At 51.3% G+C, this 70,249-nt stretch overlaps 2 protein-coding genes across 3 annotated transcripts; one reads left to right on the top strand and one right to left on the bottom strand.

The window, feature by feature from the left end:
* The first annotated feature begins 14,459 nt into the window (after positions 1-14,459).
* Positions 14,460-32,930, top strand: LOC123346144 (C-type lectin domain family 2 member D-like). Its single transcript, XM_044983378.1, has 5 exons — positions 14,460-14,774; positions 19,579-19,797; positions 30,826-31,001; positions 31,803-31,912; positions 32,325-32,930. Exons 2-5 carry the CDS (start codon positions 19,719-19,721, stop codon positions 32,473-32,475), a joined length of 516 nt encoding a protein of 171 aa, XP_044839313.1. The 5' UTR covers positions 14,460-14,774; positions 19,579-19,718; the 3' UTR covers positions 32,476-32,930.
* An 11,038-nt stretch (positions 32,931-43,968) lies between these two features.
* LOC123344835 (C-type lectin domain family 2 member D-like) lies at positions 43,969-62,062 on the bottom strand. 2 transcript variants are annotated; one of them, XM_044981316.1, is made up of 6 exons: positions 61,566-62,062; positions 51,790-52,008; positions 48,709-48,825; positions 45,162-45,343; positions 44,363-44,466; positions 43,969-44,149 (listed from the first exon to the last, which is right to left on the bottom strand). In XM_044981316.1, exons 2-6 carry the CDS (start codon positions 51,866-51,868, stop codon positions 43,999-44,001), a joined length of 633 nt encoding a protein of 210 aa, XP_044837251.1. In that variant the 5' UTR covers positions 51,869-52,008; positions 61,566-62,062; the 3' UTR covers positions 43,969-43,998. The 2 variants fall into 2 exon arrangements, with proteins under 2 accessions (XP_044837251.1, XP_044837250.1); XM_044981315.1 differs by lacking the exon at positions 61,566-62,062 and adding an exon at positions 53,161-53,239.
* Positions 62,063-70,249: the final 8,187 nt, after the last annotated feature.

The following is a 70,249-nucleotide window of genomic DNA, read 5'->3' as shown; positions in this document are numbered from 1 at the left end:
GGGGTGCTATGACTGAGCACCGCACAAGCACCAGCCAGAGCAGCCCCAGGCCGATCAGAGCGAGCAGGACAGGTGCAGACCCCCAATAGAACCAGGTCGATCTGAGGTTCTGAACAGCTGACTCGGTTCCCAGAAACGCGCGGTTACCCAACCCACAGTTACTCCCCAAATTGTTTCCTGTTATTACACTGCTGCATGCTCTGCGTGCAGCCCCCGCACCCCCACCCAGTGCTGGGAAGGCGGAACCCGTGGCTGGTATTGTCACCTGCGGTTCAAGGCTCGGGGCTGTCAGCCAATCACTGGGCGCAGGCGACTGTTCAGGGCTGTATAAAAAGCTCCGCCGAGCTGCGCCGCCGCCTGCTGCTGCTGTGTGCTTCCTCGCCGCCCAGAGTTGGGTGAGTGGCCCTTATATTGGGGGTGGGACACCTGGACTCTTCGTGGGGGGGAAGAGATGCGACCCCCGAAGGGGAGCAGGAGGGGAGGAGGAAGAGACATGGCCCCGCAGTGGGAGTGGGGTAAGAGAGACAGGCCTTGGTTGTTGAGCCTTTAGGGTGGAATCAGGTCACATCTTTTCGAGCTTTTCTCTGTATCCCCAAGGCCTGGAAATGTAGCTTTGTTTTAAAAGGAAGCTGAGATTCCCCTGTAACTGCTTGGCCCTGGGAGCTGGGCTTTTGGAAAGACCAAATATCATAAGACTTATAACATGGAGAGACTTGGCAACACAGGTGAGACCTTACAGCAGTCTAGGGGATTTAGATCCATAATTATCTGCATAGTAGTGGTGTCTGGGACCTGGCGGAGCTTAGGGCCCTGTTGTGCGCTTGTCTTTCTGTCTGTAACTAAAATTGAGTTTTGGACACATCTTTCCTTTAAATAGCTGTGCTTTCTGACACCCCCTCCCCATTATCTTTACCAGAAGAATATTTTTTTTGGAGCAGAGACAGGTCTGTAGACCTGCGTCTCTTCCTTTGTCATGTTTCTTAGGCTATGTCTACACTACCCACGTTACAATGCGGCCGCGGCAGCGCTGTGACGTGGACAGTGTAGACACGCTGTATCGCCGGGGGAGAGCTCTCCTGGTGATAACCCCCACCCCAGTAGCTTTCACCCCTGAACGACAAAAGTTGTAGTGCTGAAAGTGGCAGTGTAGACACAGCCTTACTAGTGGCAAAAACATCCCTGCTCAACACCTTTTTTTTCATAGGGATTTAGCTTTCTGAAGAGGACACTCACTTTGAAATTCAGTTTCCCTTGGGATGAGGGGTGTGGGGAAGTTAAGCCGGCAGGAGCAGTGTGTTTCTCTCTTCCCCAGGTGCAGGATAAAGTGCCCACCAGGATCCTGAGAGCAAACAGAGATTTTGATTTCTACTGACGTGGTTGCTGGTTTGTATGTTGCAGTGGGGAACGATAAAGCCGTGTCTATACTGGCAATTTCAGTGCTAACACTTTTGTCACTCAGGGGTGTGAACACCCCCCCCCCGCCCCCACCCCCTGCTCAACTGACAAAAGTTTTAGCGCTGAAAAGCGCCAGTATTGACAGCGCTTTATCGTTCAGGGTGGTTTTGTTTGATCACCGGGAGAGCTCGCTCCTGGTGATAAAGTACAGCTGCACGGCACTGCAGCTGCGGTGCCGTAAGGTGCACTGTGTAGCCATAGCCTAAAAGAAGGAGGGTCTTCAGGACGCCTGAGTTCTTTACCCAGATGCGGGGGAGTGAGGTCTAGTGGTCAGAGCACCCATTTTAAACCCAGCCCTGGGAGAAAGTTGTCTAATGGTTAAAATAGAGGAGTGAGTCAGGATGCCTGGGTTCTGTTCCTAGCGCTGCTACTGACTATGTGAACATGGCAGGGTGTTGGTTTGTGCCTCTGCCTTAATTTCGTCCTCTGTGAAATGGGTGTAAACACGCTCGCCCAAAGCACCTTGCGATCCTTGGATAATCGGTTCTGTATAAAAGCAAAGAATTGCTAATCCATTAATGTTTGCAAAGTCCTTGGAACTGCTGGGAGTTGCACAAAACACATTTCTGGTCTTGATTGAGGAGGGGGCTGTGCTGTGTAATGCTGACACCTAATGGACACTCTCAGCATTGCAGCAGAATGATGGGGACCAGTAATACAGGCTGCCAGATGTCACTCACTGCATTACATTATTACTGTGCCATCAAGAGAAGCATCAGGAGAGGAAATGAGGGGGGAGAGCAAGCCTCCAATATGTCTGGTGAGCTGTGCTGGCCAGCTGCAGGCCCCATGAGTGGAGCTACGGCTGCAGATGCCTGGCAGAGCTCCACCTCTTACACTGGCAGCAGGGGCTTGCCTGGAGAACAGAGCACTCTATATTATTGACGGTGAGCTCATCCCAGAGACTAATCACTGGAGTTGGCAAGAAAGGAGAGAAGCAGCACGCATGCTGATTTTTAGTGGCACTCTGCTGCCAGCCGGGGTCCTGGCCACCGGCCCCGCAGAGGCCGCTGCCTGCCTGGATGGTCGGAACCCCTGTAATTTATTGTAATTTAAGGTTTCGCCTGCCATGGGGTGGCGGACGGAACCCCAGACTGGCAGCTGGCTGAGCCGCTCAGTCCGCTGCTGATCTGGGGTTCGGTCCGCCGGCACGCGAAACCTTAAATTACCATAAATAAATGAAGACTTAGCACACCACTTCTCAAAGGTTGCCAACCCCTGGTCTAGTGGCTAGAATGGCACAGACTGTTATGATCTGTGTAAGGTAGGTAGGCTCTGCATTGGATTCAACCAGGAGCAACTCCCCTCTTTTCTTTTGGGTAGATAGAGGGGAGATCTGGTCATCGGTGGGGCAAAGCTGTGGGTCAGGAGGGGGGATTATAGCAACGCCCTGTCTCTGGGGATGAACACAAGAGCTTTAGATCTTGGATGGGGCCAGCCAGCCCCCTAAGCAACCCCATGGAAAGGGGACCCTTTCAGCCCTGCTTCTCCAAGCCCTTCACTGGTGGCTCCACTCCTTGGATGTCTATGGGACCAAGTCTCTCCTCTAAACAGGATGTTAGGAATCATTAAAAAGGGGATAGAGAACAAGATGGAGAATATAGTATTGCCCTTGTATAAATCCATGGTACGCCCACATCTCAAATACTGTGTACAGATGTGGTCTCCTCACCTCAAAAAAGATATTCTAGCACTAGAAAAGGTTCAGAAAAGGGCAACTAAAATGATTAGGGGTTTAGAGAGGGTCCCATATGAGGAAAGATTGAAGAGACTAGAACTCTTCAGCTTGGAAAAGAGGAGACTAAGGGAGGATATGATAGAGGTATATAAAATCATGAGTGATGTTGAGAAAGTGGATAAGGAAAAGTTATTTACTTATTCCCATAATACAAGAACTAGGGGTCACCAAATGAAATTAATAGGCAGCAGGTTTAAAACAAATAAAAGGAAGTTCTTCTTCACACAGCGCACAGTCAACTTGTGGAACTCCTTACCTGAGGAGGTTGTGAATGCTAGGACTATAACAATGTTTAAAAGGGGACTGGATAAATTCATGGTGGCTAAGTCCATAAATGGCTATTAGCCAGGATGGGTAAGGAATGGTGTCCCTAGCCTCTGTTCGTCAGAGGATGGAGATGGATGGCAGGAGAGAGATCACTTGATCATTGCCTGTTAGATTCACTCCCTCTGGGGCACCTGGCATTGGCCACTGTCGGTAGACAGATACTGGGCTAGATGGACCTTTGGTCTGACCCAGTATGGCCGTTCTTATGTTCTCTCAATCCCTCCACCTAGGGTGACCAGACAGCAAGTGTGAAAAATCAGGAGAGGGGGAGGGGGGTAATAGGAGCCTATATAAGAAAAAGACCCCAAAATCAGGACTGTCCCTATAAAATTGGGACATCTGGTCACCTTACCTCCACCCTACCTCAGCTTTTCTCATCTGCACCCTAGATCCCCTGCCCCCATCCGGTTTGAAAATCCAGGCTGTAGTGCAGTGTGGAGAAACCAGCCTGGAAATCACCCAGCAGCGACCCCAAACTCCCTGTCCCAAGGGTTTGCATTGGGAGGAACCTGCTAAGCACGAAACTCCCTCCCCGCTGCACATCCCCGTCCCCGGGCCAGTGAGGAAGGGCCCAGACCCAGGGAGTGGCCGGGTCTTGGGAAAACAGCAGCAGGGAAGCCAGGCGCCGCGGGAGAAATCCCCAGGGAGCTGCGGACCGAGCAGGCTGCAGGGGCGGGGGCGGGGAGCAGGGCGGTGAGTTGGTTCCAGCCCAAGAGGAGGCGGCTCCAGTCTTGGCTATAACCCGCTCCCGGTTCCGCATTGACACATTGTTTCCAGCAGCCGTTTGGGGTTGTGGACAGAAGCGCTGCAAGCCCGGGCCGGGTGAGAGGGGACCGGACCGGACCGGACCGGGGCTCTGAGCTTCTCTGCGCTCCGCTCCGGGCTGGGCGCGAGGGGCCGGGCGCTCAGTTCTCCGGGCGGGGCGGGGCGGGAATGTATTTGTTTGGGGGAACCAGGCTGGGGCAGGTGGATGGGGGGCTGGGAACCAGGCTGGCTGGGTTTGTTTTCCGGAGGCAAACCAGGGTGGGGGGGCAGTTCGGATCTTTTTTGGGCGGGAGGGGGGGGCACAGCGAGCTACGTGGAAAAGGAGCATGGCAGAGCCTCCACCCTCTGTCCCTGCGGCAGAGACCCCCCCCCCGTGTTCCTGTGGGAGCGAAGGCCAGACCCCTCCCCCCCACCCCGTCCCTGATGAGCTGCGTGGGGAATGACAGGGCTCGGCACGATCGTTTTTCCTGATTGCTACAGTTTTCACACACAGCCCCCCCGCCCCCCGGTCACAATTTGATTTGGTGGGGCAGGTCAGAGACCCATGAAACATGGTCCTGCGGAGGGGACCCGCCACTGCCGTAGCAGCCACTCAGCAGCTGATTTGTCCAGGGGCAAGTTTCTGTAACTGAAATTGAGTTTGGGGCACATCTTTCCTGTAAACAGCTGCGCTTTCTGACCCCTCCCGCCCCGTTATCTGCACGAGAAGAATCTTTTTTTGGCGCAGAGCCGGGTCTGTAGACCTGCATCTCTTAAGCAAAAACATCCCCGCTGAACCCCCTTTTTTCATGGGGACGTAGCTCTCTGAAGAGGACACTCACTTTGAAATTCAGTTCCCTGGGGATGAGGGGTGTGGGGAAGATAAGCCGGCAGGAGCAGTGTGTTTCTCCCTCTTCCCCAGGTGCAGGGTAAAGTGCCCACCAGGATCCTGGGAGCAAACAGAGAACTTGATTTCTACAGAAGTGGCTGCTGGTTTGTATGTTGCGGTGCGGGAGTGACTGTCCCACTTTGTGGCTCAGGCTGTGTCTACACTGGCAATTTCAGCGCTAACACGTTTGTTGCTCAGGGATGTGAAAAAACACCCCCCCCCCCAAGTGACAAAAGTTTTAGTGCTGAAAAGCACCAGTGGAGAGAGCGCTTTATCGCTGGGAGCCATGCTCCTGGCTATGAAGCTCCCATACCTAGTTCAGGGTGGTTTTGTTTTGTCACCGGGAGAGCTCAGTCCCACTGATAAAATGCAACTACACAGCACACCTTACAGCACTGCAGCTGCAGCACCCAAAGGTGTGCTGTGTAGACATAAAAGCAGCAAAGAATCCTGTGGCACCTTATAGACTAACACACGTTTTGCAGCACGAGCTTTCGTGGGTGGTATATATTGTCATCAAATTTGAAATAGTTGTGTGTGAGGATCTTGTTAGTTACCATCCTTATCCTTGTACATCCAACAAAACATCCTTATTCATTATCCTGCCATCTGCTCTTCATCTTTACCGTAGGTCAATGTGTACCTGGACCATTTTAAGGTTGAAGGAGGGGGATGTGCTGTGTAATGTCTCCACTAGGTGTTGGCTCTCTGCATTGCAGCAGAATGATGGGTGTTGCATCTCAGTGCATCTCATGCGGGCCGGGATAAAGCACAACAACCAATATGATTGCAAGCAGAATCATTTATTTCTCTCCAGCATACTTCTTATATACAATTATGGCAAGCAATCAAGCAATTGCTAATTGGTTAATAAAATACACACAGGCACAGCTATAACTTCATTGGATAATTGTCATCCTGTACAACCTTCTGATTTATTATCCTGTTTACGGCCTACTAGCAGTGAGAACCAACCAAGGCCAATCTAACTACACAGCTCACAGCCTAATTAGCCCGTCCTTGAAGCCTACATACCTCAACTTCCCACACTCCCATCCGCCAAATTAGCAATACATTCCCACAGATGGGGACCAGTAATACAGGCTGCCAGGTGTCACTCACTGCATTACATTAGTACTGTGCCATCAAGAGAAGCATCAGGAGAGGAAATAAGGGGGAAGGGGAAGCCTCCAATATGGCTGGTGGGCTGTGCTGGCTGGCTGCAGGCCCCATGAGTGGAGCTAGGGCTGCAGATGCCTGGCAGAGCTCCATCTCTTACATTGGCAGCAGGGGCTTGCCTGGAGAACAGAGCACTCTATATTATTGATGGTGAGCTCATCCCAGAAACTAATCACTGGAGTTGGCAAGAAAGAGAGAAATGAGAGGAAGGATCACAGAATGGGCCAGCAGCTACAGTGACTGAAGCCAGTAATTCTCAATGTTACTGTTATTTATTTGGTTACTTAAGTGCATAAAAAGGGCCAGGGGGAGAGATCATATCCTGATCTCTAACAACTCTCCTCCTGTGGCCACCCCTCTTATTCCCACAGAATCAGTACTCAGTGCACAGGGTGGGTAAATGTAAATCAAGGTGACTTAAATCACTGAGTGGAAAGCCTTGACTTAAATTATTTATTTTAATCAACTTTTCTGAGTAGTCTGGGCCTGCTTTCTCCTCCTGCTGCTGCTCACAGTCCCCTGCTAGGGTGAGGCTGGTAGGGGAGATCCTGGGTGTTGGAGTTATCACCCCATCTCGGAGTTATTGTTGCAGGCTCTCTGCAGACAGAGGCAAGAAAAATTAGTCTACTACATTTGTATTACTGTATTAAGCTGCATATTCCTATGCTAAAAATGTTACCATCCCATAAAGGTGTTTAAAAATTAAAGGTAATTGCTACTGGTTAAATCTAACCAAGTCGCTAATAAAGGTGTCTTCTACCTTCAGTAACATTATGAAGTAATTTAAAAAAAATCTTTCTACATTAAAATACTTACACTCAGCTCAGCCTGTTAATTTCAGCTCATGCCAGCGACCAAACAGCAGCAACAAAACAGTTTAAACAAATCAAAACAAGAATAAAAAGGGAGCAAGCACTTTGCCTGGCCCTGCTTCTGTGACACATCAATGGAACTTTGGTTTTGTTTAGCCACAAACCCATTTTTCTATCAAAAAGTTTTGACAGAAAATACTTAATCAGTCCTACTTAAGATTTCTCTGCAAAAAAGTAACCGGAGTAACCATTTATTGTTTGCTTGTGCTCTGCTTAGGTGTTATTCTTATTAATAAAATGTTTATAACTGTCTGCCATTGTGGAGTCCCCTAGGGTATGCAAAGATCCACTTGTGTGGTATTAGTGCTGCTGTTCTTGGAGCTCAGGTGTTAGCTGCACTAGCAGAGACCGTGGCGAGATGATTCGGCAGATCTCGATTATAAAGAAAGACACAGGCTTGGTTTGGTGGTGAAGGTACTCGGCAGGTTTGTCGTTGACAAAGTGCCCTGGCTCAATGTTACAGGTACCCTGGGGCATGCCCCCAACAAGGTATCAGCTCAATCAACATATTATAACACTGTCCCCTAGGCCGGTACAAAGATGCCCCTCCTATGACTTCTCCTTTTACTCTAGATATTCGGCATGCATCCAATGAAGTGGGTTTTAGCCCACAAAAGCTTATGCCCAAATACATTTGTTAGTCTCTAAGGCGCCACAAGTTCTCCTGTTCTTTTTGCTGATACAGACTAACACGCTACCACTCTGAAACTCTAGATATTGTTAGTTATCATCCTTATCCTTGTACATCCAACAAAGCATCCTCATTCATTATCCTGCTATCCCCTCTTTATCTTTACAAGGGGTCTGAGTCTTCCTGGACCATCTCTTAGGAATGTGTTTACCATAGGCGTGCGCATGGGGTGTGCTGGGTGTGCCCAGGCACACCTTAATGCAGGGGTGGGCGAATGGCCCCACTCCCCGGCGTGGCAAGCCGCGGGGTCCGCGTTCCCGGGCCGGAGCACCTGGCCAAATGCAGCAAGTTGCCGGCCCCTCCCCCGCCTCCCCCCTTCTGGAGCTATGCCGCCGCGTGCAGCGCTCTGGGGGCCGGGGCTGCGTACTCCCGCGGGGCAGTGTTTGGCTCCACGGGAAGTCAGACACACTCCCCCATCCCATGCAGCCGAGTGCACAGCACTCTGGGGGCCAGGGCTGTGTGCTCCCGCGGGGCAGTGTTTGGCTCCGCGGGGAGGCTAGGAGCCTCATCTCATGGTAAGGGGTCCGTGGTCACGGGGGTTGGATAAGGGGTGGGGACAGTCAGGGGACAGGGTGGGTTGGATAGGGGGTGGGATCCCAGGGCGTGGGTGGTTAGGGAGCAGCGGGGATTGGATGGGGCATGGGAGTCCCAGGGTTTCTCAGGGGGCGGGAGGTGGATAGGGGTCAGGGCAGTCAGAGGACAGGGAGCAAGGAAGGTCCTGGGGGGGCAGTTAGTGGGAGGGGTCTCTGGAGGGGGTGGTCAGGGGAGAAGGAACTGTGGGGGGAGTTGCATGAGTCAGGAGTTCTGGGGGGGGGGCTGTCAGGAGGTAGGGGTGTGGAGACGGATTGGGGGAGGCAGGGAGCGGGGGGGTTGGATGGGTCGGGAGTTCTGGGGATCCTGTCTGGGGGCGGGGAGTGGTTGGTGTCGGATTGTTTTGCATAAGAGTGTGAGAAACTGACATGCAAGTTTCAAGGATGAAGCTAGTTCTTATCTGCTGGGAGACAATAACAGGATAATAAATTAAAGGGTTGGCCAGGATGTTAAATAGCCAATGAAGTTACAGCTGTGCCTGTCTGCACCTTATTAACCAATTAGCAATTGCTTGATTGCCTGCATTAATTGTATAAATGAAATATGCTGGAGAGAAATAAATGACTTAGCTGCCAATCATACTGACTGAAGAGCTTTGTTCATGCCCGCTTGAGAGGCACCGAGACGCAACAAATGGTGACCCCGACGTGATTCGTATTGAATCATGATAGTGTCGGGAGCCTGAGCCCAGAGGCGAACGGCCAGGAGCCTGAGCCCAGAGGCGGGGAGTGCCTATCCGATGTGATTCGTATCGAATGCTGAAAGTGTCGGTGGCCTAGTCTCGGTGGCCTGTTCCAGGCGGAAGAGCCGCGGCGGTGAGTGCTGGAGAAGGGCCGGCCCCCGGGCGTCCAAAGGAGAGGCGCATCTGAGCTCAGAGGTGAGCGGCTAATATGGGAACCGCTGCATCAGCGGAACAAAGATAACACAGAAGCCCCCGGGCGTCCAACAGAGACGCGGTGAGCGGCTGGGAGCCGCAGGGGAGAGTGCCGGAGACGCCCCCGGGCGTCCAACAGAGACGCGCGCCTGAGCTCAGGGGCGAGCGTCCGAAAAGAGAGGCGCACCCAAGCTCAGATATGAGTACCGCTGTATCAGCTGAAGAAAATACATAGAAGTTTTATTTGCACATTATGAACCGACAAAGGGAAAAGATCTTCCCTGCTGCACTGATTTACTTATTAAGAAGAGAGGGGGAGTTGGGGAAGCTCCTCCCGACCGGCCTTCGGGCACAGGACGAGGAGATGCTCCGCTGGAAGCGAGCCCTGGACGGGAAGACGTTGGAGTGCACGGCGCAAGTAGAGGCTCGTGCCGTGGGCCCGGAGGTCGTTCGGACCTACAGAAGCCCGGAGAAGGCATCCCACGCTGGCTGGTTTGAGCCTGGGACAGTGCTGGGAAAACCATTATGCTTCTCCGGTATGAGCAGCGATAGCTGACACAGGATTTACAGATTAAAAGAAGCCAAGCAGGGAAGGAAAAGGAACAGCATGAGTTAACAAGGCAAGAAAGCTCATTCCTTTTTTTTTGGCCCAGCCAAGGACATTGCTTGCAACTGAGACTTGGCGAACGGCCAAGAGAAAGGGGGGGGCTTGACTGTGCTCAGGCCGCTGGAATAGCTGTAAAACTCGGCCTGGCATTACCGGAATGTGTTAGATTTCTTTTCTTATGGGTAAAGAAACGCTACAAAAAAGACTGACTGCTTGGACCCATGATTTTTACTGCAGAAAGACCCCTCCACATTAGAAGAATTTTCCTACTGATGATTGGCCTATGTAATTTTTTAGTCCTATTGTGCTTTTGAACAGCATGGCAAAAGGACAAGGTAATGTGCTGGTTGAACCTCTCCCTTGTCCACGGACAAATCTATTGTGCCTTTGAATTTTTTTAAAAGAAGCAAAACCATTACAGGGTGCTGTACTCATTATCTCTTCCCTGTAGAATGCTAAACTACATCTGTTTTGGGAAAGAAGAAAAAAAAAACACTCACTTCACTGACATTGCCAAAGTTCAGGAATTCCTGACCAGAAAAGACATTGAGAACTGACCCTGGTGAAGAAACAAAGAATTACACACTGGCAGGATGAAATTTGTGGGACTTATGTTTGGAACTGTGGTATTAATTGAATTTTGGGGTTTATTCTACAGGCTGCGCCCTGTGTTTTGGATAAATCCTTTAGTATGTATAGCCCACTGCCCTTATAAATATATTAGGAGTACCATCTGATCTGGAGTTGTAAAAATATATTTAGATACTGTTTAAGTAAAAGTGTAAATATTTGCAGTGCCCCTCCCCAGCATGTAAACCGGTTGAGTTGGGGGGTGAGGGCTTTTACATATTGAACCCTGCCGGGTTCATGGGGAGGATGAATGTGAAATTATTTACCCCAGCTTTTTAGAGTTTAATTGTTTGTTGTTTTTTAAGTTTGAGAAAACTCAGCCAAAAGGTTTGTTGAGTATTCTCAAGGGGGGAATTGTGGATTGTTTAGGCATAAATTTAGGTAATTTGGGAGAATGGCTTTGAATTTATGTGACCCTAAGAATTTTTATGTAAAGTGCCTTTGTTAGTTTATTTAGACTTTTTGTTAATTTTGTGTTATGTGCTGATTATTGGCCGTTGTAGACTGCTTGATATTAGATGTGGCCTATATTATAATAGACAGCGTATTTGGAGAGGAAATATGGATCGGGCCCAGGCAGGCACGCAATAGATAGAGAACTTGAAGGGAAAACAGGATCGGGCCCAAGCGGACAGGCAACAGATAAGGCTTGGAAAGCTGGCTGAAAAACTCTTGAGGGCGTAGCGAGACTAAAAGTTTAACTCTATGGTTGCCAGAGGGAATAAAGGTTGAATTTTGTAAAAATGCTTAGAGAAAAGTTTTTGGTGTTTTGAAATGTTTGTAAATAAATTTAGGCAAGAAATTAGTTTGCAATTGTTTGGCCATGAATATTTTGTTGCATTAGTTGAAGATTGTATATTGTGCTATGTAATTGTAATTGTATTAGGCTAAGGGCATATAAGTGGTGATGTTTTTTTTTTAGTGTTAAAAATTAGAAGCTAATAGTAAGAAATTTTAAGCTGTGATTAGCTTTGAATTTTAGGAGTAAGCTAGGAAGCAATTGTATTAATGTAAATGATTTACCTGATGAAGTAATTTTTTTGTTTTGCCTGCTAGCTATATAGGGTTTTGGTATATTTTAAGTAATGATTAATTGCCCAGAGGGGTAGTTTTGTTTTTGTTTTTTAGATATTAAAGAAAATTGGTGTTAGCTGTATAGCATTTAATGTACCATGTAATTATTTATGAATTGCATGGTTATGGATAAGCCTTATAAATTGAGGAAGCATTATTTGGTTTTTAGTTTTGTTTTGCTTAATTGGTTATTGTTAATTTTTTTTTATGTGTTTAGGAATAGAGGGGAGAATTTCCCTATGTTGCCTTGGTGGAAAATTACAGCTGCGTGATTACGAGAACAGAGGGATGAGATAATGTTGTTATGAGAAAGTAGGGAACTGCCAGAGCGAGGCAAAGGCCAGGTGGCCTAATTGGATCAGATACGGTGCATGGGAAATGGGAAGACAGTAAGCCAGGTGGATTCCGGCGAAGTGGGTCCGGCCTTGGCTGATTTTGGCGCAGAGTGCCATAAATACTATGGCCTTCTGCTTGCTGCCCCATGTTGCTGCAGTGGAAGCCCTTATTGGAAACCTGCTTTGTGGGTGTTTGCACATTGGCAGGACCCCTCCTGGCCCCTTGGGCCACTTGCATTACCTGGAGGGGGGATGTGATAGGTGAGACCAGGGTACTGCGGAAGATATTGTTACGGTTTAGTTAGACAGCTGGTGTTTTTATTTGCCCTTTGTTTTGGCTTGTGTGTATGTAGTATTGATATTGTGAGTTGGGATTGTTTTGCTGTGCCTTCCTTTTTTTTTATTATGAGAATAGGGGGGAAGTGTCGGATTGTTTTGCATAAGAGTGTGAGAAACTGACATGCAAGTTTCAAGGATGAAGCTAGTTCTTATCTGCTGGGAGACAATAACAGGATAATAAATTAAAGGGTTGGCCAGGATGTTAAATAGCCAATGAAGTTACAGCTGTGCCTGTCTGCACCTTATTAACCAATTAGCAATTGCTTGATTGCCTGCATTAATTGTATAAATGAAATATGCTGGAGAGAAATAAATGACTTAGCTGCCAATCATACTGACTGAAGAGCTTTGTTCATGCCCGCTTGAGAGGCACCGAGACGCAACAGGTTGGATGGGGCATGGGAGTCCCGGGGGTCTGTCTGGGGGCAAGGGTGTGGATAAGGGTCGGGGCAGTCAGGGGACAGGTAGGGTTCTAGGGGGGCAGTCAGGGGACAAGGAGCAGAGGGTTCTGAGGGGGGGGGAAGTCAGTGGGCGGGAGTGGATGGGGGCGGGACTAGGGCAGGGGCGGGGTTCCCTGGGTGCACACCCTAATGAAATGGGCTGCTCATGCCTATGGTGTTTACATAGTTACTTAAGAACTCTGTGTTTCTGCACCATCCTCTCAGGTCAGGAACTTGCTTTCCTGGTTAGCTGACACCTTGTGTGTTGTTGTTCTGCCAAAGCCTACTCTGGTTCATACTCTTAGTTATGCCTACGGTTCCAGCAAGACCTACAGTGTGACTAAAACAGTGTGTAGGGACCGGTGCTAGGGGTCGCTTTCCTGAGTTAGCATTGATAGAGCAATAGTAAGATTCAACCTACCAATCTGTGCTTCTCCAAACTATTAGTAATTTGGGGGATAAAATTACCTCATGATCATCACCTTAAAACAGCCCTTTCATTGCATCCAAAAGCACCGCAGAACTCCTTCCAATGGATTATTGACTTGATCCTCAGGACATGGGTCTATCACAGGAGTGGGTGGGTGAAGTTCTGTGGCCTGCAATGGTCCCTTCTAGCTTTAAAGTCTGAGCTTTGCTTAACAAATTTCTGTTACTTCCTTTGCAGGAACGTTCCTGGGGCCTATGGACAGACTCTCACTGAGCACTGACTGATCAGATAAGTATTATCCAGTCGCTCACCTCAGCTCAAACTCTATTCCCAGTCTTGGTTCTCTGTAGGTACCATGGATTCTTTAGAGGATCTTTCTGCTCTCTCCCCTCAGGTTCTGCTCAGAGACCAGCTCATCATTTGTCCCAGGAAATGACAGTCAGTTTCACTACTGGGGAGGATTAGACGGCCCATCGTCTGCTGGGATATCTGATAGCTTAGGAAGGGGTCAGGAATCACAGAAACAGACGGGAATCAGGTGAGTGGCTTCCCTTCGGAATGACCCCAGGGATTCAGGCCTGGCTGCTCTGGTGAAGGTTACAAACCAGTTCACTTTGTAGCTCCCCTGTTCTCCTGAGTTTGTAGATTTCCCAGAGCTGGGAGGGAGCAAGGCCTAGATCTTCAACGGTATTTAGGCGTTTAACCCAAAATCTGGAGGGCTGTTTCAGTTTGATCCCAGCAGTGAGTCTGCCTAGTAGATGGAGAGGAGGCCCCCAGCTGGAAGGAGGTTCTCTGGCTGTGGGCTCCTCTCTCCATGAGTAGCTGTGAGCACGATGTGAAGATACAGCTGGTCGTAGGGTTCAGGTGTTCTCAGCCTAGGAGGGTTGTGAACGGCTGTCAAACAGCTGCATTGGTACCTCCCTACTTGAGAGCGGGGTCCCAGCTAGACAGCAGGTCTCAAGGGTTGGGGTCCCTGGTATGGAAAAAGGTTATAAACCTGTCATGGTGATAACCCTGCATCTGTCCAAGTAATGAGAGAGCAGGAGCGAGTCTGTTTGTGAGTGGGATTGATCAGGGCCACATTATCGACTCAGACTAGACCCCTGGCTCCTGGAGTCATGTGATTACCTCAGACTGGTTTTTTTTTTCATCTCAAAGGGGTGTTAACCCCAAAACCTCCTGTTGGGGAGCCCCTCCCATCAAGACCACTCCAGTAAAGGACTCTGCATGTGGCAGGAGGGGACGAGTGCACCATCTCCTTGCCCTCTTCATTCCATTGCATCATGAGAAGAAAGTGGTGCACAGACCCTGGAGTGGGAATTATGGACCTTTGTCAACCCTGCAACCAAAGGGAGACGCTGGGACGAGGACTGTGGCCCAGGAAGGGTGAAGGGCTTGTGTTGTTTTGTTTGGATTCTCACTTATCCCAGAAGAGGGAGGACACTTGTTGGCATGGTGACTGTGGAGAGCTACACGGAATTTATTACCCAACTGCTGAGGGGAAACTGAGGCATGGCCAGAGTTAAACTGAGGAACAGGCTCACCGGATGCCAGGCCAGGTAAGGGCCTCTTCCAGAACCCATTTACTGAGAACTTGTGGCTGTGTGGATTATTTTGATGCACAGTTTTATGGTGCTTTGCAAGGTGGTGGCATCAAACTGTGTTCAGGTTATTGTACCCACTGTCCCCGTGGGATCTGTGTGCTAGCTAAGTGGTGTGACTAGCACCTGTCTGTGCTGCCCATCCTCCACAGTATCTGAGCATCCTCTGTGGGAATCAGTGTTTTCCTTTGTCTCTGTTTCCCTCCCCAGAAGGAGAACTGCCTGTCTCACTTTACTGTTCTGTACTGACACTCTTCATTGTGGTGTCTATGCACCTCCCATGTAAAATCAATAGTTAGACCCTTAGTGGTCTTCATGGAGTCTCCTGCACTCTTCCCTTTTGAGGTAAAACTCTGCGTGGGGTATGTTTTGGCTTTTTTTGAACTGGTTGGTTGGCTCGTTTCAGAGTTTTTTGTTCTGTTATTGGGGGTGGTGTCAGTGTTGAGTGTCGTCATTGTTACGGGGCTTCCCCTCTGCTTGTTGGGGAATCTGTGGCTGGGCACTGCTGCACCTGGACCTTCCTCAGTCTCTGCTTGTGAATTGACACCTTTAGTTTCTTTGGCTTTAGTTGAAATGTAGCAGCCTGGTACAGGGACACTCTGTGCTCCTTGTGCTGAGTTTGCTGATGAACGTAAGAATGGCCAAACTGGGTCAGACCAATGGTCCACACAGCCCTGGATCCTGTCTTCAGAGTGTGGCTGTTGCTAGATGCTTTAGAGGGAATGAACAGAACAGGGCAATTATTGAATGACCTGTCCAGTCCCAGCATCTGGCAGTCAGAGGCTTAGGGACACCCAGCATGGGGCTGTGCCCCGACCATCTTGGCTGATGGCCATTGATGGACCCATCCTCCATGAATGTATCTAACTCTTTTTTGAACCCAGTTATAGTGTTGGCCTTCACAGTCTCCCCTGGCAATGAGTTCCACAGGTTGACTATGCGTTGTGTGAAGTAGTTCCTTAGATTTGTTTTTAACCTGCTGCATGGAACGTCATTGCGTGACCTCTGGTTCTAGTATTATGCAAAGGGGTAAATAATAGGTTTTCTCTAACATTCAGGATTTTATAGACCCCTGTCATAGCCCCCCCTGAGTTGTCTCTTCTTTTTTTTTCCCCCCCAAGCTGAACAATCCCAGTCTTTTTAATCTCTCCTCATATGGAAGCTGTTCCACACCCCAGTCATTTTTGTCACCCTTCTCTGCACCATTTCCAGTTCTAAAATATCACTTTTGAGATGGAGCTGCCAGAATTGCATGCAGTACGGAAGGTGTGGGGGAGCCCTGGATTTATATAGTGGCATTGTGATAAGACAGAAAATATCTCTCCCGTTCCAAACAGGCTGTTAGCTGGTTTGACGGCCGCTGCTCAGTGTAGTTAGTTCTTTGAAATCATCCACTCAGTGACTCCAAGATCTTTCCTGAGCGGTAACAGCTCATTTACCCCCCCCCCCCCAACATTAGCTCTGTGTAGCTGGGATTGTTTTCCAACCTGCCTCCTTTTCCCCAGCCTGCACAGACAGCGGGCGGGGGGCGGGAAGGCGGGTTCTGCACCCTGCAGTGCGGGCCCTGGCTTGTCCCCCGGGTCAGGTTCTCCCTGGTAGGGAGCGACGGTGGCACCGTCCTTCCTGGTGCAGGGACTCCGCTATGAGCGCCAATTGGCTCCGCTCTGACTTGGAGCCAATCAGAAAGGGGGTGGGAGGGTCCGGCCTCGCTTTGGGGTGGGTCACTTCCTGGGGGCTGCGCGCGCAGGCGGTTGTTGTCCTGTGCTGGGCTCCAGGTCTGCCAGGCCTCGGGCCGCCAGCTCGTGTCTCAGGTGAGGGCTGGGCCGGGCCGCGCGTGTGTCTGAGCCGGGTCTGGGATGGGCTGAGTCAGCTCCAGGGACGCGGCTACTCCCAGCCCCCTCCCCCCCCCAAACCTTTGGCTTCGGCGGCTGGCGGGTTGGCAGCGCAGCCGGCCGGAGATAGCGGGGCTGGGGCTGCGGCATCTGTAGCAGGTGCCGGTTTCCCTCGGGAGGGGGGCGGGAGCAGGGCCCCACCGGAGGCTGGAGGGGGGTTGCGGCTATTCTCCCCCCCCCCCCCCCGGTCCATCATGGCAGCAGTTCAGAGGGGAAGGAAAGCGGACACGGGCTCTGCGCGGGGCACCGGGACCTCCGGAGCGATGGCGGCATTTGGGGCAGGAGGGGAACTGCCCCGAGCTCCCCGTGGAGGAACACGGGCCCGGCCCAGTGACCCCTGCGGCGGCCGCGGGGAGCTCAGCCCGGGACTGGGGGGAGGAGCAGGTGAGCGCGGGGCAGGACATGCAGCTGTAGCCCTGGGTGTGTGTAACCGGGAGCCCAAACACCCGTGCCCCACCCCACCCCCCCCCATCCGGTCCCAGAGCTCTCAGTGCGGGGAGGGGGAGTCTGCCCCTCCCCCAACCCATGCAGAGCTCCCCCCGCACCTCGCCCCCAGGGCTATCAGTGCATGGGGGTGGGCTGATGTCTCTCCAAGCCCTACGCTGGGGTAGTCAATAGGCGAACCACGGACCAATCCGGACCACCAGACACTTTTGAATGGACTGTGAAATCGTTTTATTTACTTATTATCATTGGGGTTTTTTTGGTATTATTTTATCTGGTGTCTGGATCTTTACTGGACCTTGACAAAAAATAACAGAACACCCCTGCCCTATGCAGAGCCCCCCCACCCCACTTCCAGAGTTGTCAGTGCAAGGGGGGAGTGAAACCCCCCAGCCCCATGCAAATCTCCACCCCTCAGAGCTGTCAGTATTTGGGTGGGAGGGATGAAGGCAGATTGACTTAAATTAACCAGATTTTAAATTTCCACTGTTAATCATGATTTAAAGCAGCAAGCAGGTACCTCCACTTAAACAGACAGTTTTCATCTAATTTGCCGTTTTTACTTTTTAGTTACTTTTCTTAAAGGGAGGCTGATTCTCATAAACTGATAACCATTAAAACCTGTAGATCTACATCTAAATAAAGCTTTTACAGTAAATTTGATATTTTTTCTTAACCAGGAGGATACACTATATCTAGACACATTAATTGCTTAAATAATATAGCTACACGTACAAATATTCAGATTTTCAACTTTTACATTTTGTGAATTTTTTTGTTTTTGGTCAAGCTTTATTTGGATGGAACTCAGACATGTTTTGCATTTAAAACTGATTACTTAAAGTCATGTATCCTGGCCATGAGCAGGGATCATAGCTGCTATGATGATATAAATAAATAAAAAGGTAATAAATACCTGTAGTTAGTGAATTGAACTGATTGTTTTTAGTCACCATGGGTGGGATCAGCAAAAGTATTTAGATGCCTAAATCCCAGTTTCGACTCTGCTTCAATCCACAAAACTTCTGACAAACCTGATAGGCCCCTAAACTCACTTGGCACCTAAGTTTATGAGACTAAAAGTTCTCTAGGTGTCTGTTCTAGCCTTTGAGGATACACACTGCTGCCTCATGTGACTCATCTGGACTAGAAGTTATAATGTGGCATCTCCTCTTTCTCTGGCTTTTGTAGTCAATAGCCTCCCTGTGGTCTGGATTTAGGTGCCTATCGCTGAGAGAGGGGCAGAGATTAGGACACACCCCACTGGTCAGCATCTCCCATTGGTTGGCTTAAGTGGCTCCCCAGCTAACATGTTGGCTCCCCATTCATTTGATAGGAGCCTGTGCGCCTAAATCAGCTTTGTGGATCACAAGATGTTTCCTGGATTTTCTATCCACCTACAAGCTAGGAGCTGTGGTGCAATGCCCGAGTCCTTTGTGGCTCCCACTCCATGTTCGTTAAGACTTTCGAGCAGTGGTTCTCAACCTATGTACCATTGTGGGCCGCATCCAATACTACCTGTATGGCCCTGAGGATGTCACATGAGCTGCAGCCGTGTGCTGATTGGCCTGCAGGTTGAGAACCACGGCTCTAAAGCTCACCTTCTCACACCTAGTTTTCATCCATAGATTGGAAGAGCAAAACAAGCTTTGCTGCTTTTTCAACTCCCGATCGGTTTCTTAACTTTGAATAAGCTGAAATGAAGAGAATGGTCTCTCTGTACCTGCACAAGAGGCTACTGCTGTCCAAAGCTGCTTTAACAAACTGTCACCGGTGCATAGCCAATGATTGGCACCACTTCAGTGGCTTGACTTTCTTCAAGACTTCATCAGCAAATATGTTCTGCTGGAATATTATTCCCTTAATTTAAGTTATTTTAATGGATTATAGTAAATTTAGGCCATAACATACTGTTATTTCAAGTTTAATTTTAAATTGGTTTCTTTTAAAACCGTATTTATTTAAATAAAAAAATCAACATTTAAACCACTGATTTTTATCCAACCAGGGGTGTGGGGAAGCCTGTGTCCCTTAGAGTCCTTCCAAGGTGCTGTGTCTGTCCCCCTCCCAAAGCTGCATCTCAAACTCACCCCCCTCCAACTTCCCAGAGTTGCCAGTGCAGGGGGAAGCGCTACGGACAGCTCCGCATTGTGTGCCCCTGCACTTCAGACAAACGGCATGAGCACATCCCTGCCTGCACCCCACACCCAGTGTCCGTGTGTCCCTCTCCTGCCCAAATCCCAATTGAGGAGAGAGAGGAAATGGGGAATCTTCAACGAGGGGCCTGATGACACAGGAAGGGGTTGGTTACTGCACTGTTCTGGGCTTTTGTTACTCTGGGCTTTTGTTCTGATGAATGGAGGATGGGACACCACAATCAAACCCACTGACCCTTATGCTGTCCTGACTGACATTTCACATTCTAGGTCACTTGGGAGAGGAGCCAAAGCCAGGGACACTGCACTGACTGGAACTGACTCTGCCATGGCTACATAGAGCCATCTCTTTCAGCTGACTCCGAGTTGATCAGAGTCCAGCACCCACCGCTGCCTCCCTGAGAGGAGAGATGGGGGAGGAAGAGGAAGCAGATCCCCCTGGACAGCCTGTTAACAATGCCAAAGTCTTGAAGAGCAGAGGAAAACCAGGTAACTGGAGCTTCCCTGCCTAGGAACAGGCTGGAGGGAGGAGATGCCTTTCAGGGGTGGGTGTAGCTGTCTTTCCCCCCTCTCTCCTGCCCCCCCCTTGCCCCATGCAGCAGGGGCTGTATTGCTCCAATGGACTCAGCTTGTGCTGCACGAGCTCTCTTGTATGGCAGTTGCGCATATTGTTTTTAGGACTGCACATGTTCTATCCCATTGAAAATATTTGGCTCATGTCTCCCTGGATCACTCCTGTCACTGCTCTTTCCTTTTGGTTGTTTGTCCTTCCAGTGTGTGAGCTGAGGTGTTTGCACTCATAACACATGCAGAGCCCGGTCTCCGTGCATGGCCAGGAGTGAGTGTAGCTGCCTGTGGCCACAGCACATTCATTTGTGTTTTGCCAGTGAATGTATCATGCCCTCAGATGTGGCTCTGGGCACTAGGGAAGAGGATTTGCTAAGATTGAACTCCAGCAGGGGTTCCCTGATTTACTCTCCCTGGGATGCAGGTGCTCTTCCAATGTTCCTGCCAACCTTTTGCTTATTAATTATGGCAACTCTGGATCTTTCATGTTAACCATATAAATGCTCAATCCCTTTGTTTCCTAAATTCTTTTTATCAATTTCCTGTGGCAGTGAGTTCTGCAGTCTAATTATACTAATTATATGGAAAAAATAGTTCCTTTCCCAACCCTTTAATCTAATTGAATATCCCTATCACATGGTCTGCACAGGTTTCCACTCTCATGCCTGGGCCCTCCGTCGGCTTTCTTCAGTGCTTCACCTAGCTGCAGGGCCCAGGTCACCCACTCCCAGCCGGCCGCAGTAGCCACCTATTCGAAAGTCCCCAGGGATGCATCTGGGTCATCTGTGGGGCCCATCTTGCAGAGCCCCACCCCGGCATCCTGGACCCGTCCCCCAGTGCCAGACTCACCACCTTTTGGAAGATCTGTTGGGTCACTGACTGTTCCCTGATAACCTCCTGGAGTATCTGCTGTGGGTCTGCCTGCCATATCAGGGCCTGTCGTTCTGTCTGTTGGGACTGTTGAATTTCCTGCATCGTGGTCACCAGCCACTTTAGGGTCTCCTCCATGCTGGCAGCCACTATTAACGATGGCTAGGAGGATCCTGGACGAGCCCGCAGTGTCACAGGGTCTACACAAGTTTCCACTCTCTCATGCCTGGGCCCGGTGTTGGCTGGTTAAAATAGAGTCCCCACATCACCTTCGGTGCTTCACCCTTGTGTCTTTATTTACAGTGCAACAGTGTTATCTCCCCTTCTCCCCCAACAGCTATCCCCAGTCAGACCCTCCCAGGGTCTCCTGGCCCGTAAGGCTCCTTTCCTTTGGTGAGGTGACAGAGATGTAACCCTCCCAGGCTAGCCTCCTGCCTGAGCTTTCCTCAGGGCTTTTAGAGCCCTCCTCAGCCCAGCTGTCGCTACTTAGCTCAACTCATAGCAGTGAGCCAGCCCTTGTCCGGGCCTGCAGCTGGGCTCTCTGCTGACTTCCTGGGCCCCCCACACCTGGCTTCCCTGCCAGACATTAGCCAGCATTTTAGCAGAGCATTCAAGGGGTTTACCCCTTCCCTGCCACAATCCCCTTGTGACGTTACTGACATAACCTGCGACCATATAGATCATTGTTGCAACCACTGTTATATATTTGCAGCAAATATTATACAAAGGTTATTGTGTAAGGTGTCTATGGAAAGGTTATGATTTGCTGGTTATGATTATGCTATCTGTGTGTGTGAATTTTTGTAGTTGAAGTTATAAATATTGGCTACGTACTTGTATATCAAGGTGTCTTGATTCTAAGAAGCCTCAGGGTTTGGCTACACTTGCAGGTGTACAGCGCTGGGAGTTAAAGCTGTCTTCGTACAGCTGTGTAGGGAAAGCGCTGCAGTGTGGCCACACTGACAGCTACTAGTGCTGCAGTGTGGTCACATTTGCAGTGGTGTTGGGAGTGGTGCATTATGGGCAGCTATCCCACAGAGCACCTCTTCCCATTCTGGTGCCATGGGTTGTGGGAAGGGGCAGAGGGTGTGGGTCATTCTGCTTCCTGTTCCAACGCCCCGTGGTGCATCGCTTCACATCCCAACAATCCCTGTTTTTCTGTCCACGTTTGGCGGCATCTTGCATCTTTCAACGGTTTCTCTGCAGCGCGATTTCTGTGGGAAACGGAGCCCGAACTGCTGAGGAATATGCTGATGCGTCTCGCCAGCACATCACGTTTGGCAGTTGAGCTATTCCTTAAGATCCAAAGTGATGAGGAGTCCGACGATGATAGCGAGTCGCGTGACGCATACGACACGAAATTGCTTGTGGCATTCACAGATATACTCAGCACTGTGAAACGCCACTTTTGGGCTCGGGAAACAAGCACTGAGTGGTGGGATCACATCGTCATGGAAGTCTGGGATGACGAGCAGTGGCTGCAGAACTTCCAGATGAGAAAAGCCACTTTCATGGGACTGTGTGAGGAGCTCGCCCCCACCCTGCTGCGCAAGGACATGAGATTGAGAGCTGCCCTGACGGTGGAAAAGCGGGTGGCTATTGCAATCTGGAAGCTGGCAACTCCAGACAGCTACCGGTCGGTCGGGAACCAGTTTAGAGTGGGAAAGTCGACCATTGGAATCGTGTTGATGCAAGTTTGCAGGGCCATTAATCGCATCCTGCTAAGAAGAACCGTGACTCTGGGAAATGTGCAGGACATTGTGGATGGCTTTGCACAAATGGGTTTGCCTAACTGTGGAGGGGCGATAGATGGGATGCATATTCCTATTCTGGCACCACCCCACCTAGCATCCGAGTACGTTCATCGGAAGGGGTATTTCTCCATGGTTCTCCAGGCGCTTGTGGATCACCGTGGGCATTTCAGTGACATTAACACCGGCTGGCCCGGAAAGGTGCATGATGCACGCATCTTTCGAAACACTGGCCTGTTCAGGAAGCTGCAGGCCGGGACTTTTTCCCCAGACCAGAAGATCACAGCAGGGGACGTCGAAATGCCCATTGTGATCCTTGGAGTTCCCGCTTACCCATTACTGCCTTGGCTCATGAAACCGTACACAGGGAGCCTTGACAGCAGCAAGGACCGGTTCAACTACAGGCTGAGTCGGTGCCGAATGACTGTGGAGTGTGCTTTTGGCCGTTTAAAGGGCAGCTGGCGATCTCTGTATGGGAAGCTGGACTTGGGGGAAAGCGGCATCCCCGCGGTTATATCCGCGTGCTGTACCCTCCATCATAATTGTGAAGGGAAGGGTGAAAGATTCAGTCAGGTATGGACCTCTGAGGTTCAATGCCTGGAGGCTGAATTTGCACAGCCAGAGAGCAGGGCTACTGGCTGAAACTTTTGAAGAGATTACTGAGGCCAATTACTGCGACGTGATAGACCACATCAATGCACTGTTCCGCATCTAGGCATGCATGCATGCAGGCCTAACCCTCCTTCCTCTCCCGAAAAATTTCCATCCTGAAAATAAAAGCCGCTTACCGGGAACCCACTCCTCTGTTTGTCCTCCACCAAGTACTGGCTGCTGCGACTGGCTACCTTCCTCCTGGCTTGAGAAGAGCTCCTGGCTGCATGCCTCCAGGGACTCCGGGGTGTCTCCCCCCACCCCAGTACTCTCACTCTCGCTTTCCTCCTCCTCCTCCCCCTGCTCTGAAGTGTCCATCGTGGTCCTCGGAGTAGAGGTGGGGTCACCCCCAAGTATTGCGTCCAGCTTCCTGTAAAAACGGCAGATCGTGGGGGCAGTGCCGGAGCAGCGGTTTCCCTTGCGGGCTTTGCAGTAGGCACTCCGCAGCTCCTTGACTTTAACCCTGCACTGCAGCGTGTCCCAGTCATGGCCCCTTTCCAGCACGGCCCTTGATATCTGCCCATAGGTATCGTAATTCCTATGGCTGGAGTGCAGCTGAGACTGCACAGCTTCCTCCCCACAAACACTGAGGTCCAGCAACTCGCCATTGCTGCATGCTGGGGCTCGTTTGCCGCGTGGAGCCATGGTCACCTGGAAAGATTAACTGATTGCATTCCACACCTGGCTGAGCAAACAGGAAGGGGATTTTTAAAATTCCCGAGGCATTTAAAGGGCGGGTCACCTGAGGCCAGGGCAGTAGAGTTCGAACTGATGAGCAGAGTGGCTGAACAGGCATTCTGGGATACCTCCAAATACCTTTGGAGGCCAATAACAGTGCTTTTGGTGGCCACACTGGTGGAGCAGCGCTGCATGAGCAGCGCTATAGTCTTTATTCCTCTCGTCGAGGTGGAGTACAGCCAGCGCTGTAGCCAGGGAGATACAGCGCTGTATGTGCCTTGCAAGTGTGGACGGTGAGTGAATTGCAGCGCTGTAAAGCCACCACCAGTGCTGCAACTCTCCAGTGTAGCCAAGGCCTCAATAAAACATTTGGTCAGCTAACTCTTGAGAAGGGACTATTCTCAGTAAGTGCCCAATCAAGAAACACTTAAGAGACAGTGAACCTTGGGCGACGCCAATCCACATCTGAGCTTTCCTGAAAAGGTTCAAACTAGCATGTAAACCAGGGGTAGGCAACCTATAGCACGTGTGCCAAAGGCGGCACGTGAGCTGATTTTCAGTGGCACTCAAACTGCCCGGGTCCTGGCCACCGGTCTTGGGGGGGCTCTGCATTTTTTATTTAATTTTAAATGAAGCTTCTTAAACATTTTAAAAACCTTATACTTTTCATGCAACAATAGTTTAGTTATATATTATAGACTTATAGAAAGAGACCTTCTAAAAACATTAAAATGTATTTCTGGCACGGGAAACCTTAAATTAGAGTGAATAAATGAAGACTCAGCACACCACTTCTGAAAGGTTGCCAACCCCTGATGTAAACAATGGCTTCAGCCTGCAAACAGAGTCATGCATGGACATGTGACTTGCCCATGTGACTCCAGACTCCCATCTTGCTGCTGGAATTTTCCACAGTAAGAACAGAGAGATGTCCTCCTAGGGCAGAGAGTATTAAAAGCCTTGGAAACTCCTCCATCTTGTCTTCCCTCCTGCTTCATACCCCTGGAGGGACTTTGTACAAACTGAAGCTCTGAACAAAGGGCTGAATGACCCATCCCAGCGGGGGATGTTCTCCAGAGACTTGATTTGAACCTGCAGTTTATTCCATCACTGCTACAAGCCTGAACCAAGAACGTTGCCATTACTGTATGTAATTGATTCCATTTAACCAATTCTAGCTCTCATCTATATTTTCTTTTATGAATAAACCTTTAGATTTTAGATGCTAAAGGCAGGGCTGGCTCCAGGCACCAGCTGACCAAGCACGTGCTTGGGGCGGCACCTTGGGGCGGGGCGGCGCAGGGGTTTGTGTTTTTGGTTCCTCAAGGCAACGCTGGGGGGGATTTTTTTTGTTTCTGTGCCTGGGCTCTGGGGGGGGTGGGGCTTCGGGCGGGGCGGTGCTTAGGTGGCATGGGGTGCCTGGGGGGCGGGGGCTTGGTGCGTCACTCGGAGGGGGGCGGGGGCTTGGTGCGGGGCGCTGGGGGGGCGGGGCTTAGTGTGAGGTGCTGGGGGGCGGGGGCTTGGTGCGTCGCTCGGAGGGGGGCGGGGGTTGGTGCGGGGCACTGGGGGGCGGGGGCTTGGCGCGGCATACTGCTCTAAGGGGGCGGGGCTTCGGGCGGTGTGACACTCGGCGGGGCGGGGCTGGCGGGTTGGGGCGGGGCTCTTCTGTTTTGCTTTGCGCGGCAAAAAAAAGTTAGAGCCTCCGTCAGTGATGCTGGTTACCCGTGTTAGGCCTGAATAAAGATATAGCAGATAAAACAGGTATGCCAACCTTCTGATCGGGGGGAAAAAAAAAAAAGATGTCAGGGACTCTAACCCTGACAGCGAAGTTCGTTGTCTGACCACAGAGAATCAGGCAACACCAGCAAGGTCCGATCAGAAGCTCTTTATTGACAAGTGCACGCGTCAATAGAGAGCAGCTCGGCTCCAGAGAGAACCAGCCCCCCTTTACAGCTTAGTATTCGCCTATATAGACAGTTTTATTACGTCATACATCACTCACTTGAGCAACCCACCCCCCTTGGTCTAACAACTGGAAACTAGACACTTTTAATATACACGCATGCCTAGACTTTATGTCTACAACTTTAGATTATTATTAATATCTTAACAAGCACCAAAAGTTAGGAATGCAGGGGAGTTTTAAACAAGCCTATAAGTCAACCAGGGAGTTAGAATCTGAACTGTGGGAAATTAGGGTCCTTATCAGTTCTTCAGACACTATTCCTAACACAACACAGCTGGTACTATGCCAGGAATGCAACCCCAGGCTTATCTCACTTTCTTTTCAGGGCTTTGTGAGACAATGCTGCTTCTCAGTATTTCCCACTCTGGGATTACCCAGAAACCTCTGTTAGCCTGACTTCAGTCACGTTGGCATAACTGTTTTGTCTGCTATATCTTTATTCAGGCCTAACACCCGGAGGGTATAAAAAGGCCGGTGCAGGGAAGCGTCGTGTGCTGCGCTGCATTGGGGCATCCTGGGCTGCCGGAGCCTCTGCTCCTATCCCGCTCCCGGGACATTTCGCTTTGGGGGTTGCTGACCTGCTCCGCTGGGCGGGGCTGCAGCACCGGGACCCTCTCCCCGAGCCGGGTAGCTCCCGGCGGGGCAGCCCGTCCCCTCGCTGCTCCCTCTGCCCGCCAGCCGGGTTCGCTCCCAGCCCGCTCCCCGGGGGGCTCCGGCTCCGGGGGACACGAGCCTGGGCGAGCTGCGAGCCGGGCTCCGGCTGCCCAGCGGAGCGATCGGGGGCTGCGGGTCTGCGCCAGCAGGTGAGGAGGGGCTGGTGTTGTGCAGGGACCGGGGACGGGGGCGAGCAGGGAGCTGGGTGGGTGCATCGCTCACACTGGGGAACTGGGGTCTATTGGGGAGGGGGCTGTGCGCTGATCCGGTGGGGAGGGGGGGGTCTGTTGGGGTGGGGGCAAAACAAGCGGTTAAAACTGCAGGAGCTGAAGTTTCCTCCTGAGACAAGAACTCCGCTGCCCGGGGAACAAATCACGGGAGCAGATGGTTTTGGGGTGGGGGAAAATATTTCTCTGTACTGAGAAAAGCGTCCCCGTTGTTCCCTTGCTACCCAGGGCAGACTCTGTTTCTTTGCCTTTGAACTGATGGGCAAAAGCGTCCTAATGCCCCCTCTGAACTGCGACCCAACAGCCAGGGGTGGCTCCAGGCACCAGCGCTTGGGGCGTCAAGTGTGTGTGGGGGAGCTCTGCCAGTCGCTGCGAAGGCGGCAGGCCGGTTGCTTCGGCGGCTTGCCTGGGGAGGGTCCGCTGGTCCTGCGGCTTTGGCGGACCTCCCGCAGGTACAGCTGTGGGAGGTTGGCAGCCTGTTTGCTGTGCTTGGGGCGGCAAAATGCCTAGAGCTGCCCCTGCCAGCAACCCTCTATCTGTGGGCAGCAGGGACTGGATCTCCCCCAGGGGCTCTCAGGGCACCGATCCCGGCTCACAGCTGCTGCCTGGCGCACACAGCGGTGGCCGTGGGGCTGGGCAGGGGACAGGGCCAGCTCTAGGCACCAGCAAAACAAGCAGGTGCTTTGAGCGGCACATTCCTAGGGGTGGCATTCCAATGCTGGCCATGCTGCCCCTAGAAATGTGCCCCCTCTGCCCCAGCTCGCCTCTGCTTGCTCCCCTGAGCGCGCCACCACCGCTCCGCTTCCTTTGCGCGTGGCAAGCCTGGCAGAGAGGGGTGAGAAGCCGAGTGGCGGCACGTTCAGGGGAGCAGGTGGAGCGGAGGTGAGCTTGCAGGGGGGGCGCAGGGTTGCAGGGGGGCCGCAGGAAGCAATGGGGCAGGGGAAATGCGGCACGCCCGGGGGAGGAGGCGGGACCGGGGATTTGGGGAAGGGGTTGGGAAGGGGAGGAGTTAGGGAGGGCACAAAAAAGGGGGCAGCCAAAAATTTTTTTGCTTGGGATGGCAAAAATCCTGGAGCCGGCCCTGATAGGGGCCTTTTGGGCTGGGTGTGTCAGACCCCCTGTCACAGCCCTGGCCCATCTCTGCCTGGTTCCTTCTCCCCCCTTCTGCTGTGTGTGGCCAGTGTGAGACCCCAGTGTGCAGGGACAGGCGCACTCGGCAGTGTGGGCCCAGCCAGCGCTCAGCAGGGGGCACAGCGGGGGTGGGGATGGGGAGGCAGCTTGAGCTCCTGCCACCAGAACATGCGGGTCCTTGTCTCTGTGCCCCTGATCTCACCAGGCCCCGTGACAGCCTGGCTGGGGGTGCCAGGGAGGGCACTGGGCTGAGGGGAAGGAGGGACTGTTCTGCCAGCCCCAGCCTGCCTGAGCCTCCGGGCTCCTCTCCCAGAGCGTCTGACGGGAGGAGCCATCGACAGAACGGGGCATGTTCTAGGGCAGCTCCAGCCCTGGTGCTGTCAGTGAGACGTGTCCTCGTGGCCCGGCCTGACGGGTCTTTGTGTTTTTTTCAGAACCTCGTCGTAACTGCAGGGGATGCACAGTCGCCCTCACAGCCGTGTCCCTAGGTCTCATCATCATTGTTATTGTCCTGTCAGGTGAGTTCTCAGCCCTCCCTGCCCCCTCTCTGCACATCCCATTCCCCCTGGAGCCACCACAGTCACAGTCTCTCCTCCTGGCCTGTCTGGCTTTTGCCCCTGGGACAGAGGATTCCTGGGGGATGTTCCTCCACGACCCTCCTCCTGCTCCCCGCAGACCCCTGCACCTGGCCACTCTCTGTGTCGGACGATCTGACTGACATTAGCTCCCCCCAGCCCAGCTCTGAGCCCTTGGGGCCAAGTCACTGTTGCCGGGCCCCAGGCACAGTCACTGGTACCCCCGTGCAGAGTGGGGGTGATTGAGAGGAGAAGGTGCAGGGCAGCGATGAGCTGGGCCCTCTGCCTGCAGCGTGTTGCCCTGAGGTACCAGCCTGGCCTTCCTGCATCCCCGGGTCGTGCCCAGGGCCGGGCTGGCAGGTGCTGGCGTGTCACTGAAATGAGCTGTAGAACGCAGCACAGACACCTCCATTAACGCCGTGTGAAACCCACCAATTAGTGACCTCGGCAGTGCAGGGTCCCATAGGGCCATTGACTGCCCCACCTGCACAGACAGCGAGTGCTAGCGCAGAGGGCGGCTGTTCATGGTGAGCGTGAACCCAGCTGTATCCCCCAATAGTCTGGGGGAAGGGGGGGCTGAGACCATCTGGTATGTGATTTATCTGTTGCCCTGGGATCTGATCACTGGGCCCCAGGGGGGTTTAGCAGCTGGCAGAGGGGGTGAAGCCAGGTCTGTCTGCATTAGGAACCCTCTGTGCAATGTAATGACATTAGTGCAATTGGATTGGTGCAAACTGCTCACATAGATGCACTGCAGTGGTGCAGAAAGGGGCTTCCCCTGGTGCAATTGGCTGCAGTAAGTTACCAGAGCAGAACATGCTGCTCTGGCACATCTGTGCAAGGGGTTTGCAGTAATGTAACTTCCTCCCCATCCTTACACCAGTGCCAGCTGCTCTGCTACAAGTGGGCCGTGAGTCCCAGCTCTCTGCTGCTGCACTGGCCGGCTATTGGAATGGGCAGCATTGGCTCACACAGCATAAGGTGGGATCTGAGAGCTTGGGGTTCCCAACCTGCGGGTACAGGGAGCCCCCAGGATGCAGTGGGGTCATATAGTGGAGATGGCACCAGTCAGGGGCTCCTTGCTGTGCCCTGTCTCTCCTAGGCAATAGTGGAAGGGCCCACAGGCCTGGCAGCCTTTCTCCCAGGGGCCTGTATATTCCCATATCCAGCTCTGTACAGGATGTGAAGTTGTGCCCCTGCTGCAGTTGCTCCCTGAAACGAGTGACACAAATCACACACTGAGCAGGACTATAAAGCATCATATGTACTGATGGCCCAGCCCCAGGGGAAGGCTTAAACTAGCTACGGAATTATTGTGGTGCAAAATGAGGTACAAAAAAAGTGACATGCACAAAAATGGCTGGGAGATAACACAAAATTCCCCTGAGGCTGAGAGTGAGCAGGAGTGATTGGGGGCGGGAGGTGTGGGGGTGGGCAGACTAACTGACATGGTGTTTGGACTGGCTTAGCCACTCTTCCCCATATTGACCCTAATAACCCTGCCTCTGGTTATTCACCTACTGCACTGACCTTGCCAATAGCTGCTTGGTGTTAGTCATGAGTGGCCCCGCTGCTGCTGCTCTCCCTGGCACTGAAAGGGTGACATTGAGGTGAGAGCGGCTAGCTCCTGTATTGGGGGGCAGAAATGTCTGTAGGTGAGAAATGCATCAGGTTGCAATTGGCCAGTCAGTGTAACTGGCCATTTCCTGTGACTGGAGCTCAATTTCGTGTCCCTGACTGAAAGTTATTTCACTTCTCAGCTATTCACCTGGCTTTTGTTGCTCTGTTGAACCTGCGGGTGTTGCTCTTGTGCCTGGGATAAAAAGCTCTGAGCTGTGTTAGTTCCCCCAGGCTGGGAGTGTCCCTGGAATCCTTCCTGCCAGGCAGACTTATCACAACAAGCGTCTCCATCGCCCTGCGTCTGGCTGTGCTGGATGGTCCCGGGCAGCGGGTGTTCAGTCTGGTGAAGGGAAGGGAGTTTGTTCCCATCTTCATCTCAACCTGCCTCTCCTGGGGAGCCGAGCGCAGAGCAGGGAGAGGGGGGCAGTGGCCCAGGCTAGCAGGATTCCTCGGGGTAACAGACCTGGCAAATCATGTTGAATTTGACCACTTATCCAGTGTCACTCTTCTCCCTGCTGCTGGCCCGATAACTGTTCCCTTGTCTGCAGCTCCCTGCCCACCCTCTGCTCTAACACTCCCCTTGGGCCTGGTTCTCTGGTGCTTCGAAGCAGGAGCTGTTTGTCAGTTGCATCCCTGTTAAATGTGAACCTGAGACAGCAGCCCAGTGAGATGGGGGTCAAGTAACCCCCTTTGGGGGCTGGATTCCCAGCATCCTTCGCTCCCAGCCACTGCCAGGGGAGTGTCAGAAGCCTGGGGTGCCGGGGCTCATCTTTCCCCACAGACGGGCAGGTCTCCTCTTACAACATCTGTTATGTTCCCATTTTCAGTGTTGCTGTCTAGGCGTCCTCCAGCTGCCCTGGGCCCCTGGTGCCCGGACGGCTGGGTCGGGTACGGAGGGAAATGCTACTATTTCTCCGAGGCCGAAGGGAACTGGAACAACAGCCAGAGACACTGCTCCTCCCTTGGTGCCTCCCTGGCTGGGATCGACACCCTGCAGGACCTGGTGAGAGACTCTCATTGCAATGGCCTGGCTTTGACTCAGCAGTAGCTGCTGCTGTAGGACCTGGGCTCTGCCCCTGTGGGGCGAGGAGCAGCTCTGAGCCCTCTCGTGCTGGGAGGCCAGAGGGACTGGATTTCCAGCTGCTGAATGCCAGGCCTGGCTGGATCCGGGGCTCCTCTAGTGTCAGTGTGTGACCGTGGGGATCATCCCCTGCCAGCCTTCCCAACAGGAGACTGTCCCTCTCTAGGGCTGGGCTGGCTCAGGTGTCTCCTGGGCTGCATGGGACTGGAGACGGGGCTGAGATCCCAGCTCAGCTTGAAGAGCCAGTGCTCCAGGGCAGCCAGCTGAGGATGTGGGAGGCTCCTGTCAGCCGTGGTCCCTTCTGACTTGCTGGGGGGGTGGGGGGCTTCTCTCATCCCTGGCCCCTCCCAGCATCCCTTATTCAGATCAGTTGGGCTCCTTCTTTCCTCTTCCCCTGCATTGGTGAGGGGAGCTCAGCTGCTCTGTATGGAGAGGCTTGCACACAGAACGTGGCCTTGCCTCCCCCAGCCCCCCATGCAGCTTAGACCCAGCAGCACCCAAGAGCTGCCCCAGCCCAAGGCAGATTGGGGTGAGGGGGGCTGGGTTTGGGGTGGGAGGTTTAATACTGAATTACCCAGAGCTGGGTAAGAGGGAGGAGAAAATCCCCAGCCACCCCCTGGAAACACTCAGAGCCCTTCCGTGTACACCTGGGATTCCCTGCCCAGAGCCTGGGGGAGCAGCAGGGTCGGGCTCTGACACCGCCTCTCCCTCTGCTGTTTTTAGGCTTTCCTGCTGCGCTATAAAGGCAAATCTGACCACTGGATTGGCCTTCGGAGGGAGCAGGAGCTGGGCCAGCCCTGGAAATGGGTCAACGGCACCAAATTCAACCGCCTGTGAGTCTTTTTGATCCAGCTCTTCTGTGTGTTGTTACTGCAGCTCCTTATGCTGACACTCACCTGGAATCTCCCCCTGGGGCAGTTTGGGTGGGTTGGGCCTGCAGGGGCCCATCCAGACCCAGCTGTGTGTGGGGGGGGAGCAGGAACTGGGGTTAAAATATCCCCCCCCCCTCCCCGGCATAAATGCTCCATGGAGGCCAGTTGATCTTAGAACCTCTCCTGGCCCTGCTGCCCACTGCCCCCCCCCCCCCCGCTGGGGGCGGGGCCTGTGGCTGGTGCAGGAGGGGGAATCATGAGGGGCTGTGAGTGCAGCAGCTCCCTGCACTGTGCGAGTGTCTCCCCCTGTCTGCGACTGCCGGGAAACGCCCAACTCCTACCTGACACCAGCTCCCCGGCTTCTGTCTTGCAGGTTTGTGATAACAGCAGATGGTGACTGCGCGTATCTGAATGACGAGAATAGGGTCAGCAGCTTGCGATGCACCAGCGAGAGACACTGGATCTGCAGCAAACCCGATGCGTTTACAAAGGCAAAGGAGGCGGCAGTGGAAGGAGGCTCATAACAAGAGTATTATCAAAAATTAGCCCTGGAACTGGGGTTAAATTTCCTGTTCACTCGCTTCCTGGAGCCCAGTGGCTTGGAAGGGGCAGGGGAGTGAGTAGGTGTGACACAGACCAGGTATCAGCTCATGTCAAAGTCCCCATGTCTCAATGGGACACTGACAAATACTCAGCTGGGGTCAAGCTGGCTCACCTGTGTGTTAAAATAGGTATTAGAATTATAAGAATGTGCTTAGACTTTAGTAAATGCTTTTGAGCTGCTGGAGCATTAATCCCACTTCTGACAGTTGTATCCCACATTGTCAGTAGTGTAGCTTGGGGGGAGCAAGGGGAGTGGCTGTAACACAAAGGTCAGTAATAAAAAGGTTAAATAAGATTGGCCCCAAAACTGATCCCTGAGGCACTCTACTAGTAACCTCCTTCTAGCCTGACAGTTCACCTTTCAGTACGACCCGTTGTAGTCTCCCCTTTAACAGTTCCTTATCCACCTTTCAATTTTCATGTTAATCCCCATCTTTTCCAATTTAACTAAAAATTCTCCATGTGGAACCATGTCAAATGCCTTACTGAAATCGAGGTAAATTAGATCTACTGCATTTCCTTTGTCTAAATAATCTGTTACTGTCTCAAAGAAGGAGATCAGGTTGGTTTGGCACAATCTACCTTTTGTTAAACCATGTTGTATTTTGTCCCAATTACCATTGACCTCAATGTCCCTTAACTACTTTCTCCTTCCAAATTTTTTCCAAGACCTTACATACTACAGATGTCTAACAGTCCTATAGTTACTCGGATCACTTTTTTTCCTTTTCTTAAAAATAGGAACTATGTTAGCAATTCTCCAGTCATACGGTACAACCCCTGAGTTTACTGATTCATTAAAAATTCTTGCTAACGGGCTTGCAATTTCATGTGCTAGTTCCTTTAATATTCTTGAATGAAGATTATCTGGGCCCTCTAATTTTGTCCCATTAAACTGTTCGAGTTTGGCTTCTACCTCGGATGTGGTAATATCTACCTCCATATCCTCATTCCCATTTGTCATCCTACCATTGTCCCTAAGCTCCTCATTAGCCTTATTAAAGACTGAGGCAAAGTATTTATTTAGATATTTAGCCATGCCTAGATTATCCTTAACCTCCATTCCATCCTCAGTGTTTAGCGATCCCACTTCTTCTTTCTTTGTTTTCTTATTTATATGGCTATAGAACCTTTTACTATTGGTTTTAATTCCCTTTGCAAGGTCCAACTCTACATGACTTTTAGCCTCTCTCACTTCATCCCTACATGTTCTGACCTCAATAATGTAGCTTTCCTTGCTAATCCCACCCATCTTCCACTCCTTGTAGGCTTTCTGCTTTTTCTTAATCACCTCTCTGAGATGCTTGCTCATCCAGCTTGGTCTACAATTCCTGCCTATGATTTTTTCCCCCTTTCTTGGGATGCAGGCTTCTGATAATTTCTGCAGCTTTGACTTGAAGTAATTTCAGGCCGCCTCCACCTTTAGATCCCCAAGTTCTTCAGTCCAATCCACTTCCCTAACTAATTTCCTTAATTCTTTAAAGGTAGCCCTTTGGAAATCAGAAACCCTAGTCCCAGATCTATTTTTGTTTATCCTTCCATCTAGTTTGAACTGAATTAGCTCATGGTCACTCGAACCAATGTTATCCCCTACAACCATTTCTTCTGAGGTCCTCACTACTCACCAAAACCAAATCTAAAATGGCATCCCCCCTTGTTGGTTCTTCAACTACTTGGTGAAGAAATCCATCAGCTATCACATCCAGAAAAATCTGAGCCCTATTATTCTTACTAGCACTTGTCCTCCAGTCTATATCTGGGAAATTAAAGTCTCCCATAATCACACAATTCCCATTAGTGTTTACTTCATTAAAAATATCAAAGAGGTCTCTGTCTATATCCAAATCAGATCCCGGCGGTCTGTAGCACACCCCAAGCACTATCTCAGGGGAGGCTCTAGTAGCTTTCTTTCCCAGTGTGATTTTTTGCCCAGACAGACTCTGTATTATCCATTCCATCACTTATTTCTTTACAGTTAACCTCATCATTGATATGCAATGCTACTCTACCACCTTTGCCTTTATTTCTGTCTTTCCTAAACAGCACATACCCTTCAATACCTGTACTCCAGTCATGACTACTGTTCCACCATGTTTCTGTTATCCCTATAATATCCGGTTTCACTTCCTGCACCAGTAACTCTAGTTCCTCCATTTTGTTACCTAGGCTCCTCGCATTAGTGTGCAGACATCTTAATTCTTGCTGTCTGGCTTCACTGACATTCTTTACCTGGTTAGGCACAGACATTCTACCACCAGTATCACCTATTAGACTGGTATCTACACTACCCTTCCTCCTTATGTCCATTCTTCTGCCCACGGCTGTATCCTCTCTTACTTTGTTTTCTTCCCTCTCAATGTTAAATTCCAGTGTGGAGATTACCTGGACATCTCCCAGCCATCTCCCCCAAATTCCTAGTTTAAAGCTCTCTTAATCAGTTGTGCCAACCTCCATCCTAGAAGTCTATTTCCCTCCTTACTCAGGTGAAGTCCATCCCGATAGAACAGTCCTCTGTCCATGAATGCTTGCCAGTGGCCATAAATCCCAAAGCCCTGCTTATAGCACCACTGCCTGAGCCATCTGTTCATCGCCATAATCTTGTCACACCTTTGTTGCCCTTCTCTAGGAACAGGCAGAATCCCACTGAAGATCACCTGAGCCGCGATTTCCTTAAGCGTCTTTCCCTCTGTCATGTACATTGGCCAAACCGGACAGTCTCTACGCAAAAGAATAAATGGACACAAATCTGACATCAGGAATCATAACATTCAGAAACCAGTGGGAGAACACTTCAACCTCTCTAACCACTCAGTGACAGACTTGAAGGTGGCAATTTTGCAACAAAAAAACTTCAAAAACAGACTCCAAAGAGAAACTGCTGAACTTGAATTAATATGCAAACTAGATACTATTAACTGTGGCCTAAACAAAGACTGGGAATGGTTGGGTCATTACACCAATTGAATCTATTTCCCTATGTTAAGTTCTCCTCACACCTTCTATGGGCTATCTTAATCATCACTTCAAAAAGTTTTTTTTCCTCCTGCTAACGATAGCTCATCTCAATTGATTAGACTCTGTCTGTTGGTATGCATACTTTCACCTTTTCATGTTCTTTGTATGTATAAATATCTCCTGTCTGTGTGTTCCATTCTATGCATCCGAAGAAGTGAGCTGCAGCTCACGAAAGCTCATGCTAAAATAAATTTGTTAGTCTTTAAGGTGCCACAAGTACTCCTGTTCTTTTTGCGGATACAGACTAACACGGCTGCTACTCTGAAACCTTTCCCAACCTGGCATAGTCTCCCTTGATACATTCCAGCGAGAATCTGTCCGTATCATTTGTTCCCACATGAAGGACAATCAACGGATTCTTTCCTGCTCCCGTTAGGATCCTTTTCAGCCTCAGGTCCACATCCCGTATCTTAGCACCCGGCAGACAGCCCACCCTTCTGTTCTCCGGATCAGCTCTAGTTACAGGCCGTCTATTCTTTTCAGTAAGGAGTCCCCAATCACGTAGACCTGCCTTTTCCTGGTGACAGTGTGATTCTCCAGTCTATCCCCTGCACCCCCACTGGCTGCAAGTCCTCTCGATTCCTATTCACCCTTGCAATCCTCTGCAACCCATCCCGTATCCTCCTGGAGCTCATGTTTGGTGTCATCTCCATTGACTCTTCCCCTCATCCTATAGGACTAGCTGCTCTTCTCTTTTTCCTTGCCCTCTCACCTTCAGCGACCACCTGCTGTGCCCCTTCTTCATTTTCCAACTTTGCAAACCTGTCCCTGAGCTCTGTTTCTCCTTCACTGGCCCGTCTTTGCCTCTGCCTGGTTCTCTTAGTCACATGCTTCCACCATCCACTTGCCTCACCCAGCAGTCTCCCCTCAGAGTTCTTTGGTCCTGCTTCCATCTGCAAGTTGAGCTTATCCCTTCAGCCTCCTCATGTTTTTGCTCCATTATCTGCTCGAACCCCCTTCTAAACTCGAGCAGAGTTTCCACCTGCATCTCCAGTCCTCGGATCTTTTCTTCCATCAGCTCTATCAGGCGACACTTCATGCAGATGAAACTCTTTTCAGGTACCCCCTCCAGGATCGTGTAAATGCCGCAGCTTCCACATCCAGCCATCCTCATTGTGTCTTTCACTGCTGCCTCTGTATCGGTCATAGCCTTCCCACCTAAAACCTGTTAGTACAAGAAACACAAACCAAAACAAACCCCCAACAGGCACCAGAACACTGACAGACCACCACCCCCTCCCTTCACTAGGCTATCAATTCCTCTGCCTAGGTCTCTAAGTCTCCCCCGCAAACTCCCAGTGAAACTCCCCTGTTTACAGCTCTGTTTGCTGGCTGCTGTGCTGCTGCAGCTGTCTATGCTGCTGCCTGACTGGCTGGCTCCCTTTATAGGACCCCTAAGCAGAGAAACCCCACCCCATAAGCAGGGCTCAGCTTCTCTCCCAGCACACTGCCCCTACCATAATGAAAGGTGCCAGGGCTCAAGCAATTTTTTTACTTTCATAACTGGTGCAGCAAGCCCAAAGGTACCAGGGCTATGAATTGCCAAGCTTACAGGTGCTGGAACTCAGCCTTGTCAAACCCTTGCACAAATTAGTGTGTGTGTGTGTGTGTGTGTGTGTGTACACAGCTTAAATTGGTTAAAAACCCTAACTTTCAGTTCTCAGTGTTTCAAAAATGTTAGATTGCCAACCTGTGTCATAGAGATGGGTTTTTTAAACAAAAGACATAAGAACGGCTGTACCGGGTCAGACCAAAGGTCCATTTAGCCCAGTATCTGTCTACTGACAGGGCCAATGCCAGGTGCCCCAGAGGGAGTGAACCTAACAGGTGATGATCAAGTGATCTCTCTCCTGCCATCCATCTCCATCCTCTGACAAACAGAGGCTAGGGACACCATTCCTTACCTATCCTGGCTAATAGCCCTTAATGGACTTAACCACCATGAATTTATCCAGTTCTCTTTTAAATGCTGTTATAGTCCTAGCCTTCACAACCTCCTCAGGCAAGGAGTTCCACAAGTTGACTGTGTGCTGTGTGAAGAAGAACTTCCTTTTATTTGTTTTAAACCTGCTGCCTATTAATTTCATTTGGTGACCCCTAGTTCTTGTATTATGGGAATAAGTAAATAACTTTTCCTTATCCACTTTCTCCCCATCACTCATGATTTTATATACCTCTATCATATCCCCCCTTGGTCTCCTCTTTTCAAAGCTGAAGAGTCCTAGCCTCTTTAATCTCTCCTCATATGGGACCCTCTCCAAACCCCTAATCATTTTAGTTGCCCTTTTCTGAACCTTTTCTAGTGCCAGTATATCTTTTTTGAGATGAGGAGACCACATCTGTACACAGTATTCGAGATGTGGGCATACCATGGATTTATATAAGGGCAATAATATATTCTCAGTCTTATTCTCTATCCCCTTTTTAATGATTTCTAACATCCTGTTTTCTTTTTTGACCGCCTCTGCACACTGCGTGGACATCTTCAGAGAACTGTCCAGGATGACTCCAAGATCTTTTTCCTGACTCGTAGCTACATTAGCCCCCATCATGTTTTATGTATAGTTGGGGTTATTTTTTCCAATGTGCATTACTTTACATTTATCCACATTAAATTTCATTTGCCATTTTGTTGCCCAAGCACTTAGTTTTGTGAGATCTTTTTGAAGTTCTTCACAATCTGCTTTGGTCTTAACTGTCTTGAGCAGTTTCATATCATCTGCAAACTTTGCCACCTCACTGTTTACCCCTTTCTCCAGATCATTTATGAATAAATTGAATAGGATTGGTCCTAGGACTGACCCATAGGGAACACCACTAGTTACCCTTCTCCATTCTGAGAATTTACCATTAATTCCTAGCCTTTGTTCCCTGTCTTTTAACCAGTTCTCAATCCATGAAAGGTCCTTCTCTTTTATCTCATGACAACTTAATTTATGTAAGAGCCTTTGGTGAGGGACCTTGTCAAAGGCTTTCTGGAAATCTAAGTACACTATGTCCACTGGATCCCCCTTGTCCACATGTTTGTTGACCCCTTCAAAGAACTCTAATAGATTAGTAAGACATGATTTCCTTTCATAGAAACCATGTTGACTTTTGCCCAACAATTTATGTTCTTCTATGTGTCTGATAATTTTATTCTTAACTATTGTTTGGACTAATTTGCCCAGTACCGACGTTAGAGCCCCTAGAGCCCTTTTTAAATAGAGCATGACATTTCTATCCATAGAGATTCTATGGAACATGTGGATTCACTTAAGATTTTTAGTTCATTTGATTCTACATTTTCTTTCACATATACTGCCACTCCCGCCCCCCCCCCCGCATGACCTGTTCTGTCCTTCCGATATATTTTGTACCCCAGAATGATTGTGTCCCATTGATTGCTCTCAGTCCACCAGGTTTCTGTGATGCCTATTATATCAATATCCTCCTTTATCACAAGGCACTCTAGACTTCTAGCATTTGTGTACAAGCACTTTAAAAACTTGTCCCTGTTTATTTGTCTGCCCTTTTCCGATGTGTCAGATTCTTTTTTATGTGACTGTTTATCATCTGATCCGGCCCTTACATTATCCTCTTCCGTCCTCTGCTCCTGACTATAACCTGGAGATTCCCTAACATCAGACTCTCCCCTAAGAGAAGTCTGTGTCCGATCCACATGCTCCTCTGCAGCAGTTAGCTTCCCCCATCTCCTAGTTTAAAAACTGCTCTACAACCTTTTTAATGTTTAGTGCCAGCAGTCTGGTTCCACTTTGGTTTAGGTGGAGCCCATCTCTCCTGTATAGGCTCCCCCCATCCTAAAAGTTTCCCCAGTTCCTAATGAACATAAACCCCTCCCCTCTACACCATCGTCTCATCCACGCATTGAGACTCCGAAGCTCTGCCTGGCTACCTGGCTCTGTACATGGAACTGGGAGCATTTCTGAGAATGCCACTGTAGAGGTCCTGGATTTCAGTCTCTTCCCTAGCAGCCTAAATTTGGCCTCCAGGACATCTCTCCTACCCTTCCCGATGTCATTGGTACCTACATGTACCACGACCACCGGCTCCTCCCCAGCACTACACATAAGTCTGTCTAGATGCCTCGAGAGATCCACAACCTTCGCACCAGGCAGGCAAGTGACCACACGGTTCGCCCAGTCATCACAAACCCAGCTATCTACGTTTCTAATGATTGAATCTCCCATGACTAACACCTGCCTTTCCCTAGCAACTGGAGTTTCCTCCCCCGGAGAGGTAACCTCAGTGCGAGAGGCAACCCCAGCACCATCTGGAAGGAGGATCCCAACTATGGGAAGGTTTCCCTCTGCTCCTGTTGACTGCTCTGCTTCCCTGGGCCGTTCTTCCTCCTCAACAGCACAGGGACTGTCTGACTAGAGGTGTGACAATTCTACAGTGTTCCGGAAAGCCTCATCAAAATGCCTCTCTTAGCTCCTCCAGTTCTGCCACCCTGCCCTCCAAAGTCCGTACGTGGTCTCTGAGAGCCAGGAGCTCCTTGCACCAAATGCACATGTACGCCACCCACCCACAGGGCAGGTAATCATACATGCTACACTCAGCACAATAAACTGGATAGCCCCCACTCTGCTGCTGGGCTTCTGCCTGCATTTTCTTCTAGTTAATGAAAGGGTTGTTTAAAGCAAGAAGTTTTGAATGTAGTTTGGCTTATAGGTTTTAAGGGGAATAAAGGGAAACAGATAGAACCGGCATGGGACCCCGCTCCCTTCTCACTCCCTTGCGAAACTCCCTGTTAGCAGCCCCTGTTGGCAAAGCTGAAAATAAAGCTACTTTAAGGGAAATTACTGCTTTGTCCAACCCTGAAGAGCCATGAGATCTCCACTCACCAATTCTCATAAAACTTGTACTTTTCATGTGTTTTTGGTGGCTTTAGTATTACGATCTATTATAAATAAAGTGCATTTCACTGATTTTAAAATGAAATTAGTAACTGGAAAAAATGGCCAGTATTCTTTTTAAACCTGTGACAATTATAAGCTACTGTATTCTGTCGTTTACTTTCTAGAATCTGAAGTATATCTAAGTATCATCTAAAGTTCTCCTGTGAAATGCTGGCTGTGCAAACCCTTCTGTGACTGGATCATTCTTGTGTTTTTATTTAAAGTACAAAATAAATATGTATAACGAATATGAGTATGTAATTAGTAATTTGATATGTCAGGTGGCGCCTTTTTTTAATGTGTTCGCTCCCCCTGTTGTTAGAACCTGGCTATGCCACTGCACATTGTAAGGTGATATTGGAGCATTTGTGTTGGGAGCCTCTGTGACTGTGAAAATCACCAGACAGGAGAGTGAATTAACTAGTGCGAAGTGCCGAACTCCCAAAAGCTCGGAGCACAAAGGAGGAGGTGGGATACAAGAAGGGACTGTATCTTGGTGCTGCTTGGATGCTGGGGGGCATGGTTTTCTAGGCATAAGCAAGAGATCCCCAGCTGCTTAGCCTAGGTTAGCCCTAAAGGACACAGAGCTTAGTACAGACCAGTGATATTCAGACTGCAGCTCACAAATGGCTCTTTATGTGTCTCCTGTGTCTTTATAGCACATGATATTAAAACACTGGGTGACTTAATTATTAACCAATCAGGATGCTTTTACTATGTTAAGGGTTAAGTTATCAACTTTCACTATGTTAATTTATTTGCTTTGGGAATAATTTATATATATAACTAAATATTTCCCCTGTCATACTGTTTAAATAGGGATTGCACTATAGCAAATGAAACAATGGATTCACACTCCTGTGGCTCTTTTGGGTAATGTTTTCTAATTTGGCTCCTGAACCACTGAGGTCTGAGTATCACTGCTCTAGGTGCTTCTGTTACCTTTTGAAAATTAAGATTTGTAACCTATTTGTATTTACATGCTTACCTGCTTTAACTTTATAAATAACAGCTTTCCTTTTTAATGAATTGTCATATAATATTGGCTACAAGGGCTGTCTTGGTGTGAGATCTAAGGAGCAGTTGACCTGGGGTAAGTGACTGGATCTTTGGATGTGGGAGTAATCTGAATATTGCTGTGATTCTGGGTGTAAAGGACCTTCTATCACACAGGCAGGCTCAGCTGGGTGGCGAGACAGACTGGAGTCCCCCAGGGGCCTGTCTGAGACTCAGTTAGGCTGTTACAGTGCCGGAGGAGTTTACACTGGATGTTTGGTTGGTGAAATCTGAGTCTAGAACTCTCAGCCAGTTTGGGGTTTGTGCCTGGTTCCCAGCAGTCTGCTGTGAAATTGGCACTCACCCTCTCAGCACACTGCAGACAGCTGTATAGCAGGGCCTTGGCTTGAGTTCCCTCCATATAGGACAGAGGAGCTGAGCCAGCCCAGAGAGGGGGTTTGGGGGCCAGGTGTATGTGACCCAGGGACCCCTTGGTGCCAACTGGCAGAGGGTTTACAGGGATCCCTTGGGGCTGATCTCTACATAATAGTTCACCGAAGTGGGTATATGAGGTCTGTACCAAGAGCCAGTAGCTCACTGGTCATCATAGTCAGTGTGAAATGTCTGCATGGATACTATGTAAGGAGCTGCGTATCTGTATTGAAAATGTTTCCCTTAAGGCCTTGGAGTTAAGGCAGGTCACCAGGAGGGGATGCACCTCAGAGATGTTCTTGTCAGGCAGGCGATAACTGAGGTTATCTCCTTGTCTTACCAGCTGTGTATTGGATGCTATTTGTGTACTGAGCCAGGTGCAAAGTGGGAGATTGTTTCTTCCTGTGGATTTTGCAACCAGGGGGGTGTCCTATTTAACAATAAAGACAAAGGATTGGTCTGGTCTATCTTGGCGTGCAGACACACTGGATCCTTCCCCTCTGTGTAGAACTGATGAATGAAATTGTTTTAATTGTTCATTTTATTAATGTAACTTCATAAGTAAAGTCTTATGAATAAAACAATGTTCATTCATAAAGGACAGTGACAAGAGATGCTCCATTTAATGAATACAAGAGACAAGCCAAGAAGCGCCGAGTAGACACTGAATAGGACTAAACCATGTACATAATAGTTTTTTGGCTTTTGTTTCATAATACATTTTAGTTAAAAATCAGCAAAAGGGTTATCTAAAGTGTTACATAAACAGGACAGGTGAAATATTATCATGCAAAGCAACCATAAACACATGAAAAGACCTAGGTTTACAATTTATGATTAAAACTCTACTATCTACACAATATACATAGACATAAAATGTAAAAACTTAAATATCTTAGAAACAGTAGTCAATCAGTTGTTTTAATTGTCATATTTGAATTCAGCACATCAAAATACATAATAAATAGCACATTTTATCTCTGAAGCAGACGACTTCTCAAAAATTGTAGACCAGTGTAATTTGTGCTCAGGTAAGGGAGAAAATCCCTGGAAATATTTATTTTTAGAGGGGGTTCGCGTGATTTGATCATTTTCATGAAAAGGGTTCACGGGTTGTTAACGTTTGGGAACCACTGCCTGTAGCAGGGCTATTATCCCGCTCCGGTGGAAAAAGCTACGCTGACTGGGGAAGCAGCCAAAGCTGGGGCCAGGCCCCATCAGGCCACAGCTTGCCCTATACAAGGACTGTGAGCCAGGAGCTAAGTCAGTCTCACTCTAGTACTGGAGTGAGCAGAGCAGAGGCGACAGGAGCTGGGGAGCGCCAGCCTGAGGCCTTGTTAAAGGCTGAAGAGAGGTACTGGGGCCGCAGAGGTGCAGCCTGGGAATAGGCAGAGGCAGCTGGTCCTACCCCCCTTGCCAATGATTGGCCATTACAGACTGCGTCTGCCCCAGTGACCGGGGGGCTAGATGATGACTGGCAGTAGCCACTGAGGCAAGGTGGGTCAAAGGGTTGGGGGTTCCCCTGGGAGGGGAGATCAGAGTGTGGGGATACTGCTGGGGGCAGAACACCAAGGTAAAGGGCACCGGGGTTTGGGCTGGAGTCTCGAGACCTGACGGAGATGGGATAGAGATCCAGTTACCCTGAAACTGCGCCAGTCTCCCCCAGAGAAGGGTCACAAATGGCAGCATTAGGGTAATTGATGACTAGGACTGGATAAAATCCTGAGACAGACTGACTAAGGCCTGGTCCACACTAAAAAGGGGGTTCGAATTAGGGTACACAAATTCAGCTACGGGAATAGCGTAGCTGAATTCGAAGTACCCTAATTCGAACTACTCACCCGTCCAGACGCGGCGGGGTCGAACTCCGCGGCTCCCCCGTCGACTCCACCACCGCCGTTTGCAGTGGTGGAGTACCGGAGTCGACCGCGGCGCTTCCGGAGTTCGAACTATCGCGTCTAGATCAGACGCGATAGTTCGAACTCCGTGAAGTCGAACTCACCGCATCGACCCGTGCGGTGACCAGGCTGCAGCATGGAGGGACCATGGAGGGGACTAGAACAAGTCTTTGCCACAGCTGGTCTCTAATTCCCCTTGAGTTCACGAATCCCCTCCCACTGCTCCCTCCTCTCCCTTCCCAGGGGTATCAGGTTTACTGCAGATCCATTTTCTTGGTGTGCTGCAGCTTGATGTGACAACAGTGAAATCTTCGTCCAGCTGCGCACAGTCTGCGCCTCCGTGTATTTGAAACCTGTAACGCAGAAGCAATTGGAGCTAGAGTCAGTGCGTGCCAGGCACAGACCAGGGGAGACACCCCAAGTCAGGGAGGGGAGCTGCACTCTCAGCCCCTCAGGATCCTCCTTCCTGCACCAGCACAAGGCCCCACTTGGGCAGGAAGGGACGTTAAAGCAGCTAGTGGGGCATTTCCAGAGCCTCTGATCAATGGGTGGGGGACAAAACTCACCAATGGTCAAACTCGGTCCCGTCGGCCCATTTCCAGACCTGGCCCGTGTCCTTCCGGAGGCCGATCCAGTGGTCCAGTTTGCCTTCGTATGGCAGCAAGGAACCCTTAGAAACACAATAAAAGCATCAGCTGTGTTAGACCCTGACTCCATGCTGCTCCCCCACCTTGGGCAGTAGGGGATTTCTAGAGGCCTCTTCCATGGTTACTGGGTGAAGGGATCAGATAAGTATTAACCCTTCACCCTCCCCCCTCCTCCTTTTTGGGGCTGTGGCACCTACTGGATGTAGCAGGGATTGAGCTGCAAGGTCACTGTCCGCCCAGCAGCCCCTTCTCAGAGCACAGCAGGGCCAGGAGGGAGAGGGAGCTGCAGGGGGAGGGCAGACAGACCCCTGCCACCAGGGCAGGGAAGCTGAGGGGAAGAGGCCTAAAGCAGACCTCACCTCCAGCTGGATTCCCCTGCCCCACCCATGAGGGAACCCTGGGGCTGGGCTGAGCTGGGGGGCAGGTTCTCACCTGCTCCAGCCCCAGGCAGCCCATTGGCCAGAAGCTGACTGAGCTGGCCCAGCTCTGCACAGGACGAGTCTCCCACCTGGGCTCTGGCAGACGCAGGGTCGAGGGGCTGGAGCCCCAGGTCCAGCCAGGATTCAGCTGCCAGAACCGCACTGACTCTGGCTGCCCAGCCTGGGAGGCACCCGGGCTCCTCTCTGCCCTACAGGGGCTGAGCCCAGCCTGACTCCAGCCCTGTCTGTGGTGCCAGCGATCGCTGGGCTTGGCACAAAGCATCTAACCGGCTTCTCACCAGCTCCTGCGGACTCTCAATCCCGGCCAGGGAGGCACCGTGTGAAGAGCAGAAGCTCTGGCTGTAGGTCCAGTTCTCTTCAGCCTTAGAAAAATAGTAACATTTCCCTTGGATCCGGATCCAGCCTTCCGGGCACCAGGGGGCAGCAGGGGGGCATGGAGGAGGCTGCTTAGATGTTACCACTAGAAAACACAAAACACAAGGTGAGAGATCGTCCCATCTCTCATCTCTGTAGAGAACGAGCAGGGACAGAAACAAGAACTGCCCGACGGGATCAGACTGATGGGAGAGACGGGCCAGTCTGAGAGTGGCCAGCAGCAGCAGCTGCACCAGAGGCCACGGCCCAGCAACCCGACAAGCAGCGTGGCTGGAGTTTGTTATGACACACACACTGCAGCAGTGCCAGAGGCCAACCAGGGCACAGCCCCCATCGGGCTGGGGATGTACAGAGTGTGCAGCCAAGGGAATGGGGAAGGTGAGAGCAAGGGAGGAGTGTGTCTGGCAGAGGCGCTGGAATTGGGGTGGTAAGGGGGGGGACCATGCACCCCCCCCATGTTTTAACGTGGGAGGGCCAGGCCTGCCCACTTGTTAACCTGGGCGTAGAGCCTCGGACAGGCATGGTGCTGGCGGCGGCAGGGGCTGCGCTTCACGGCCGGGGACCTGAGAGGGGGATCAGCTCCCCCGCCATGATGCGCAGCCCCTGTTAGCGGCACCAGCCTCTTCCTGGTGGGGAGGCTGAGGTGGGCCTTAGCCCCCCATATGGGGCCCCATCCCCTGCTCCTCTCCCCCGCAGCCTGCCCAGGCCAGAAGCCAGACCCAGGGTGTGGTAAGAGCAGGGGCGGCTCTAGTAATTTCGCCGCCCCAAGCACGGCGGCACTCCGCGGGGGGCGCTCTGCCGGTCGCCGGTCCCGCGGCTCCGGTGGACCTCCTGCAGACGTGCCTGCGGATGCTCCACCGAAGCCACGGGACCAGCGGACCCTCCGCAGGCACGTCTGTGGGAGGGCCGCCGGAACCACCTGCTGCCCTCCCAGCCACCGGCAGAGCGCCCCCCGCGGCATGCCGCCCCAAGCACGCCCTTGGCGTGCTGGGGTCTGGAGCCGCCCCTGGGTAAGAGCCACCCAGGGAACCTGGGCTGCTGTGGGGAGCCCCAGACACTCCACCGGCCCTGGGGGGAAAGGAGTGGGGGAGGGGCCACAGTTCCTGCACTGGTGCTCTGCCTCCCCCCGCCCCCCCAGCAGGTCCCACGCTCCTGCTGCCCAGCACATGGATTCTCGTACAGGGCTAACGGCAGTGTCATGTGCTCACACCTTCCACAGCCACATCTACAGAGCTGGGCAGCTCAGCCCAGGAGGCAGCGCAGGGTGAACACCGAGCGGGTCATTTCTGTGACTGATCTCATGGGAGCAGGTACAATAGGCAGCGGCAGAATGTTAGAAGTTCAGAGCCTCCAAACCACCAGCAGGTGGCAGCAGAGAAGCTGCCAGACCTGCTGGGCCCCAGACAAGCACACCTTGAAGACGAGGGGCCCTCACCAACAGCCTCTCTGAGCGGGTTTCCCTCCTCACCCATCTCGCCTATCAAAGGGTCAGATCCCCTGGAACGCAGCCTGCAACGTGTGACTACACTGAGGGGAATGTGGGGGCAGTGAGAGCATCTTCTAATAACCCCAGCAAGCAGCACCCAGACCCCTCGCCCAGCTGCTAAACCCTCCAGCGCCCCACTGATAACCCCACAGCCCCACACCTTGCTGCACAATAGAGTGACTCTCACACTGAATGGAAATAGCCTGTAGTCACACATCCCGTACGCACCAACTGGCCAAGTTTAACGCCCCTGGGGAGCCTTCCCTTTGGAGATCCCTGACCCCAGGGATTAAATTCTCAGCAGCACCACAGCAGTGATGGGGGCTCCCCCCCACAGCTGAATAAATCTCACACCAGCGATGCTGTAGCCCCTGCCAGCCCTGCTGTGGGGACAACCAGGGGAGGGGCGGCAGGAAGATGAGGCCAGGCCAGGCCAGGCACCTCAAAGCCCTGAGCTGCAGACAAGTTACCCTGCTCAGTGAAGATCGGACACTGGATCCGTTTCAGTCCATCAATGCAAACAGCTGTGAAGAGAAAGTCCCCGAGTGTAAAATGGAGAAACAGAGGGGCTGGAATCGGGAAAAGAGCGACTGTCTTGTGTTCGCTGCCCTGGACGACTGGGGCTCAGGAGATCTGGATTCAGTTCCAAGCTCTGCCAGACTCCCTGCCTGACCCAGAGCAAGTCCCTGAGGCCGGATCCACAAAGGGATGGAGGCGTTTGCCAACACCGAACTTTTAGTCGCCTAGGAAATCCCTGGAACAACAACGGGACCCACAGGGCCTGAGCTGGGTGCCCCACACAGTGAAGTGGGGGGGAGAGCAGGGCATAAGAACGGGATCCACAACAGCCAGTGCACTAGACAGGGGCTGCCCAAGCCAGCCAATAGGAGACAGCGACAAGCCTGTGCCTTCCACCCCGCCCCCCTCAGAGCTCAGCACCTCAGCCCTAGAGGGGACCCCCTGCCCTGGAGTCAGGTACCTAAGTCAGTTCTTGGGAGAGCGAGTGCAGCAGGCACCTAAATCCACTGAAAATGGCTGGACGGGGGGGCAGAGAAGACGACCTCCCTGATCACCTTTAACCCACTGGCAGGGCTCTCACCCCGACGTGAGACCCTGCCTCAGTCCCCTCTCCCTGGTGAGCAGGGATTGGCGAACAGGGCGCCCTACTGACTAGATCAGAGGGATTCTAACTCTCTGGCCCAATTAATATTTAATTATTCAATCAAAGCAGAGCAACTTCAGCAGGAAATATTGAGAACACCGCCCCCCATCAGACTGTCCCACAGCTCCGTGGCTGGGCACTCCCCGGAGAGGTGGGAGACCCCTGGTCAGATCCTGTCTCCCCTCAGACAGAGGGGACTGGAACTGGGGTCTCACATCCCAGGGAAGGACCCTACCACTGGGGCAGGGCTAAGGGTGGTGGGTTTTCTTGTCCCCCACCTGTTTCACCCTAAGCACACCTGCCAGATCCCGCCCCACGGGTTCGACAGGCCTCTGAGTGCCAAGAGCCAAGCAGCAGCACACGCCTAGAGGCAGAACATGAAGCGCTGAGGGAACTTCTACAGCAAATGTCGTCCCGATTCCCCCGGTGAGCTCAGGCGCCCCCAGGTTCAGCGGCAGCTGGGCAGGGATTTGGCAGATCACAGGGTGCCTGAAACTGGGACTTCGGCCCTTTAGTGCCCTTTGTGGAACGAGGCCACGGTGCCTTGGCTCCCCTGCCACAAAACAAGGACAAGGACACGTCCCTGCCTCACAGGGGTGTGCGGAGAAATCCGTTAGTGTCTCTGATGTTCTCAGGACTGACAGCGATGAGGGGTAGGGGAACCATGAAAGAGCCTAGAGAGGCTCCTGTCTGACCTGACTGCTAAAGCAGAGAGGCCGGGGAGAGATGAGGTGGAGCTGTGAGCCACGAAGGAAGAAAGCTCCACACCCAGAGACTGAATCTTCGGGGGTTGGGAACTTACCTATCAAAGCTGCTACTAGAGCGATGATGACGACCATTGTAACCACGATTATGGCTCTGAGGGCAGCTGGACGATCCCATACTGCAGGTTTCCTGGAGCTGGAATTAGCTGGATGATCTGGAAGATAAAAACCTGTTAATGCTCCTGGAGTGACTCAGACCAGAATTATTTGCCATCAGGCTCTGATCGGACACACACCAGATATTTATTTTGACGTCTTAAATGGTTCTGTCCCTGCTCTGGACACAAATATTAACTCCAACTCCCATCCAGACTGTGAAGGAGAACAGCACTCCCCAATCACCACTGTGGTTAATTAGCCCAATTAATCCCCAGAAAGGACCCTGCAGAATTCAGAGGGATTCAGAGGAGGGTGGAGGATGATCAAGGGCCTGGAAAATCCATGACAAGAGTTTGAAAAGCCTGGGATTGTTCGCCATGGAGAGGAGGTGACTGAGAGGGGACAGGATAAACTGTCTGTGCAATAACAGATGGGACAGAAGGCAGCTCGGAGCTTTTGTTGATAAAGGTGTGGGTCCAGGGCCGGCTCTAAGAATTTGGCCGCCGCAAGTACGGCGGCATGCCGCAGGGGGCGCGTTGCTGGTCGCCGGTCCCGCGGCTCCGGGGGACCTCTTGCAGACGTGCCTGCGGAAGGTCCGCTTGCCACCCTCCCGGTAAAATGCCGCCCCAAGCGCTCGCTTGGCGCGCTGGGGTCTGGAGCCGGCCCTGGGTGCAACCACTAGGCAAACTAGGCGGTCGCCTAGGGCGCCAAGATTTGGGGGTGTCCGGGATTTTTCCTCCCCTTCCTTCCCCTCACACAGAGTGCGGCACAGCTGATTGGGTGCCTGGGCCTGATTTAGCTGGTCCCATTGGCCTCCAGCAGGCAGAGTCCCTCCAATGCTCCCCCCGCCTCAGCATCTTGTCGCCAGCACTTCGCTCCATGTGGAGCCAGCGTCTGACTGGCCTGGGCCTGGTAAGGGGAGTTCCGGGGGAGGGGCTGTCAGGGGGTGAGTTAGGAGTTCTGGGGGGGCCCTCAGGGGGCTGGGGTGGGGAGAGGGACCGGAGCAGGAAAAGGTTGGATGGGTCAGGAGTTCTAGGGGTCCGGTCAGGGGGCGGAGAGCGGCTGGCTGGGGCGTGGGAGTCCCGGGGGGGGGGTGTCTGTCTAGGGGTGAGGGTGTGGATAAGGGTCGGGGCAGCCAGGGGACAGGTAGGAGGTGGGGTCCTAGGGGGGCAGTTAGGGTGGGGGGGTCTCAGGAGGGGGCAGTCAGGGACAAGGAGCAGGGGGGGAGGGGGGTTGGGGGTTCTGAGGGAGGCAGGAAGGAGGAGGGAGAGCATGGGGGCTGGACTCAGGTGGGGCTCTACCCCCCCACCCCCCCACACACACACACGGTCTTCTTTTTTGATTGCTGAAATATGGTAACCCTAAAAAAGCGGTGCCCTGGCTTGGCAGTGAGGAGCCGCCTTCCGGAGGCACCGGAGAGCCAGAGCGTCGGCTAGCCGCACCGCCACTTCTGCAGGCCTGCTGCCCCCCGGCACCGCGCCGGCTCCTCCATGGCTGGGGCTCGCTGCTGACGCTCTGGTGCCTCCGGAAGGCGGCTCCTCCCTGCCGAGCTGCTGCAGCAGCCCCCCACGCCTGGTAAACCCAGTGAATGGACTCGGGGCAGGGGCCGCCAGGGTGGGGTGGGCTCACGGGGGGGCTGTGCACCCTCCAGGGGAGTTCAGAGGTGGGGAGGGGGGAACCTGGTCTGGGGAGCAGCCCCTGGGCATGGCTGGCCCCTGGGGTTATTGGGATTTGCCTCTCAATGAACCGCGGGGGAGGAGGCGGGGGCACAAGGTGGAAGTTTTGCCTAGGGCACAAAATATCCTTGCACCAGCCCTGTGTGGGCCATCCCTGCACGCCCCCTTGTGGTCTGGTGTGGCACTGTGGGTGCACCCCTCCTTAATTTCCCTTGATTGGCAGCAGTACGTTTGCTCTTACAGCCCAAGGCCAGGAGCCGCCAACACTAATTAACAAAACAGCTTGTCCCCTTTTAATAAGGCTTCAGGACAAGAGCAATTTCAACAAACAGTTCATATGGTCCTCACCTCAGGACCCTGGGTCAGGGATCCCAAAGTTAACATCCATCAAACCAAGTCTCAGGCTGATTAGGTTGGTCTCCTACAGCCTGCGAGAAACTACCACCACTTGCTGCAGCCTACTTGGCTTCTAACTCCCCTCTCTCCTTCAGCTCCCTCTTCCTCTTCAGATAGCCCAGGCCTATGGTGGGGCAGGGCCGCCTTGATTACACCTGTGCCAGATGTGGCCTCCTGCCTGTCCCTTAAAGGGGTAGTTATCACTTTCCCATTGTTCTCCCTGTCTCAGAACATAAGAACAAGGGGATATTCAATGAGATTAAAAAGGTGGAAAAGGAACTATTTTTTCCAGCCTATGTATGATTAGACTGTGGAACTCACTGCCACAGGAAATTGATAAAAAGAATTTAGGAAAGTTAAAAAAGGGATTGAGCATTTATATGGTTAACATGAATATCCAGAGTTGTCATAATTAACCACCAAAGGTTGGTGGGAACTTTGGAAGAGCCTCCTCCATCCCAGGGAGAGTAAATCAGGGAACCCCTGCTGGAGTTCAATCTTAGCAAACCCTCTTCCCTAGCGCCCAGAGACACATCTGAGGGCATGATACATTCACTGGCAAAACACAAATGAATGTGCTGTGGCCACAGGCAGCTACACCTGCTCCTGGCCATGCTCGGAGGCAGGGCTCTGCATGGGTTATGAGTGCAAACACCTCAGCTCACACACTGGAAGGACAAACAAACAGAAGGAAAGAGCAGTGACAGGAGCGACCCAGAGAGACGTGAGCCAAACATTTTCAAGGGGGTAGAACACGTACAGTCCTAAAAACCATACGTGCAACTGCCACACAAGAGAGCATGTGCTGCACGAGCCGAGTCCATTGGAGCAATACAGCATCTGCTGCAGGAGGCGGGGGTAAGGGTGGGGAGGAGGAAAGAGCTACACCCGCCCCCGAAAGGCATCTCCTCTGTTCAGCCTGTTCCTAGGCAGGGAAGCTCCAGTTACCTCGTTCTCCAGAACCCTTCAAGTCTATGGAGCTGTTAAGAAGCTGTCCAGGAGGATCTGCTTCTGCTCCCTTCCGCATTTCTCCTCTCAGGGAGGCAGCGGTGGGTGCTGGACTCTGATCAGCTTGGAGCCAGCTGCAAGAAATGGCTCTACGCAGTCGTGGCAGAGTCAGTTCCAGTCAGTGCAGTGTCCCTGGCTTTGGCTTCTCTCCCAGGTGATCTAGAATGTGAAATGTCAGAGTCAGGACAGCATAAGGGTCAGTGGGTTTGTTTGTGGTGTCCCATCCCCCATTCATCAGAACAAAAGCCCAGAGTAACAAAAGCCCAGAATAGTGCAGTAACCAACCCCCTCCGGTGTCATCAGGCCCCTCACTGAAGTTTTCCGCATTTCCTCTCAGCCCTCAGTTGGGAGTTGGGCAGGAGAGGGGCCCACGGACGCTGGGTGTGGGGTGCAGGCAGGGATGTGCACACGCCGTGTGTCTGGAGTGACGGGCACACAATGCGGGGCTGTGCATGGTCCCTCCCCCTGCACTGGCAACTCTGGGAAGTTGGAGGGGGGGTGAGTTTGAGATGCAGCTTTGGGAGGGGCACAGACACAGCACCTTGGAAGGGCTCTAAGGGACACAGTCCCCCCCACCCCACGTTGTGCGCTGGTGTCCGGGCCCGTGTCCCTCCTCAGGCCGCTCCGCTCCCGCACCAAGGGCCGCTCTTGCTCCGAAGTTCCGCCGCTCTGCGCAGAGCCGGATTCCGCTTTTCTCTGCCTCCCCGCCCCTCGCACCGCCGCCAGGATGCGGCCACTGCCCCCCTTCAGCCTCCAGCTGGGCCCTGCTCCCCCAAACCCCAGGGAAACCAGCTCCTGCGGCCCCAGCCCTGCTCTCTCCGGCCGGCTCCACCGCATCCCCCCAACGCGGCTCCCGGGAATAGGCGGCAGCCGGAGCCCAAGGCTCAGCAGGGGGAGGGGGGGAGGGGGGGTGCCTGGGGGTAACCGCGTCCCTGGAGCTGATTCAGTGCATCCCTGACCCAGCTCGGAGACACGCGCTGCCCGGCCCGGCGCTCACCTGAGACCCGAGCGGGCAGGCCCGGAGCCCTGCGCAGCGCCCAAAAAAGTGACCCGTCCCAAAGCGAGGCAGGACCCTCCCACCCCCTTTCTGATTGGCTCCAAGTCAGAGCGGAGCCAATCGGCGCCCACCCCAGGACGGACGGTCCCGCCGTCGCTCCCTGACCCGGGGACAAGCCGGGGCCCGCACTGCGGGGTGCAGAACCTGCCTTCCCGCCCCCCGTCCGCTCTCTGTGCAGGCTGGGGAAAAGGAGGAAGGTTGGAAAATGATCCCAGCTACACAGAGCTAATGACGGGGGGTAAATGGGCTGTTACCGCTCAGGAAAGATCTTGGCGTCACTGAGCGGATGTTTTCAAAGAACTACAATGCGCAGCGGCCGTCAAACCAGCTCACAGCCTGTTAGGAAAGGGAGAGAGATTTTCTGTCTTCTTATCACAATGCCACTAGATAAATCCAGGGCTCCCCCACACCTTCCACACTGCATGCAACTCTGGCAGCCCCATCTGAAAAGTGATATTTTAGAACTGGAAATGGTACAGAGAAGGGTGACAAAAATGACTGGGCTGTGGAACAGCTTCCATATGAGGAGAGATTAAAAAGACTGGGATTGTTCAGCTTGGGAAAAAAAACAAAAACAAAAAGAAGAGACAACTTAGGGGGGATAGGATAGGGGTCTATAAAATCCTGAATGTTAGAGAAAACCTATTATTTACCCCTTTGCATAATACTAGAACCAGAGGTCACGCAATGACGTTACAGGCAGCAGGTTAAAAACAAATCTAAGGAACTACTTCACACAACGCATAGTCAACCTGTGGAACTCATTGCCTGGGGATATTGTGAAGGCCAAGACTATAACTGGGTTCAAAAAAGAATTGGACGCATCTGTTGGACCACAGAACAGGAACGGAGTCTGACAGCCAAAATGCGATTGTAAGCAGAGCTCTCCTTTATTCTATCCCAGCATGCTTTTATACATAGTTTCATTCAGCAATCAGGTAATGATCAATTGGTTAATTAAGGTAACAGAAACAACTGTAACTAGTTGGGATAATTAACATCCGACACACCTGTCTAGCTCCTTCTCCTAATTACAGTTAATTAACTAATGAAAACAAACCCAGAGCCAGGTCTTTACAGGCAGATCCAGCATAATTAATTTATCTCAGAAGCAAAACAACCTCAGTGTTTCTCATTACTTATCCCACATCTCCCCCCTTTATTCAAAATCAAAAAGAAAAAAGAGAGAGGAAACATTCCCAACTCATAATAACATAACGCTATAACCTATCACACAAAAAAAAAATAAGGATTCATAATTCCAAAAAACATCAAACGAACAAAACAAAGACACAATAAACAGAAGATGAGAAAAATTCTGCAACCCCCCCCCCCCTTTTTTTTTTTTTTTTTTTTTTTTTTTTGGATTGTATCCCTCAGCTGTCAGGTGATCAAGCTGACACTGAGGGTGGGGGGTCTTCAAGAAAGACACATCAAACCACATGACAACACGACAACGATTCTGGCCAGAAAAAAGACAACACAAAACATAACAGAGAACACAAAACATCATGGTACACTAAATACCTATATAGCCACACAAATTTTCTTTCAGACACAAATATCATTCCAAGCGAGTAACTGATTCACGGAGGATCAGACTGAAAAAGTCCTGGCAAAGCTAACAAACAGCTCTCCTCCGGGGGCTCTGGTTCCGCGACGTCTGAGCGCGTCTCGTGAGGCTCCTCCGCATCTGCCTGCCGTCGCTCCGGAGGACGCAGCCAAGGCCGGACCCACTTCGCTGGTATCCACCTGGGACCTGCATCAGTGGCAACACACGCATAACCCCTGCCCCATGTTAGCAAGTCAACTGGTCCTTTCCATATTTGCTGCTGATAATCAAACCACTTGACCAAGGGTCGGGGGGCCATACCCTGCTCTTCCCCAGTCATCCCGCTGATATGTTTAATTGCAGGGGGCACCTGGTTGTTTTTACCAACATGTAACCAGTTAAGTACATAAAGAGCTTTCAGTAAGCGAGCGGCAGGCGTCTTGTCCAAAGCGTCTGCCCGTTCACTACGAATCCCCCCTTTTTGTCTTAAGAGGAGCGCCTTCAAAGAGGCGTGAGCACGCTCAATAATAGCTTGCCCAGTAGAATTGCCAGGTACACCCGTAGAATGCTGCACACCCCAGTGGGAAAGAAACTGGGCAGTGCGATGAGAAACATAACCCCCGCCATTATCAGTCTTAATGAGGGCAGGAACCCCCATCACGGCAAAGCATGCTTGCCAATGCTTAATCACATCACGAGAGCTAGTAGAGGCCATAGCTGTCGCCCAAGTAAAGCCAGAAAAGGTATCAATAGTAACATGAATATTGCGCAAGGTGCCGAACTCAGCAAACGTGGTAACATCAGACTGCCAAACTTGAAGTGACAATAGGCCACGGGGATTAATACCAGATACAAGGGGCAATACATGCTGTTGACAATCAGGGCAGGAGGCCACGATAGCACGAGCGTCAGTAATAGAAATCGCAAACTGACGTGCTAAAGCACGGGCAGACTGATGAAAAAATTCATGGGAAATCCGTGCCTGGGCAAATGAATTCGGAACATGGGCAACGCCAACTAACTGATCAATCAGCGCATTGCCCTCGGCAAGACCATCTTGTAATCCAGAGTGGCTCCTAATATGCATAACAAAATAAGGGCACCGTCGAGCATTTAAGAGATGCCATAACTGAAGAAGAGCAGTCCATAAAACAGAATTCGTAACACGGCCCAACAGGGAGCGTTCTAAACGCTGAAGCACACCTACAGCATACAGAGAGTCACTGACAATATTCAAAGGGGTATCGGGCCATTTTTCAAAAGTGCGAACAATAGCACGAAGCTCTAGAACCTGCAGGGAGCCTTCAGCAAGAACAAACTCGTGATGCCAATGGCCGTCAATAAACCAAAGAAGTCCTGCACGCTGGGCACTGCCGCTGGCATCGGTGAAAACGGTGAGACCAGCAACTGGACTAGATCGCAACATTAGGGCTTTTTCCAGAGGAAGCGTGGTAGCAAAAATTCGGTGTGAGGGAAAATGGCTACTAAAGTAACCGGCGTAATCCATGGTGGCAAGTACAAAAGAAAGGTGAGTAGCAAGCAACTGAGTCACAGTAACATCATCAAAGGGCAAATAAATGGTATGAGGGTCAATACCTGCAATGGCCAGCAAACGGCATCGGGCCATAGAAATGAGGTGAGCAATCGCATCAAGCTGCGTAGTCACAGTTGTGGTATAGTGCGAAGGTGGAAAAAGCCATTCAATGCCCACCAGTGGATCGGAAAGGGCCTCATGCCATTGAAAAAGTAAAGCTTCCAAAGAGGCATCTTTGGAAAAAATTGCCAAAAAAATGGCAAGTCCGGATAAATACGCCCCGAATAACGTGTTGCAAGTTTATCTGCAATATTTCGTAAGGCAACCTGGTGCTGATTCTGCAGAGAGCGAGGTTCATCCGGAGCACGTCCACCTTGAAGCAGTTGAACCAAGGGTGCAAGATCCTCATTAGTTATACCACAAAGACCGCGAACCCACTGCAAATCGCCCACCAAGCGCTGAACGTCATGTAAATTATGAATGTCCATCCGAAAGGTCAAATTCTGCGGGCGTACAATTGAATCCGTAATTTCCATACCAAGATACCGATATGGGGCTTGCCGCTGAAGTTTTTCTGGAGCAATTACCAGCCCAGCCTTTCGCAAAACTGAGTCAATTTCAGCAATCGCCGCATCCACAGCAAAATGGGCGCCAGTAAACAAAAGATCATCCATATAATGATAAATAATCCAATCAGGGTGCACCAATCGCAGGGGTGCTATAGCCCAAGCAACATAAGATTGACAAATGGTAGGAGAATTTTTCATATCTTGTGGTAGAACAGTCCATTGATACCGCCGGGCAGGTGCAGCCTTATTTATAGAAGGCACAGAAAAGGCAAATTTCTCGCGGTCCGCGGGATGCAAGGCAATGGTAAAAAAGCAGTCCTTTAAATCAACAACAAGCAGAGGCCATCCATGCGGAAGCATAGTAGGTGTGGGCAGCCCAGGCTGGAGGGCACCCATATCCTTCATAACAGCATTGACAGCGCGTAGATCTTGTAACAAACGCCAATGCCCAGACTTTTTGGGAATGGTAAAAATAGGGGTATTCCAAGGGCTAACAGAAGGTTCAAGGTGGCCCATAGCCAATTGTTCCTGCACAAGTTCATGCACCCGGGCGAGCTTATCTTTAGGCAGCGGCCACTGAGCGACCCAGACCGGCGTGGTGGTTGTCCATTCCAGCTGTAGGATCGGTCGCCCCTCAGTGGCCGCTAAGCAAAAGGTGAATTTTGCAACACAATGCCCCACTGACTTAAACAGTCCCGACCTAAAAGCCATATCGGAGCCGGCATTACATAGGGGCGAACTTTTGCGCTTGTGGCCGGATCTTCCACATCAGAAATGGTAATAAAATTTACACTAATGCGAGTCAATTGAGTCCCACCAATGCCGGTCACCGGTGTGGCGGCATCCCGCAAGGGCCAAGATTCCGGCCAAAACCGAGCGGGGACTATAGTCACATCGGCCCTTGTATCCAGCAAGGCGTCATGAATAATCTGCCGCCCATCGGACCCTTGAAGCCGAACAGTACGGGTGGGCTTGCGCGAAGTAATGTCCATAACAAAAGCAATTTGGGGAGGGCTAGTGGATCCAAATCCTCGGGACCCACGATCAATCGGGGTCGATCGGGGTACACATCCCTTGAAGGGTATTAGTTGAGCAATGCGCGTACCAGCAATTATAGTTACAGGGGGGCAGAGGGCGCGTACCATTATCCCAATGTTCCCGGTATAATCAGCGTCAATAAGGCCAGGTAAAACAAAAATACCCTGTTTTGATGTAGACGAACGGCCAATCAAAAGAGCACTTAGTCCAAATCCTAATGGGCCATCAGTGTTAGAAGGAAGAACTTGAACTTTATCAGTCTCTAGAACTACATCTGATGCTGTGGCCAGGTCCACTCCGGCACTGCCACGGGTTGCTCCGGTGAGGTGTTCCAGGCAGCCGGGTTGGTAGGTGGAGGTACTTGTATCGTCGCGCTCCTCCGAGGGGCGCTCCGTGATCCGTTTCCCGGCAGCGGTGTTCCATCTTTCTTGTAACGCGCCCAGCAATCATTGGCATGATGTCCGAACTTATTACATCGTGCACAAGCACCAGTTGCAGAGTTAGGAGACATATCAGAGGTTCGCTGCCCAAACCTATTACGTCGTGTACAAGCGCCTGTTGCAGCTCTAGATGACATATCAGAGGTTCGCTGCCCATTTTGCATTGGGCAATCCCGCCAGAGGTGCCCGGGTTTTCCACAACTAAAACAAGGGCCAGCCGGCCGGGTCGATCTTTTAGCCCCCCATCGTCGCCCGAGCAGAGGTCGTAACGTCACGGCTAGTGCAGAGGCCTGTGCCTCAGCATGAATTGCTGCCTTATCCGTCTCCTCAAACATAGTGGCCTTATTACATGCTTCAATCATTTCCATTAGGGACGCAGTTTTGGGCAAAGTAGCTAAGATACGGCGGCAAGTGGGATTCGCATTCTGGGTGGCGAGATCAAGGCCAACTGCAGTCCTGGCTTCTGGCGTCAGATTAGGGGATCTATCAATAGCTTCTCGGAGACGATCCAAAAAGGTGGAATATGGTTCTGATAGGCCTTGAGTAATTTTAGCGTAGGGCGGGTTCGGCTTCCCCATCTGGGGCACCGCCTTAAAGGCAGCCAAAGCTAGTTCCTGTGATTGCTGCAGGATTCGGGGGTCCAGACGGGCTTGCAGATGTGGGTCAGCAAAACGACCGGCTCCCAAAAGCATCTCAGTAGTGGCCACGTGCCGGGGATCACCGTCCGGTAGATCCAGATTGTGGACAAGGGCCAAGTCGATTCTCTTGGCCCAATCATCTTTCCACAACAGTTTTTGCGTGGGTGTAAGAAGTAGATCAGCTAGTTTAATTGCATCATATGGACACATCGCCTGGCCCGTAAATACCTGTTCAATAAGAGACTGTACATATAGATTATCTAGTCCATAAGCCATAATTGATTTCTGTGCCTCACGGATCAATTTCCAATCCAAAGGGGCCCATTGTCGGTGATTAGGATGTTGAGGGTCTGGCGTAATTACTGGAAAGGCCTCAGGTGTCAGTCCTTCAAGGATGGCTTCCTTTATGACCCCATGCCAACGCTGTACTGGGTCCGGAGGGTCCCCGGGGTCAGGTGGGGCAGAAGGGCAAGTCGGACGAAAACACTCGTGAAGACTTGACCGTGATGATCCAGCTGGAAAACCTTGTTTTTGATCCAATTTGTTAAAAATGGCCTGCAGTTGTCGACCCTGGCGCTGCAGTTCCTCATAAAGAGCATCAGACCGGGTAAACTGAGTAAAATCAGAACATGGCTGTGATGGCACATGTTTCACCCGAGCCTCCTCTGCTTCCCCGCATTCATGACACCCCCAGGTCCCGTGGATACGGCACGGCTTTGAAAGGGGTGCATATGGCAAAGTTGTCTCCATAGGCTCGGGTGTATCGGGCGGTAGCGGGACCGAAGCAGGATCAATTATATCAGGGCCAATAGCTACGTTGGAGGGTAATGGCATCGTAGCAGAGGCAACATCGTCCATAGGGAAGGGGTCGGAAGCCAAGGGTATTACTGTGTCCTCACCACCAAAAAAATCCCTGGCTCCAACCGGCAAAACGGAGGGTATTCCGGGCGTTGGGTGACAAAGGTCTGAGAGAGCCGCCTGTACTCCTGCCTCGGCTGCAAAGGCTTCCACTATCTCTGTTGTCTTCTTCCATATTGGACTCAGGGAGAAGGCTTCCTTGTCACCCTGAGCCACTGATTTCCAAAGTTCACAGCCCATCCGCTCCCACACAGTTTTATCAAATATTGTATTGGGTGAAACAGAAAGTCCCCTTGAACGTCCCCACTGTAGTAAGCGGGATAATGCATCAGAGGGGAACTTTTCTCCCCGTCGCTCCGTGATGCGTGTCAGAATTTCATGCACCATTTTCTCCTCTGCAGACGCAGCGGCTCCCATTTTTAGTGCTCACTTCTAGATTCAGGTGTGCCCCTTTTTTTTTTTTTTTTTTTTTTTTTTTTTTTTAAACGCCCTGCAGCTTACCGCTCGGCACTGGGCTTCAGGTGCTTCTCTCCGTTTGGACGCTTTATGGTTCCCAGCCGTACAACTCTGTTCAGATGCGTCCTTCTTCTTTGGACGCCCTGCAGCCGCCGCTTGACACTCAGGCGCGCTTTTCTTTTTCGGACGTCCTGCGGCTTTTTTTTTTTTTTTTTTTTTTTTTTTCCTCTCTCTCGGACGCCCGACGCTGAAACTTCAGGCGCGTCCCTCTTTTTCTTTTTATCAACTCAGGCCACCAACACTATCTTCAATCATCACATCGGGGTCACCATTTGTTGGACCACAGAACAGGAACGGAGTCTGACAGCCAAAATGCGATTGTAAGCAGAGCTCTCCTTTATTCTATCCCAGCATGCTTTTATACATAGTTTCATTCAGCAATCAGGTAATGATCAATTGGTTAATTAAGGTAACAGAAACAACTGTAACTAGTTGGGATAATTAACATCCGACACACCTGTCTAGCTCCTTCTCCTAATTACAGTTAATTAACTAATGAAAACAAACCCAGAGCCAGGTCTTTACACGCAGATCCAGCATAATTAATTTATCTCAGAAGCAAAACAACCTCAGTGTTTCTCATTACTTATCCCACACGCATCCTCCATGAATGTATCTATCAATGGATATCAGCCAAGATGGTCAGGGGCACAGCCCCATGCTGAGTGTCCCTAAGCCTCTGACTGCCGGATGCTGGGACTGGACAGGTCATTCAATAATTGCCCTGTTCTGTTCATTCCCTCTGAAGCATCTAGCAACAGCCACAGTCTGAAGACAGGATACAGGGCTGTGCGGACCATTGGTCTGACCCAGTTTGGCCATTCTTACGTTCATCAGCAAACTCAGCACAAGGAGCACGGAGTCTCCCTGTACCAGGCTGCTACATTTCAACTAAAGCCAAAGAAACTAAAGGTGTCAATTCACCAGCAGAGACTGAGGAAGGTCCAGGTGCAGCAGTGCCCAGCCACAGATTCCCCAACAAACAGAGGGGAAGCCCCATAACAATGACGACACTCAACACTGACACCCCCCCAATAACAGAACAAAAAAACTCTGAAACAAGCCAGCCAACCAGTTCAAAAAAAGCCAAAACATACCCCACGTAGAGTTTTACCTCAAAAGGGAAGAGTGCAGGAGACTCCATGAAGCCCACTAAGGGTCTAACTATTGATTTTACATGGGAGGTGCACAGACACCACAGTGAAGAGTGTCAATACAGAACAGTAAAGTGAGACAGACAGTTCTTCTGGGGAGGGAAACACAGAAAAAGGAAAACACTGATTCCCAAGGAGGATGCTCAGATACTGCGGAGGATGGGCAGCTCAGACAGGTGCTAGTCACACCACTTAGCCAGCACACAGATCCCACGGGGACGGTGGGTACAATAACCTGAACAACCACATATGAAATCACAGTTTGATGCCATCACCTTGCAAAGCACCATAAAACTGTGCATAAAAATAATCCACACAGCCACCAGTTCTCAGTGAATGGGTTCTGGAAGAGGCCCTTACCTGGCCTGGCATCCGGTGAGCCTGTTCCTCAGTTGAACTCTGGCCATGCCTCAGTTTCCCCTCAGCAGTTGGGTAATAAATTCAGTGTAGCTCCCCACAGTCACCATGGCAACAAGTGTCCTCCCTCTTCTGGGAGGAGTGAGAATCCAAACAAATTAACACAAGCCCTTCGCCCTTCCTGGGCCACAGTCCTCTTCTCAGCATCTCCCCTTGGTTGCAGGGTTCACAAAAGTCCATAATTCCCACTCCAGGGTCTGTGCACCACTTTCTTCCCATGATGCAGGGGAATGAAGAGGGAGCTACAGAGTAAACTGGTTTGTAACCTTCACCAGAGCAGCTGGGCCTGAATCCCTGTGGGTCCATCACAGGAGTGGGTGACTAAATTTGTTAGTCTCTAAGGTGCCACAAGTACTCCTATTCTCCTTACAGTGTGTATGGTAACACCCACTGTTTCATGTTCTCTGTATATATCTCTTCCTACTGTATTTTCCACTCCATGCATCCGATGAAGTGGGCTGTAGCCCATGAAAGCTTATCTCAAATAAATTTGTTAGTCTCTAAGGTGCCACAAGTTCTCCTGTTCTTTAAACACAAGAGGGGATGAGAACTGTAGAGATCAGAACTGAGGAGCCCTGTCATTTCCCACCCAGCTCAGCAGGGACTGGGGGAGGGGTCTCGCCTTCACTCCTGCCAGGCCACAGCGACAGGGCAGGGCTAGCAAAGAACCAAGGCACCACCTACTGCAGTGGCTCTTAAACTTTTGTACTGGTGACTCCCCTTCACACAGCAAACCTCAGAGCATGAGCCCCCTGATCAATTCAAAACACTTTTATATATTTAACCCCATTCTAAATGCTGGAGGCAAAGCAGGCTTTGCGGTGGGGGCTGACAGCTCATGACCCCCCCCCCATGTAATAACCTCACAACCCCTTGAGGGGTACCGACCAGGGCCAGCTCCAGACCCCAGCCCATCAAGCGTGCGCTTGGGGGGGCGTCCCGCTGGAGGGCGGCAGGCGGCTCCGGTGGACCTCCCGCAGGCACGTCTGCAGGAGGTCCACTGGAGCCGGGACCGGGGACACCAGACCGCCCCCCCGCAGCGCGCCTCCCTGCTTGGGGCACTTCCTAGAGCCGCCCCTGGTCCCGACCCACAGTTTGAGAGCCCCTGACCTATTGGCTTGGCGTGGGAAATCAACACAAGCCACACTGTGCATGCTCCGTTTCTACATAGCTCGCTGTGCCACCCATCACCCCAAAAGATCAAACCTGCCCCCCACATTCGCCTCCTGAAAACAACCCCACCCAGCCTGGTTACAGCCCCCACAAAATATCCACCTGTCCCAGCCTGGCCCCCTAATTTCCCCAAACAAATACATTCCCGCCCCGCCCGGAGAACTGAGCGCCTGGAGCGCAGAGAAGCTCAGAGCCCTGGGCCGGTCCGGTCCGGTCCCGTCCCCTCTCACCTGGCCCGGGCTTGCAGAGCTTCTGTTCACAACCACAAACGGCTGCTGGAAACAATGAATCAATGCGGAGCCGGGAGCGGGTTATAGTCAAGACTGGAACTGCCTCCTCTTGGGCTGGAACCGACCCACCTCCCCTGCTCCCCGCCCCCGCAGCCTGCTCGGTCCGCAGCTCCCTGGGGATTTCTCCGGCTGCGCCTGGCTTCCCTGCTGCTGTTTTCCCAAGAACCGGTCACACCCTGGGTCAGGGTCCTTCCTCCTCGCTGGCCCGGGGCCGGGGATGTGCAGTGGGGAGGGAGTTTCTTACTTAGCAGGTTCCTCACAGGGAGAGTGGGCTGGGGGAGGTGCCACAAGTACTCCTGTTCTTTTTATGAATGGATTAGCAATTCTTTGCTTTTATACTTAACCAATTATCCAAGGATCGCAAGGTGCTTTGGGTGAGCATGTTTACACCCATTTCACAGAGGACGAAATTAAGGCAGAGGCACAAACCAACACCCTGCCATGTTCACATACTCAGTAGCAGCACTAGGAACAGAACCTAGGCATCCTGACTCACTCCTCTATTTTAACCATTAGACAACTTTCTCCCAGGGCTGGGTTTAAAATGGGTGCTTTGACCACTAGACTTCACTCCCCCACATCTGGGTAAAGAACTCAGGCGTCCTGAAGACCCACCTTCTTTTAGGCTATGGCTACACAGTGCACCTTACGGCACCGCAGCCGCAGTGCCGTGTAGCTGTACTTTATCACCAGGAGCGAGCTCTCCCGGCGATCAAACAAAACCACCCTGAACGATAAAGCGCTGTCAATACTGGCGCTTTTCAGCGCTAAAACTTTTGTCAGTTGGGCGGGCGGGCGGCGGCGGGAGGGGGGGGTGTTCATACCCCTGAGTGACAAAAGTGTTAGCACTGAAACTGCCAGTATAGATGTTGAGTCTGAACTTTTGATGAGCTTAAACTTAACCCAGACTTGATGTCTCTGTCTGAAACTTTTTACTCAAAGCTCTGACCTGCGAACTACTCATGACACCCCCCTCCCCTTAAGTAGCCATCTCCCCTTTTGTCTTTTCAAATTTACATTTTAACCTGTTTTATCCTGTAGAATCTTAATTGATTATGCATGACCATTATGATCTGTTAATCACTTTGTTTACTTCTGTGTATAAATATTGATGCTCAACCCTAATAAACTTGCCACACTTACTCCGAAGCCTTTTAAGCTAAGGATAGTGTGAGCCCGTTGATCAACGAAGTGGTGTCTGGTCTCTGACAGATTGTGAGCCCCATACCAACTCCGCACGAACTCGGGTGCTGGAGAGGTGAGTAAGGACTTGCTTTTTACCTAACAATTTGGGGGCTCGTCCGGGATATCCTTCTGGTGCGGTGCCTCTGTCCAGTGGTCAGACCACTCATATACGAATTGGCAGGCGCCACGGGAGATTTCTCCCAGCCAATTCAATATTGAGGGGTCGTGTACTGGACAGCAGGATAAACGCCAGTTGGAGGGCTCCTGTCAGACACCATGGGTCAAGGGACTAGCGTGCCTCTTGAGAGTCCGCTGGGGATTGTAAATAAGTTATGGAACGAAGGGAAACTCCCAGTACAGACAGGAATGTCTAGGAGGAAGTTGTACACACTGTGTGTAAGACATTGGACTGGGTATACCGAGGTATTGGTCGACCCGGAGATGAGGTGGCCTTCGTATGGCTCTTTCGAACAGGCCGCCTTAAGAGGAGTAAGGAGCCAGATCGAAAAAGACCATCCGGGACAGTTATGTTACTGGTTTTGTTGGGACACAGCAGCAGAGCTGTGGAAATCTTTAAAAATTATGGCAGTCAGGTATTCTCCCGAGAGTGAATCCCCTCCATGTTATTTCGATGAAGAGTATAAACCACGGCGTGTTTTGACTCGTCAGTTGGTCCCCACTGCACCTGCCCCTATTCCTCCGCAGGGGGACTCTCTCCAGAGCGCAGAGGGGAATCTGCAGGACTCCAGATCGGAATCTCTGCAGAGGGATAAGGAGGAAATGGAAGGGCACATCTCGGGAGGAGTAATTACTAGGCAAAAGATCAAGCAGATGCAGCAGGATGCATATCCCTCCCCTGAGGATAGCCCAGAGGCTGCCTCCGCCAAACCTTTTGTGAGTAATATAGGTGTAAGTAAAGAAATGCTTTTACAGGTACACGACCAACCTTTTGTGGACACCCCCCTTTCAAAGGCGGGGCGCTACCACGTGCTGATGTTTCACTATTGGGAGGGGATCATATGACTACGTGCCAGTTTCTCTCCCTATAGGCTCGCCTCCGTACCCTTTGGAAAGCCTCGCAGTTTTCCCAGACTGTGCCGCTGGAAGAACAGGTCCACCCATTCCAACCAGGGGACTTCGTCTGGGCCAAAAAGTTCGTTCGTGGCAACACCCTCCAGCCAAGGTTTACTGGACCCCACCAGGTTCTTTTAACAACCCAGACTGCAGTGTTCCTGGAAGGACGCAAATCCTGGATCCACCACTCCCACGTCAAGCCAGCCGTAGTGAACCACAGTGATGGACCAGCAGCTCTTGCCACCACTGAGGACACTGCCTCTGACCAGTGGACCAGCTTACCTCTTTCAGACATCAGACTTAAATTGACTCGAAAAAAATGAGAGGACCTTTTATTCTGACAACTGTATGTTTTTTATTATGCCTTTTTAGTTTATTTTCTGCTTATGAAGATAATGCTTTTATTAAATATTCCCACGAGGTTAAAACTCGTATTTTAGGAAATAGAAGTAATTGCTGGGTATGTACTCAATTTCCAGTAAATGCAGAACAGGGACTCCCCTTCACACCCATTCCCCTGACCACTGCTAATATAACTTGAATGCTACCGGCTAGAGTAAAAGATCCAGTCCAACACAATCTTACATGGGACAAAACAGGAGTGCCAATTAACAAATATCTCAGGGTAACCAATCAGACAGGATCACTGTGTTTTGTTAAAGAAAAAGGGTCAACTTTTGTGGGAACAAGTAAATGCAACATGTATTTTAATGGCACCGCCTTTAGTAAAAATCTTGGCTTCAAGCCTTGCGCATCCCACTTATCCCATATGTGGATCCCTCACCCCAATACAACTTTTTCATGGGTGGGCAAGCCTTCAGAGTCAGCTTTTAAGAAGCCCTGTTCAGATCACGAGGGTGTCCAACTAATTGTTAAGAAATATACGATTGTCTTCTACAACTGCTCAAGCAGTACTACACTGCACTTTGAAAACACCACTACCAAATTGTGCCTCTGCGGTTCGCACAACGACCCCTCTGCGTTACCAGGGGAACAGTGGTCCAACGGGTGGTGGGTTACCTCCTACTTTAAGAAATGAAATACCCGAAACGCACTGTATGAAACATACTGGGTGTGCGGGCCCAAAGCTTATTACTCTCTCTTCCCTGATTGGGCAGGGTCATGTTATTTAGCGTGGCTAACACCGCCTTCTCGCATCTCCCTCACTCCCCCTCATTTTCCCCACGTTCGTAACATCCGTGAAACTTTCAGAAATATTAATATCCGTAATGGTTTGTCGTGGCAGCGGTGGGCTGGTCTCATTAGCTTAAGGGGTGGTGTCATCCGTCTACAGGGACTACTAGAATCTTTAACCAATAAAACTGCGACTCTATTTGAAAATCAGGCCGGGAAAATGTCCCAGCTGCGCCAGTTAGCTTTGCAAAACCGAATGGCTTTAGACATAATGTTAGCAGCCCAAGGAAAAACTTGCGCCCGCATAAATGAAAAATGCTGTTTTTGTAAATGACACCTACCCTAACACTTTTCAACGTACCAAACGTCTAAGGGAAATGGCTAAGAACTACTCCTCTGGCCAGCCACCTTATAATTGGTGGGGAGCCTTATGAAATTGGCTGCCTGAATTTGGGTGGGTTAAAAAACTCTTGGTGGGTATTGTTGGGGCCATAGTAATCCTTATAATACTGTGTTGCTGTATTCAGTGTGTCCCCTCCCTCATAAACTCATGTGGGTCAGTTTATTCTTTTCCTACTTCAGCCAAAGGCCGTACTCTCTTCGAGTTGGCCCAGGCTGAAATTGCCAAGCGGCCCTTGGCCCCTTCCACCCTACATTTTCATCTTCATATGCACAGCGTATGAAATCTTTTAACTCGTTACAGCACAATGGACCAGACACTCGGTTGGTATAAATCACCATAGCTCTGCTGATGCTGATGGATCCGTGACAACTGACGCCAAGTGATGATCTGTCCTGATATTCCCAAACTCTGACATGCAGCGTTCAGGATAGTTTAGGCAGTTGGTCCCATTTCACTGCAAGTTATTTTGTGAGAGAAAACGAAGACAACATTTTGGGGTCAAAAGCATCAGCACTTTGAGAACAGAAAAACAATCTTTTCTCTTGGTTGACAGAATGGATTTTGGAGTTTTCCTCGGGTATTAGAACTGCAAGAAAAATTGACCTCTCATCTTAGTCTTTGCCCCGTAATGTTAAAGCTTGTTGCAAGATAGAGATCTCTCTCTTGAACTCAAATGGATTGTGTAATGGGAGGTGGGGTTTATTTGTTCTGCCAACACCAGGGGACAGAATTCCTCAGAGCTCTGAATCACAAGTCAGGCACAAGCGGAGTGAGTGTGTCATTAAAATACCAGTTGCATTTCCTGGCAGCAGGAGGTAGTTAGACACCAATATATGGTCTTCAAATATTGTTCAAGTTCTTAGACATGTTGATGCTTCCTTTTGTCTTTCCCTCTGTTTTATGCAGTTCATGTATCTGAAAATCCCCCCTAGCAAGAAGCACGTCCAATCACAAATACACTTAGAGGAGCACGGCAAGATTTTAATCAATATCTGCCAGGATTAGAGCTGTGAAGACGGTTTCTTTCAGAGCAGCAGGACTAGACGTCTGGATGTTGCACAGCCAAAGGGCAAGGAGCATTCTGCTGCTGAGCGCTGAGCGAGAAGGAACATTTGCAGCAGCAGCATGAGAGGGTCCAGGACTCCAGTAAAAAGTCAGGAAATGCACCTGCCCGTGCCCGTCCGATTCAGATCTCGATTGAGTGCTGCCAAGGCCCCCAGCAAAGAGCCTGTCATGCCACATGCCATTTAGCTGAGCCCTGGCGGGATCCTTATCAGGCAGGATAACGAGGGTGATGCTGCAGCTGGGAACAGGGAAGATCCTGCCAATGGCCCTAAAGGCCAGGATGTGACCTCACATCAGATCAGGAGGACCAGTTTGGAGACGATAGCAGTGAAAACTCTGCAGAGGGGGATGTGCCTGGCCAGAGACTGGAAGTCCACGTGGTTACTGCAGCTCTCTAACCCCTCCCTCCCATTGTTTTCTAGAGAAATTGGACTTTCAACACTGAGGATTTGGTAGGTTATGGCCAAATCAGTTACTGTCCTGGATATTATGCCCTGCATTGCTGTGTGTGTCTGGGGGGTTGTGCAGATGCCACAACATTTGCATGACCTCCTCTCCCTTCCCCTCCCCTCCACCAGCCTCTGCTGGGCACAATCCCAAGTGGATGCAGGGCACTGGGGGGAAAGGTTTTGGAAAAGCCAGCTTTGCTGTTTATCCAAGAGTTCAGAGTATGGGCTGTACGGCTTGTGCTGAAGCCCATGGTCGGTAGCAAGTTCACAACTAGAAATCAGTGCCCCTCGGTCCGTTTCACCGCAGGCAGGCAGGTGGGGGTGGAGGGGTTCAAACACGGCTTGGGTCAATGCTCTCCATCCTAGCTCAGGCTTTGGTTGGTTTCCTTCATTTCTCTCCCAGTCCTGGTAACTTATTCTGGAAAGTTTCTCAGGCAGCAGGAATTCTCCATGGCCTTTCAGGAGAACTGGGAGTGCAAACCTGCTCAGGCCTTCATAATAGCCAGGTCCCTACCAAATTCAGGGCTCACTTTGACTGGTTTACAAACCTCTGGCCTTGAAATTGACCGACGTCACCATTTCGATGTTTCCACCTGACATTTCATGGTATTGTAACCATGGGGGTCCCGATCAACCTGGGAGAATGGGGGAGTTCAGAGGTTGTTGTGGTGGGGTCACAGCATTGCCACCCTCACTTCTGTGCTGCCTTCAGACCAGGGCTCCAAGGGCAGCAGCTAGCAACCTTTCTGAAGCTAGAGGAGGTTCCCACATGTGCAGGTGGGGCCCTGCTGTTGGCAGCACCTCAGCTCCTACCGACTACTTGGGAGCACCTTGGCTCCTACCATTTTCGGGGCATCCAGAAAAATGGACCCTTGAGCCCCAGAAAGAACCGCAAGGGAAGCCCTGAGCACTCACTGCAGAGGCCAGGCAGAAGCCCCGAGCCCAGGCACCCCGAGCGCCAGCAGGAGTGGGGAGGGTCATGAAAGTCCTGAGCCCGGTGCCCCAGCACTGGCTGCAGCCACAGGGGGCCAGAAGCTCTGAGTCCGGGCACCCAGAGACGTGAGTGGAGCAGAACTGCCAAGAGCAAAGCCCTGAGCCCAACGCCGGGCTGATGCAGCGCACTCACTTCTGCATTGCCTCTGCAGGTGCGTCTGATATCCCCAGGGAGAGGAAGTCCTGTCCCCAGCCAGGCAGAGAAACAGCTAGGAGGCCCCTACTGGGTTCTCCTGGCTGAGGGGTCCAGCAGGACGGGGAGATCGGATTTCACAGGGCAGGGCTAATTTGATCTAGCCAAAAAAGACACAACAAGAACCAACAGCTGCCAGCTGAAGCCAGAGAAATTCAAAGGAGACTTAGGCACACAGTTTTGACAGTGAGGGAGACTAGCCACTGGAACAAATTACCCAGGGGAGAGGTGGAGTCTCTGTTTCCTGGTGTTTTGTCGTCAAAACTGCCTGTCATTCTGGAAGGTGCCTTTTAGTGACTTACAAGCAATTGGGATTCATATGGTGCAAAGTGCGTGACATTTCATAGCCGGTGAAATAGAGGCCACATTAGGAGTCTGGATTGTTTCATAACCTCTATGAAAAGCTCAGTGTGGGGTGCGGAACAGACTCTGCTGTTTTGCTGGGTGGCCTGGCTGGTCCCCAGAATCAATAATGAGCAAGTGGGGTGATCCAGGCTGCAGCTCAAACATCCAGCTGGGCTGGCCAGGGGCAGACATCAGGCCTGCCAGGGAAAGGTGGGTGCGGCAGTGACTTCACAAAGGCCTTTGGCAGGAACTCAGCCTATTGGGCAAAGATGATGAGGCGTCTGTGACCTCACAGAGCTCCCTTGCCAACAGCCAGGCAGGAC

This window comes from Mauremys mutica, chromosome 12 (genome assembly GCF_020497125.1).
Source record: "Mauremys mutica isolate MM-2020 ecotype Southern chromosome 12, ASM2049712v1, whole genome shotgun sequence".
Lineage (NCBI taxonomy): Eukaryota > Metazoa > Chordata > Testudines > Geoemydidae > Mauremys > Mauremys mutica.
This window is presented reverse-complemented; position numbering and strand designations above follow the sequence as displayed.

Excerpts from the sequence above, each read along its gene's own strand:
- LOC123346144 (XM_044983378.1), top strand. The coding sequence starts at position 19,719 with ATGGGGGAGGAAGAGGAAGCAGATCCCCCTGGACAGCCTGTTAACAAT. Across the intron at positions 19,798-30,825 it reads GAAGAGCAGAGGAAAACCAG|TGTTGCTGTCTAGGCGTCCT; the intron begins GTAACTGGAGCT and ends TCCCATTTTCAG. Across the intron at positions 31,002-31,802 it reads TCGACACCCTGCAGGACCTG|GCTTTCCTGCTGCGCTATAA; the intron begins GTGAGAGACTCT and ends TGCTGTTTTTAG.
- LOC123344835 (XM_044981316.1), bottom strand. The coding sequence starts at position 51,868 with ATGCGGAAGGGAGCAGAAGCAGATCCTCCTGGACAGCTTCTTAACAGC. Across the intron at positions 48,826-51,789 it reads GAAGGGTTCTGGAGAACGAG|ATCATCCAGCTAATTCCAGC; the intron begins GTAACTGGAGCT and ends TTTATCTTCCAG. Across the intron at positions 44,150-44,362 it reads GGGACCGAGTTTGACCATTG|GTTTCAAATACACGGAGGCG; the intron begins GTGAGTTTTGTC and ends TCTGCGTTACAG.